Source organism: Solenopsis invicta, chromosome 4, assembly GCF_016802725.1.
Source record: "Solenopsis invicta isolate M01_SB chromosome 4, UNIL_Sinv_3.0, whole genome shotgun sequence".
Taxonomy (NCBI): Eukaryota; Metazoa; Arthropoda; class Insecta; order Hymenoptera; family Formicidae; genus Solenopsis; species Solenopsis invicta.
The window spans coordinates 13237394-13309482 of NC_052667.1; the positions used below are offsets into that span (position 1 = coordinate 13237394).

The 72089-nt window shown below is 48.6% G+C and overlaps 2 protein-coding genes across 2 annotated transcripts; one reads left to right on the top strand and one right to left on the bottom strand.

Annotated features, from left to right (window-relative positions):
• The first annotated feature begins 24775 nt into the window (after positions 1 to 24775).
• Positions 24776 to 29119, top strand: LOC120357592. Its single transcript, XM_039448426.1, has one exon. The coding sequence runs from the start codon at positions 24776 to 24778 to the stop codon at positions 29117 to 29119; it is 4344 nt and encodes a 1447-aa protein (XP_039304360.1).
• A 17327-nt stretch (positions 29120 to 46446) lies between these two features.
• On the bottom strand, positions 46447 to 47268 carry LOC105205511 (transcriptional regulatory protein AlgP-like). Its single transcript, XM_011174882.2, has one exon. It carries the CDS (start codon positions 47266 to 47268, stop codon positions 46447 to 46449), a length of 822 nt encoding a protein of 273 aa, XP_011173184.2.
• Positions 47269 to 72089: the final 24821 nt, after the last annotated feature.

Below are 72089 nucleotides of genomic sequence, written 5' to 3' on the forward strand. Positions count from 1 at the left end.
CAATTGGGAAGTTTTACCCCACCCGCCGTATTCACCAGACATTGCTACTTCTGATTACTACCTGTTTCGATCGATGGCGCATGGCCTGTCTGAGCAACACTTCACATCATATGAAGATACAAAAAATTGGGTCGATTTGTGGATAGTTTCAAAAAATGAAGCATTCTTCCGACGCAGTATCCGTATGCTGCAAGAAAGATGGGAAAAAGTAGTGGCTAGCGATGGACTTCGAATAAAACATTAGGTACCGTTCTTTCACAATAAATGCCCAATTTTTGATAAAAAACGGCGGAAACTTATTTATACTCCTAATACATGTCTTTATATTAACCCGTTGCTGCCAATAACTAATATGTCCTTGAAATAGACCATATAGGATAAATCGTATTTATTTTTAAGAAAAACGGCGAGAATAACTAACCTCGATAAAAGTCTACTGTCGTCTCTAATTACGCTTGATTTTTAAAAGCCTTTGACACCGTAAATCACGAACTACTCCTTGCGAAGTTGCATCAGGCTATCTAATTTTGCTCTCTCCTTCTTTTGCTTCTATTTAATTAATTGTTTTCAACATGTAATAATCTACAATCCGCTACCCACCTTCTCCTCGTTTTGAAAGGTTCCGTCCGGCGTCCCGTAGGGTTCTCGGTCCACTCCTTTTCAGTATTTTTATAGCCAATGCTACACTGCTACTACTCTCGTCTCACGTACTTATATGCTGATGATGTGTTGCTCGTCAACTCATAGCATTGACTTGCTTGGCATACAGTCCCTCCTAAACGCTGATCTCCAGATAATTTCTGACTGGTCGCAAACGGTTTTCACTTAAATTTTTCTAAATTCTTTCTCGTGGTCGTCGGCTTCTCTCAATCTTTATTCCGCACTCCTTCCCTCACCGTCTACTTAAATTCAATTCCCATTACCCCCCTCCCCCCATAAAAATCCTGGGCCTGCACGTGGATCCTCTATGGTCTTTTAAAACCCATGTTAGGATCAAGTGCAGAGCCGCATACTTTGTTTTTGTCTATTATATCCTCTACAAAATATCTTGTCTACTTCGCAAAAACTCCTTGTCTCCCAACTTTTCGTCCTGTTTCTATTCGACTACGTAGATGTTGTGTACATTCCCGCATTAACTAGAAACCTCTTACGCAGAATCCAACTTATACAAAATTCTTGTTTGCGTTTTGTGCACGGCTCCAGGAAATTTGATCATATTACGCCTCTTTTTGTAGCTTCTGGATGGTTAAATACCTACCAGAAATACGTGCTTCACTTGTGCTGCCTCGTCTTCAATGTACTATATAACAACACTCCTCAATATCTTTGTGAGCGGTTACATTTTTGCAGTGAATTTTATTTTGGCTCGTCCACTAGTACAAGATTTCAATCTCTCCTGTCCTACTCTGTTCATAGATTGTCCAGGTTCTAATCTGCGTTTTCATATGCTGCTGTCAAGCATTACAATTCCCTGCCACCACATATATATTCTTCCTCTTCTCTTCAAGCATTTAAAACTGCCGTTTCTAAGCATATTCTACTGCACTATTAGCAAGCTACTACTCCTATTATTAAATATATGACTATCACTATTCTGTATAGCATTATTAATATTTCTGCGCTCTTTAATTTGGGTTTTGTACTTTTACTCTTATACTTAATTTTTATACCGTTATTACTCTATTATTATGCATACCACTATTATTACTTTTTATATCGCTATTATTATTATTTTTGCGTTCTTCGACTTGTGCTTTGTACCAACATTACATTATTTTATACTCTTCGTTATAACGATAATATTATTTTTCGCTTCTAAGCTTATCTTGTGTGCCACTATCATTATTCTGCATGCCACTAATATTGTTTCAGCGGTCTTTGAATTGTGCGTTATACTTTTATTTGCTTGCTTTTTATGTCGTTATTATTTCGCACACGATTACTATTATTATTTTTTTCTTCTTTGTTTTGCGTTTTATACTTTTTATATTACTTTACATTCCTTGAATTGTGTCTTGCACTTGTATAGCACTTTTAGTGTCATTAGTGTCTTGAAGGCTCATATTTTTATACAGTAGTCTTGCTGATACCTCGCCTTTGGATGTGCCTGTAACTCTTTTGTTCAAAATTTGCTATGCCTCTGCTATTGTACTTACTTGCACTTCAATAAAAATAGTAATAATAATAAAATTAATAAACTGCAAGTATGTAGAAAGTGGTGACTTCTTACGAGGGGAGGACCAGGTGAGAGACCCTGGGATTTTGATCCCAATTTTTTTAGTTATTCTGGAGACGAAAAAAAGGTTACGTCTTCTGGCGTTTCATTGAATAGGCCTTAGTTTCGAAATAATAAATTTGTGAAAATTGGCCATACTGCGGCGCGTCATATAAGCCTTCCCGATAACTATTCTCGCAACCAGTGCAGTCGGCTCCGTGCGTTAGGTGCTTGCTTCACAATCGTAAGATCCGGGTTCGCTCCCGGATGTGTGCAATATTCTTTTTTCTTTTTTTTTTTTAATAAGTGTATTTATCTTGATGATATTAATATAGTATGCAAATTTCTAAAATAGAAAATTTAATTTAATATCATTTTCACTGGTTGCGAGAACAGTTATGAGGAAGGCTCATACGTCGCGCCGCGGAATGGCCAATTTTCACAAATTTATTATTTCGAAACTAAGGCCTATTCAATGAAACGCCGGGAGACGTAAACTTTTTTTTTGTCTCCAGAATAACTAAAAAAATTGGGATCAAAATCCCAGGGTCTCTCACCTGGTCCTCCCCTTGTTAGTTTAAAAAATTTTCCTATTGACAGAATCAAACACGCTGGGTATACAGGCCCCTGGTGAAAATTTTTCCGGCAAACTGTTCTGTAATTAATTTTTTATCGTTAGCGTCCATTGTACCGAATAGTGTTTTTGCGATTGTGCCTAGTCCGTCTATTAGTCATCTTTTCTGAATCTTTGGCATTTGGTATAGCAAATTAACTTTGATTATTTATTTGTTTTTTCATAACTCTTTTGTAGCGCTTGGTCAAGACTTTGACACATACCTTCGTGTATAAGTGGAATGGTCTGGCACATGTTTTCTGTTTCTTGTATGTACGTTTTTATTTGTTTTGCTCTTCTTGTTAGCGATGTAACGTTTATCTGGAGTTTCCATGATGATAGCGACGAGTGAAGACTTCCGATTTTTTTGTAGTATACTCTTGGATGATGATTAAAACTTTTGATTTTGTACAGTCCGTTGATTCGCAGATCTTCTGTTCGGCTTAGCGCTATCCCTAACGTTGCTCTGGAGTATAATCACATATGATAATGATGTTAGTGTACGGTAGTGTTTGTCTGCACGTGTGCTCGTCTGTCGAGCAGTTTTAATTTTGGATTCTTATCATCTTTTATTTCGTATGAAATGTCTTGTCAGCATCTTCTTCAAAGTTCTCAGCGACTTGCTGCTGTTTCGTCCTTTAGTTTCGCTCTCGCCGTTGTGCGGTGCTTTTTGGGCAGCAATTCGCATAATAAGCAAAAGATCATGGATTATGGTCCTGTCCGTCCCATTCTGGACTCGTTTCCAGAGATCGAGTCGGGCTTGGTGGCCCCGCAGCCTGCTCCTCGTGAGCTGCATTCGATGCTGCGGCGCCTTATTGACTTTGCTGCTCGTCGCGGAATCTCGTGGTTTCCCGTACGACGTCGCGTCGTGGATGGACTGGGTTTCGACCGGGGACGAGGTCGAGGTCACGGCCGTCTTCCGGATCGCGACGCCGATTTGGCCCCCGGTGTTGGGCCTCATGGTCGTGATGCTTGGCTTGAAACCGTGCGTCGTGACCTCGCCGAGGGTCGTTTTTAGATTATTTTTATTTTTTTCATGATATAGTGTAGTTTTTTAGTTATTAGGACTTTATATTATGTTTCTGTTATTGTGTTAGGATTATTATGTTATTGAATATAGTAATTAGACTTTAATAAGTGACTGTTTAATGTGTCGGCGAACTTTTTACAGTAAGAGGATTTTTACTGTGTGGATCCCTCCTTATTAGTGAGTTTTCCTTTTTTTTCTAGTAATCTATATAGATTTTAAGTCGGTTAGCATGCGTTAGGAGCTTTTTCTGCCCCATTTTTATTGTATAGTTAACATCGGAGTTTTTTTCTAAAATTGTATACGGTCCGGTCCATAACGCGTTGAGTTTTTTCGATCGTCCGCGTCGGAGCATCTCGTCGTATAACAGTACTTTGTCGCCTATTTTAAAATTTATTTTCTTTGTCTTTTTATCCTGATATTCTTTCGCCTTCTGCTTCTCCTTCTTCAAGTTCTTCTTCGCGATCTGGTTTGTCGCACGTATTCCTTTTCTTAATTCTTTGGCGTAATCTTCGTAGGAATACGTGAGTTTTGGAGGGACAGTTAGTGTTGACGGTAAGGTAGCTTGGCGTCCGTAGATTAATTCAAATGGTGTGTACTCTGTCGCTGTATGAGGAGTCGTATTAAATGCAAAAATTCCGTAGGGTATCCACTTGTCCCAGTCCGTCTGGTCTTCATTAATATAGTGACGTAAATATTCTAGGGTTTGGTGAATGCGTTCAACTGCTCCAATGCTCTCTGGGTGATAGGCTGTCGTTTGAATCTTCTCGATTTTTAATAATCGACACACGTTTTTAAATATTTTGTTGACAAAGTTAGTTCCCTGATCTGTTAATATTTTCTCAGGTATTTCATGTTCAAATACTACTTTTAGTATAAATTCTCTTGCGACAGTATTCGCTTCTTGATTCGGCATTGGTATTGCTTTACTAAATTTTGTTAAGCAATCTTGAAACGTTAATAAATATTTATTGTTGTTGTCCGTCACAGTTAGCCGTCCAACTATATTAAGAGCGCATTTTTCAAATGGGATCTCTGGCGTATCTGTAATTATTAGAGGTGCCTTCCTTCTATTTTTTAATTTATTCTTTTGGCATATTTCGCATTTAGAAATATATTTTTTTAACATTTGTGGTTATTTCTGGCCACGTATATCGCATTCGAATTCTCTTCAAAGTGCGATCTATTTCTTGATGCCCTCCTATTGGTGCATCGTAGTACTCGTAAAGGATTTTCTTTCTCTCCTCTTTATTATCAATTTTTATTGGAGCGTTTGTATTCTCTTCTCCTTCTTTTTCTTCTTTTCTCTCTTCGTTTGTGGCGTTGACTGTGGCGATCACATTTTGGCTCATTGCGTCTGCGTTCGCGTTGGCCCTACCTGATTTATGCAGTATGACGTAATCGCATTCTTCTAATTTTAATTTCCATCGGATTAATCGCGATCCAGGATCGTTTACACTAAATAACCATGTTAATGGTTTATGGTCTGTAATTATTTTAAATTTCGTTCCGTAAAGATATGGTCTAAAATGTTTCACGGCTCATACGATTGCTAATAATTCCTTTTCTGTTGTACTGTAATTCTTTTCGGCGCGTGATAATACACGGCTCGCATACGCGATCTTGCCCTATTTTGCCTTGTGATAATACCGCTCCGACGGCATAATCTGATGCGTCTGTCGTTACTATAAATTCCTGCTCGGGATATTTCAAAACGGGCGCGGTAGTTAATTTAATTTTTAATGTATCAAACGCGTTTTGCTGTTCCATTGTCCATGAAAATTTTTCTTCCTTTTTTGTTAATTTCGTTAAAGGTTGTGCAATCTTTGAAAAGTTGTCAATAAATTTGCGATAATATCCGGCTAGACCTATAAATGATTGTACATTTTTTACGCTTTTTGGTAAATTTATTTATTGCGTCTAATTTTGTTGGTTCGGGCAAAATTCCGTTTTCTGTTATAATGTGCCCTAAATAAATTATTTCTTTGCGTAAAAATTCACATTTTTCTGGTTGTAGCTTTAATTTATTTTTTTGTAATCTATCGAATATCTCTTTCAGTTTTTTGTTGTGTTTTTCTAAGCTGGATGCGTAAATTACGATGTTATCCAAATATACTAAGCATTTCAGTTCTTGCATGCTTGCTAATATTATATTCATTAATTGCTGAAATGTTGCTGGCGCATTTTTGAGTCCAAACGGCATACGGTTAAACTCGTAGTGTCCGTAGGGTGTAGAGAATGCAGTTTTATGCTTATCTTTCTCAGTCATTGCTATCTGATGATAACCGGATGCAAGATCCAGGATAGTAACATATTTTACGCTTCTTAATTGATCTAATATATCCGTTATATTCGGTATAGGGAATGAGTCTCCTATTGTTTGGTCGTTTAATTTTCTGAAATCTACAACAATGCGAAGTTTCGATTTACCTAAAGCGTCTGCTTTTTTAGGCACTACTAATAAAGGCGCGTTTCATTGACTGCTACTGGGACGTATAATTTTTTATTTTAACATTTCGTTGATTTGTTTATTTACTTCTTGTTTATGCTTCTCGGGGAGTCGGTACGGGCGTATGTTTATGCTTGCGGTATCAGCTTGCGTCGTTATCTCATGCGTTACTCCGCTCGTGCATGATAGTGGCTCTCCGTCAAGATGAAATACGTTACTGTATCCTTTGCATAGTGAAACTAATGCTTTCTTTTCTTTGCTATTGAGATGAGAAACTCTTAAGAGGTTGCAAATTTTTTCTTGATGACAGATTTTTGTCTCTTCTTCTTTTGTTATCATATTTATAGGCGTTATTAATTCTTCAATTTCAATGTGCGGAACTTTTATTTTTTATTTTGTTTTCAGTTGTATTTAATATGCTCACGGGGCATTTAAATTTGCGGGGCTTTATCAAGCAGCTCCCGATAAAAACACTGGGTGACGGCTCTTCTGTTTGCGTCACACCTATCACGTTTCGCTCGACCGTGACCTGCACAATCGTTTCACTTCTCGGCTTTAAAGTGATTTTTCTATGCGGATGCAACTTAAAGTAATTATTCACGATTTTAATCAGTTTATAGCGGTAATCGCATGTATCTACGTATTTTTGAATAAAATCTGCTCCTAGAATTCCGTCATATTCGAGCGATGAGTCGTCTCGTGTTACATAGAACGAGTGCGTTATTTCACGATCTTTTAATGTAATAGTAGCATAGACTTTTTCTATTGTTTACATGGTGTATTCTGTAATTCCAGTCAATTTTATTTTTTCCTTGTGCAATAGGGCGGTTTTTTTAAAATTCTTTATTTTTATCATCGAGATAGCCGCTCCTGTAAAGTAAATCAACTTTATTTCGCTTTACCTTGCAAATTGGCAATGTAACTAAGTCCAATGCAGTATCAACGAGTTTCTCTTGCTTCATATGAGAAATTTTACATTCTGATATGGGATGTACATACTTGTTGTCATTGCTCTCATCTTTTTCCGATGTATCCTATCGTTTGTACTTTTCTACGGCTGAGTTTTTTTCATAATATTTGCATCGTGCCGCTTGATTGACACTCGCTTCTCTTTGTCTCGCATTCTCTCTACTAGTTCGGCCGTGCAGCGATCAGCATTTATCGCGCACGTGTTTAAACTTTTTGCAGTGTTGGCAGAATTTACTCACAACATTTATTTGAGAGTTTCCTTTCGCTCTCGGCAATACAAACTTACTGCGACAATCTCGTGCCCCATCTTTCCGCATCTTTGGCATTGGGGATTCGAATTTTTTATTTGTTGGGCATCAGCTGCTTTCGACTTATTTTGATAATTATTTTGATAATTTGATAATTTTTTACCTTTTCTTCTGCGCTGACTCCTGCCATCGCTTCTTGCAGAGTATTATATTTTTGTGATCGTACAATTAATTTTATTTCTTCGTTTAAACTGTGTTGGTAATTATGCAAAGCTTGCAATTTTATTATTTTAAAAATAGCTTTTTGATGCTCGGGCTTGTGCGTCCCTTCTTCTAACATAGCTTCGTAAAATTCCATGGCTAAAGTGTCGACTCTTCGGCCAAAATTTTGGGCACTCTCTCCATGTTTTTGTTTCAACGAATTAAATTCAATTTGCAAGTGACTCGTACTTCGTTTATTCAGGTATTCTTTCTCGAGGGCTTCCTTCAGTTGCTTGAAGTCTTGAATATCGCGAGTTTGAAAATGGAGTTTGAAAATGGAGTTTGAAAATGGAGCATCGCTCTTTAAGCTTTGTACATAGTATCGCTTCTAATAATGTATATTCATTGAGGGGATCAATATTTTTCATCGCGTAGCTGCTTGCATTTAGAAACTTTCGGACTCGGTTTCTTGAAGTACCGTCGAATTCCGGTATCATGTCACGCGCTTCTTTTAATTGAAGGTAATTTTATGGTATCTCAAATCGAGTGCGAACATCTTCTTGCGTACGGCCGTACAAAATATCAGCACCGTGATTTATGCGCGCGCGGTTTGTTCCGTCGGGCACACGAATTGCGCCTGGATGCGCTCTAATATGCGATTTTGCCGATTTCGGTAATATGTTAAGTGGGAGTTCTGTTAACGCGGAGGATCCTCCTAATTCTGGTAAAATGTCTCTAAAATTTCCGCGTGTTTGGACTTCCGATGACCCAGGTCGTTCGGTAAACTCTTCATGTTTGTTATTTAGATTTACTTCATTTTGTTGATTTTTCTGTTGCGTTCCATTTTCACCGGTCGCCATTCTGTTGGCTTGTTCCCAATAAATTTCTTCGGAATTGAAAATATCGCTCTCGTAAGATGTTAGCGAAAATTCACGTCTAAGACTCAGCCTACTTGGCGTTTTGCTGACGTATGGTATAATTCGTCTGTTAGTCAGTTGAGCGTCGTTTACGTCTGTCTCTAGTATGCTCGGGTCTAAATCGTCAAATGGAAATTCGCATTTTGTCACTACGTTTACCGGGGAAATGTCTTTACTACGGCTTAACTTGCGTAAGGTTAATATCTACTTGCGCTATTATTTCTACTAACGCGTCGGTCGCGATTCGCACGGGAGTTCGCGGACTTTGATTAAACGCGCTGTTTCACTTAATAACCGCGATCGATTTGGGGAGTGTATATCCGATTGATCGGACATTTGCTTTACAAATTATTACAGAATAGTAATAATTTTCGACTTACAGTATCGCTAAGATTCGTATGTTGCTCTCGCTCGTCTTGCTCGGAGATCCCTTGAAGGCTCGTTTCTGCTGGCGGCAACTGCTGTCGTTGTCGTGCTGTTTCCCTTGTAGGCTCGTAGGCTCGTTGACTCGTCAGCTCGTTGGCTCATCGGCTTGTTGGCTCGTTGGCTGTTACCTTTGATCCCTGCAATTCCTTTGCGTCGGTGACCCCGGGTGTTGATCACTGGATGGGTGACTTCTCTTACGTGTGATTCTTTGCTTGTCAGCACTTGTTGTGTGGTCTGGTTTCAGAGTTTCTTTCTCTCTCAATCGAAAAATTAATACGGAGAATATTCCTCCTGCCCTTTATCGCTGCGCCTCTCTCAATCTTGCGGTATCTTTTGTGACGGTGAAGCTTGGTCTCCGGACTCCACTCAGGGTATGTCGGCAGTAATTAGCTTTGCTTCATCCCATTTCTAACATCAATTTTGTTGTACCATAATTAGGCAGCCTAACTTATAGTTTCAGTATTTCCGATGGTAGGGCATTAGGCCCTCGCAATGATCATATATGGTCATTGCGAGGGCCTAATGCCAACATGCTTGCGTCAATCGTGCGATGTTTACGCTGCTCGAACAATTGACAAATTCCGTAATCTTGCATTTTCGATGCAACGGGCACTCGTGACGTAATTGTTGCTAAGCGGATATGCAAGACAATTAAGGTAGCTAATGAGGCTACAACACTAAAGTCAGAAGTGAACATTCTTTTGAGTAATGACTACCCATTAGATTTTATTTTTAAAACTATAAAAACAAGATTAAAAAGTCTGATCCATAATCGAAATACTCAACAGAATAATTTCACTAATAATTCTGAACAAACAAAAAATTGGTTTATGATCCCCTTTATTGATTCAGTGTCTAACAACAGGGGCATCAAAAATAATACTGACTCTGGATTGGCATTTTATAGTCTCAACAAACTCGGCACTTTTATCAAAGTCCATACAGATCCTCTCCAGGATACCTCCAAAAAGAACCTTGTGTATAAAATATTGTGCAATGACTGCGATGCTTCCTATGTGGGCCAGACAGGGAGACAATTAAATACGAGAATCTTAGAACACCGCCAACATATTCGTAGAAACACGACAACTTATTTTGTTATTATTGACCATAGATTGCATTACGGTCATGATTTTGATTGGGACAATGTTCAAGTTCTTGATGTTGAAAAGAATATTTTCAAACGGTTCACTTCAGAGATGCTATATATTAAATCTCAGAGAGAAAGTCTGAATTTACAAACAGACATGGACTTTCTCGACCACGCCTACTCAGCGATCTTAGACAGGTTGTGATCTTTCTGATACATATCGTTTATTATATCATGCTCATTTGTATTCGTGCGGTTGACGTGGAAACATTGACTATCTCCCCAATAAGCAAACAAACATTTCTGTGATGTTATTACAATGTTATTCAATAATATGTAACGTTTCCAAATATGTTGTATTTAACGTTGTAATCAACATCACTATGAACAAACTTTGACATTGATTTAGAGGTTTCTGTAACGTTGAAGTAACAATTACAATTAACATTTTGCTAACGTTCTTTTAACATTTTGATAATGTTTATTAAATATATAACATTACCCCTAACAGCACACTAATATTATATTAACATCTCAACAATATTTAATTTAAATATCAATATAAATATTTCTCTGAAATGTAAATATTAATCCGCCTAAAAAAGACATTAAAAATGTTAAAAAAGCGTTAAGTATATTTTTTTGCAATATATTATTAAAGTAACAAAATTCTTTGTAAAAATTCGTGAAATCCGCCTAAAATAAACATTAAAAATGTAAAAAAAAACGCCAAATATATTTTTTTAAATAAAAAACTAAATTAAACCAAACCAAAACTGCAATGAATGAAATCAAATATAATACCATCAAAAAGAAGTGAAATCAAAAATATTGAAAGTATATTTATTACCGATGGGTTGGAAATCTTTTGACTACGTTGCGATTGACCACCAGCCACTTACAGTGTTAAACAGTGGAAAAACTCTAGACACCGGTCGCTCTAAATGACTGTGATCAATCGCAACGTAGTCTAACGGGACACTCCCGTACCAATGAGCAGCAAATTATGTGACAGATATAATCAAAGATGGGTAAAATCTCTAGCAGCAGCGCTCTAGACGCGCCCGTTTTTTTTTTTATATAACTAATACCGTTAAAGTTATCTTTTATAACGATTTAGTAATAACGTTTTACAAGTAATAATTTTTCACCGCAGTAATAATAATTATAAAATAACGATAATCTTTACTAAGATTATTAGTGCAGAAAATGTCATATAAAGTTCATTTAAATGCACTAGCAAACTTATTAAATATTTATTCAAATTTAGATTCATTGTAAGCCTAAAATTTATTTAACAAAATCTTTTTGAAATACTATGTTTATACTTGTAATAAAATTTATTTTATAAAAGAAGAAATTTTATAGTAAGCAAATTGTTCACACATTGCTTCTTCATGCTTTATTCAGTAAAATCGATATTATTTAAACTTTGTATTCAATACGAAAATTTGGATTTTGCATAAAGCAATATAATCCACTTAAAAAATAGAAATGTTATGTCAAATAATAACTTCTATTGTTACCATAATAAAGTTAAAGAATGAATATCTTTTCAATTTAGACATAAAACGATGGTCATTTTGTTTTCCTTGTTATTTAAGGAGTAACAATAGTAAAATGAGCTGTGTGTGTGTATGTGTGCGTGTATGTTGACTTACGTCACACGCATGTGCACATACATATATACATATTAATTTAAAATATAACCTACACTTTAATCATTATTTACAAGACTTGTTAAATAATGATTAAATCAATTTTCAGTACTGGCAGTGATTGGAACATAGTTCTAATAATAACATTAATATTTAACAAAATTAATCCAAATTCTGATAAAAATGACGTTATAAAATGCAGTATGCTAAAAAATTATTAGAAAAATTATTAGGTAAATTTAACATAAAGATAAGCTTGTTGAATGTACAGAATAGTTTAGTTTAAATTTTTACAATATTTATCATTACATTTAATATTAATCGTCAAATAATATAATTTAAAAATCTCGTGATTTACTAGAGCATTACAAAAAATAATAAAACAGTACTTGTTAAGTTCTAAATAATTATTATTGTTATAAAAAATTATAACGTTATTACTAAATCGTTATAAAAGATAACTTTAACGGTATTAGTTATATAAAAGAAACGGGCGCGTTAAGTATGCTGCTGCTAGAGATTTTGCCCATCTTTGATTTTATCTGTCACATAATTTGCTACTTATTGGTACGGGAGTGTCCCGTTAGACCAGATTGCGATTGATCACAGTCATTTAGAACGACCGGTGTCTAGAGTTTTTCCACTGTTTAACACTGTAAGTGGCTGGTGGTCAATCGCAACGTGATCAAAAGATTTCCAGCCCATCGGTAATAAATATACTTTCAATATTTTTGATTTCACTTCTTTTTGATGGTATTATATTTGATTTCATTCATTACAGTTTTGGTTTGGTTTAATTTGGTTTTTTATTTAAAAAAATATACTTGGCGCTTTTTTACATTTTTAATGTCTTTTTAAGACGGATTTCACGAATTTTTGCAAAGAATTTTGTTACCTCAATAATATATTACAAAAAAATATACTTAGGGGTTTTTTTACATTTTTAATATTTTTTAAGTGAGTTTTTCTATCTGTATAAATAAAAACTACACGTACGGTACGAAAAAAAAAATAAGAACACTTTTATAATGCCATTTTATCCAAGCTATTGTTTCAGATTACTTAAACTTGATCGGTTTAGTTGTTATTGAAATCTAATAATCTTACATGCTTGGAAGTCTATGCTAAAATTATGTAGTAGAGATACTTCCACTGGTCTATTTTAAGAAATCATAAACTAATTTTAAGAAATCATAAACTAATCACAAAACGGTATGTGATGTTTCATGAATTTTTGGTAAATATTTTGTTACAGTAATAATATATCATAGACATAGTAAGGTTATATAGACACAAAAGAAAATGTATATGTTTTGTAAACAGTTGCAAAAGTAATTATCTGGACGCAAGGAAAAAAAAAGAACAAAAGTGTGCGGTAGAGAGCGAGGGAGAGCAATAGAGAGCGAAGGAGAACAGACGACAAAAAAGAAAGCAAGGGAGAGTGATAAAGAGGAAGGGATGAGGGCGTGGAAGAGTGGAGAGCGATGAAGAACGAGAAAGAGCAAAGAAGAGTAGTAGAGAGCGTAGGAAAGTAATAGAGAGGGAGGGAGAGTGAAGGAGAGCGAGGGTGGGGGAAGAAGAACGGTAAAGAACAAAAGAGAGCAAGGGAGAGCAAAAAAAGCAAGGGCGAACGGTAGAAAGCGATGGAAAGCAGTAGAGAGCGAGAGAGAGAGAGAGAGCGAAGGAAAGCGATAGAAAGCGTAGGAGAGCATAAGAAAGCGATAGAGAGAAAGGGAAAGTGAAGGAGAGCGAGGGAGGGCGAAAAAAAGTGGTAGAAAACGAGAGAGAACAGGGGGAGGAGAAAGAAAGTAAAGGCAAACGGTAAAAAGCGAGGGAGAGCAGTAGAGGGCGAGAAAACGCGGTAGAGAGCGAGAAAGAGCAGTAGAGGCCGAAGAAGAGCAGTAGAGAGCGAGGAAGAGCGGTAAAGAGCGTAAGAAAGCAATAGAGAGGGAGGAAGAGTGAAGGAGAGAGGGGGAGGGCAAAGGAGAGCGGTAGAGAAGAAGAGAGAGCAGGAGAAAGCGAAAGAAAGCAAGGGCGAACGGTAGAAAGCGAGGGAGAGCAGTAGAGGGCGAGAGAGAGCGGAAGAGAATAAGGGAGAGCGGTAGAGAATGAGAGAAAGAATGATAAAAACGAATGAAAGAGAGCGAGAGAGAATAAGAAAAAACGATAGACAACGAGAGAAAGCATGGGAGAGCGAGAGAAAGAGCGTAGAAGAACGGCAGAGAGCAAAAAAGAACGGTACAGATTGAGAGAATGGAAGAGAGAGAGAGGAGAGAGAGAGAGAGAGAGAGAGAGAGTCGAAGAACTAGAGCAAGCAAAGGAGAGAGTGAGAAACAGAGAGAGAGAGACCAAGTTTTTGAAATATTTTTTATATATATTCATATAGCTTTTCAAAATTACCGCCAAAGGGAACAATTCTGAAATTTTGCGAAGAGGAAGACGACGACGACGACGACGTATCTGAATGACATAAATCGGGCTAAAAAATACATGCATAATTCATATCTCAGAATCAAATGCACGTACGAGGATCATTCTTGTGTTATTGTGCTCGGAAAAAAATCGACATTTACCCCGCCCCCACATTCATTTTTTAATAATATTAATTTGTTTAAAAAGGACAACCATTTATTTGTAAAAAACTGAGTTCCTTCCTGTAAATGGTATACGGTAGCGTCTTTTATTTACTTGGTTAAAAAAAATTAAAAAAATATATACTTAACGCGAGGCGCTACCGCGTCTCTTAATATGGTTACACCACATAATTTCAATGCAAAACATTATTTTTGTAGCATTTTTAAAACATTTTTCGCAAAAAAATCTCGGGAATTTCTCTTGAAAATTTCCAAATGGCCACCCATCCAAGTCATGATCGCAGTAAACGTTGCTTGACTTTTGCGACTGTTGCAAACTGGATCCCTCATGATGATTTGTGATTACTTTATACTAATACGTGTGTATAACTATAGATTACGTAAATATATGTAGAAAAGATGAAACATAATGTATTTTATATTATCATACACGTTTACCCGATGATAATAAATAATCGACTGAATTTATTAATAATCTTCTTGCTATCGAACACTGTTGCACAATTTTTCGGCAACTGAAATCTGTTCAAAGAAACATACACTTTACTATCGCACAGCATGCATTTATCCGACGTTATTAAAAGCAATCAACCGTGATGTTATTGATGATTAAACATGGTTATACAATTTCATTGCAAAGCAACGCTTCAAAAACATTTAATGCAATATTATATAAGAACGTTGAAAAAACATTTGGAATAATATTATTAAAATGTTTCTTAAACATTTGGAAATATCATTATTTAGGTAATGTTTTAAAACCATTTTTATAACATTATATAAAAACGTTAAAAAAATATTTGGAACAACATTATTGAAACGTTTTTTAAACATTCGGAATTATCACATTATTAGATAATGTTTTAAAAACATGTACACAATATTATATAAGAACGTGGATAAAAGTCACAAGAAATCAATGTTTTAAAACGTTTATTTAATGTTCTTTATTTATTGGGTCTGTGCTATTCTATTTATTATATTTATTAGTTTTATTATTTCCGTTTTGATGACGTCTTTTTTTTAAATTTGTGTTAATTACGATGTAATGTCAATAAAAATTGGCTTGAATTGACAGTGCTGGTGAGTTGTCTGAATTTTTTATTTTATAACTTCCGAGGATTCGTGTTCATTGTCCACCACAAATTATGGCATGATCGCTCATATGTCTATCTTGGTGGTCAACATTGATGGACCATAATGTGGAAATTCTTGTACACAAAAAAGCGACTACACGGCGTGTCAATTTCTCGTCCTTGAGTCGGAGACAACGTATGCCGGGTTTAAACTGTGTGTTTCTCTTATTCAACGCGACCACCATGTCACACAACGGTCATTTTAATGGAATTTCATTGTTGAAAATGACTTCAAGGGAAGTCGAAACGCGTCCGATATTTGTATTCATATTTATGTACTGACAGTGAAATATATGTACTATTATTATTGACGCACCAACTACCGCGTTTGACTCGCATTTTCTACGTTTCATTCTCTAATTTTAATACTGCCGAGTCTATCTTAAATATTTTGATTTTTTTAGATTTTATACCGTTTTATAAAAAATTATACAAATGTTCCGAAAAATGATACAAAAAATCTGAGAAAAATTTTCACCAGGGGCTTGTACGTGTAACTCGGTCCTATTGTGGCGACTGGTTGGTTCCCCCTCTATCCGCCTAGTGAGTTAGAGTCTAGAGAAGCCAGGCACGTTCGTTGCCTGCTTGCGCCGTCGCTCACTTGTCTGAGTTAGTCGTAGTTACACACACTCTCTCGTCAGCTCTCGTTGAGCCTTCGCATCTTCGCGTTAAGTAGTGTTAATTTGTCATTATGTATTTCGGTTCTCATTAATTTGTGTTGTTGTTTAACAATCAGCGTACTCATTAAGCAAACACCCTAACGAACATTAAAATTATTGTGGCTAGTCCCCACAATTGGTGACCCCGACGTGATGTCGGCGTTCGCGTAGTGCGTGATAGAGAACATTCTCGCGAGGTCCTTTGCGTACCTTCCGCACAGAGGCGGGAGACACGCGACGGCTTTTCGTCTGTTTCAGATGAAATTGCAGCCTGTGCATGATGGTGACAAATAATTAGTGGTCCGGTTAAAACTTTTGTGCCATTTTTCAAGACCACGCGCCGGCCGGCATAATCATTTATGCAGCGGCACGCCATTGGGCGAGGCCATCAGAGACGATTCTCTATTTGACGAGGCCGTTACTGCCATAGTGTTTCTATGGACGTTCCGTGCAACGGATTTTCTTCCCTGGCGAGGTCGTTCCCGACTCATCGACTGGCCTCATTCGGTCCAGCAGCTCATTGTGGCTTTTACTACAGCCCATCGCAGCTCATTGCAGCTGTCGCAGGCGGCGAGATCTTCGAGATCTTCCTTGGCAACAGGCGTCCCGCGCCATTCGGAGAGATCCTAAGAGACGACGCGCCATTGGCTGAGGCCATTCCCGCTACTTCGATGCAGAGGCAGCCCGTCTACCGGGAAATCGTCCCCAGCAAGGTTGTTTCCTGTTCATTGGCAAGCCTCACCCAGTCCAGCGACTCACCGTGGATCTTTGCAGACAGCTAGACTTTCGTACTGTAACGTACTGTTTCATTTATCACATCAGGCGTGCGACAGCGCGTCTCCTGTAGCCGGCATTTCACATCGACCCCCGCGCGAAGTAATCGCATTGCAACGTCACTACATCGTTGCATTCATAGTGCGTGTATTAAATGCAAGACATTGCGTGTGCTTTTTGCGATGCTTCCGGTCATATTGCTTTTGCCGCCCTTCGCTATTCTCATAACGTTCTTGTGATCTCACATTTTTTCGTTTTATGCGCTCGTCACGAACTAACCGCCGTGTGAAAATAGCGTCTAGCAACGTCTCTGTCATTCACGTTTGTATTTAACCAGCGTTTTCAACGCAATTTCGTGCGTGCTTTACGATAATGCTCCCTGACATATCCGATGCTTCCGTGTAATATATCATTGCGCTCATTGTGTTGTGCCATCGTAGTGCTCTTTTGCCAATTCGCGTTTGACGTCACATTCGTTCTCGGCGTCCAAACCGCCATTTTTGTCACCATGTCTGATCTGCCGCGAGTGGAAACATATCGAGTTCCCAAAATTCCGCCATTTTGGAAGAGCGAGCCGGAAGCATGGTTTTTACAAGTCGAAGCATCCTTGCGCGTGGCAGGAATTACTGTAGATCGGACGAAAGCGGATTATTTATTAACCGGTGTCAGCACCGAAGTTGTTGCTGATTTGCTAAAGGCGGAATCGTCGCCCAACAATTTATTTGAGCGCCTCAAAGAGCGTATCCTCGCGGTGTATGCAACGTCGTCCGAATTTCGTTTGCGCAGCCCTCCTTAAAGGCCAAATGTTTGGTGATCAGAAACCGTCACATCTTCTGAATCACATGAAAAATCTTAATAATGTACAGTGCAGTCCAGCGGTTCTCAAATCTTTATTTATTGAACAATTGCCTGATTCTCATAAGGCGATTTTAACCGCGATTAATGAGCCAGACTTGCAAAAGCTTGCGGAAATCGCTGATAGAATTTCAGAAACTAGTAGACCTAGTACGTCAATAGCACCATTGGTCGCTTAATGATAAAACGGAGAACACCACACCTTCATCCGGCGTGGAAAAACAATTAAAGCTGATAACGAAACAGCTCGCGGCCCTTAATAAAGAAGTTTTCAAGTTGCGGCGTAACCGATTTTCGTCTCGAGATCGTTCTCCCGCGCGTGCGTCAGACGCAAAAAAGTCAGGCCTTTGTTTTATTCATAAGAAATACGGTGCGAAAGCGACATCCTGTCGCAAGCCATGTACGTGGCAAGATAAACCGGTAAAGCCGGAAAACTAAAGCCCTCTCCTCGCATGGAGACGGTCGCAGGAGACGGGGCAAACGAAAACCGTCTCAACATTTACGATCGCGTTACAGATCGTCAATTTCTTATTAACACAGGCGCGGAAATATCGCTTCTTCCTGCATCGCTTTCCGATAGAAAAAAACCCGTCGAATCTTAAACTGTTTGCAGCTAATAATTCCTTTATAAACACCTACGGCGAACGTCACCTTACGTTAAATCTTGGTCTTCAACGACCCATCACATGGAATTTTTGCATCGCAGCGGTACCTCATGCGATCATCGGTGTGGATTGTCTTAAACATTACCAACTCTTGGTAAATTTACACAAGCGCCGACTTATTGATACGAGCACTAAGTTCTTTTCTACATGCAAAATATGTTCCGTTCCGGTTACTAGAATCTCTACAGTTAACCGTGACTCTGCTTACGCAAGCATCTTTCTGGAATTTCCAGAAATTACAGGAGTTAGTCAATTAGTTCCTTCCGGAATTCGCGATGTGGAACACCACATTCTGACTACTGCTCCTTCCGTCGCAGAACGTCCTCGACATTTGGCGTCAGATAAACTGTCAGCGGCAAAAGGGGAATTCAAGCGCCTTGTAGAGCTAGGCATTTGTAGGCCTTCCAATAGCTCTCGGGCTTTACCAATTCATTTAGCCCGTAGCGGGGAATGGCGCATTTGTGGCGATTATTGCAGGTTAAATTCTATAACCGTGCCCGATAAATATCCAATCCCTTCCATGATTTCCCCGCAAATCTAGCAGGTAAAACGGTCTTTTCGGTCCTTGACCTTTTTAAAGCATACCACCAAATACCGGTGGCTAAAGAAGACGTGCCTAAGACGGCCGTCATTACCTCATTCGGGTTATTCGAATTTGTCTTCATGACATTTGGCTTGCGTAACGCAGCCCAGTCTTTCCAGCGTTACATTAATCGTGCTCTTAAAGACTTAGATTTCGTTTACGTGTATATCGATGATATTCTTATTGCTTCTTTATCCGAGGAAGAGCATAAGAATCATCTTCGCACGGTGTTTCAAAGGTTAAAAGAATACGGGTTATTTTTAAATCCTTCTAAATGTACACTAGGCGCGCATCAAGTAACTTTCTTAGGATACATGGTTAGCCGCGATGGCATTAAGCCGATACCTGAAAGAGTAGCCGCCATTCAAAACTTACCGAAACCACGTACCGTAGTCGAATTTTAGCTATTTTTAGGTGCGTTAAATTTTTATAGACGTAGCTTACCTCAAGCAGCGCGCGTCCAAGCTCCACTTCACGTTTACCTTAAGGATTTGCGTAAGAATGATAAACGCGAGATAACATGGACTTCTGATGCTGAAAATGTGTTTGTTTCAGCTAAATCACAACTGGCTAACGCAGCTTTCCTAGCGCATCCGTCCGCTAATTCCGAGACTCGATTAGTGACTGATGCCTCAGACTCGCGATGGGGACGGTCCTCGAGCAAAAATATAACAACACGTGGAAACCTTTATCTTTTTTCTCTAAAAAGTTCACTAAGCCTCAGCTTAGTTACAGCGCATATGATCGCGAACTTACTGCGATTTATGAATCGATTAAGTTCTTTCGACACTTCCTTGAAGGTCGAGACTTTAAGATCTTAACAGATCACAAACCTTTAATCTATGCTTTTAAACAACGCTCGGATAAAGCCTTTCCGAGGCAACTACAACAGTTATCGTTCATTGCTCAATTTTCCACTAACATTGATTACCTTCCTGGTCCCGATAACGTGGTAGCAGACGGTCTGTCGCGTATCGAAGCTCTTCGATTACTCACCGAGTTTAAATTAATTGATCTTGCCGCACGGCAAAAGGAGGATGGCGAGCTTAAAAATTTATTAGCCTCTGATACGTCTTCCCTCAAACTAAAAAAATTTATCTGCGGTGATCCTAACACAGAGCTCTACTGCGAACTGTCTGGAGATTCTATTCGTCCGTACATTTCAGAATCTCTTAGAAGACAAGTTTTTGAACTCTTCCACAATATTGCCCATCCGAAAGCTAAGGTCACAGACCGCATTATACGTCAGCGATACATCTGGCATAACCTACATCGTGACGTCACTAAGTGGGCATGAATGCGTAGACTGTCAAAAGTCTAAAATTTTGCGTCATGTCAAACAAATTCCTGTTCCTTTCGTCGCTCCCGACGGACGCTTTGAGCATGTTCATTTAGATATTATTGGTCCTCTATCTCTGGTTAATGGCTATAGATATTGTCTTACCCTTATATATAGATTTTCTCGTTGGCCCGAAGCTATTCCAATTAGCGATATCACGGCCGATACAATTGCTAAAATTTTTTATGATCATTGGATTGTTCGGTTCGGTTCTCCAAAAATTCTAACTACCAACCAAGGAGCTCAATTTGAGTGTCAGCTTTTCACAGCGTTATTATCTTTTATTGGTTGCAAACGCATTCGTATGACCACATACCAACCGCAATCGAATGGTATGATCGAGCGGTGGCGTCGCTCTTTGAAAGCAGCGTTAATGTGTCATAATTCGGAAAATTGGGTTAACACCCTTCCAACCGTTCTTCTTGGTCTGCGAACTCACATTCGATTAGATACTCAGGCTTCTCCAGCCGAATTTTTATACGGCACCACGCTTAGAGTGCCCGGAGAATTTTTCTTCCAGGAAGATTTTACTCCAGATCCTCAGATTTTTATCAATAATTTTAGGGAATATATGCGTCAGGTCAAACCAGTTCCCGTAACTCACCATTATAAAAGATGCTTTTTTTTCTTTAAAGAACTGAGCTTTTGCTCTCACGTTTTTCTCCGCCACGATGTGGTTAAAAAACCTTTGGAACGGCCGTATTCTGGTCCTTTCAAGGTTATCCAACGGAATACCGACAAGGTTTATACGATTGAAATTAATAATCGAGTAAGCGTCTCGGTGGAACGGTTAAAACCCGCACACTTCTTATTAGATAATGTTAGCGAAACTTCTTCCGCAAATTTCCCTGCAACTTCAACTCAATCTAACGATCATTCCCTCACGGTAGAACGTCAACCGAGTTCAATTAAGACTTATCCCGCAGAAAAAACGCGTGCAATTTAATTTAACTAAATAGTTATATAACTCTTTTTATTTTATATCCTTGATATACAGCGTTTCTCCGAAACTTTTTGTACTTAGCCGTTAAGTCTAACATTACCCACATAGCACGTAATATTGCAGTGATATCATAGCAATATCACTTTTACATTGCAATATTACAAATGAAATATTGCAGAAATATCACGAAATATTACTGTGATATCACAGTAATATCAAAATGTCCGCGAAAACGCATCACAGTAATATTACTGTGATATTTCATAGTAATATTACTGTCATATTTCACAATATTTCTGTGATGTTTATGTGATATTTAAATAATATTGCAAAAAATTAAATAAATAAATTATTTCAATTTATTTTATTTTTATTGTTATTCTTAATATTATTTTCATATCGTTACATGTAATATATATTAAACATAAAAAAATAATTATATTTATTAAAACAGAATACAATAATGTAAACGTAATAAATGTTTAATTTACAAAAAAAATCTCTTGTATCCTTTTTCATTTTTGTTAAAAAAGATTCAATTTGAATTATAATTTTAATTTATGTTCAAGATTAAATAACAATACAAAATATTATTTACATGTAAAAATATAAAATTTTATATGGAACAGCGTTCCACACGTACCCCTTAAAAAAAAATTGATAAACTTGTTTCAATAAACTGATTACTGATCAGTAACTGACAAAATATAATCAGTTACTGATCAGTAATCAGTTTATTGAAACAAGTTTATCAACTTTTTTTTCAAGGGACGTTACATTGGAAAAAAATTAGAACAAGTATTCGTTTCCAAATTACAAGCAACAATTTTCTTTAAAATCTCACTGAAGTGTGAGCTAGTGAGTCGTGGTGAGTCGGCCCGGGCGGCCGCAGTGGCGTCTAGATATAATACCTGAGGCTGCACTTGACTCACGAGAAGGTCTCCAGCGGCGCGGCCACCTAGCGGTGGTGCCAGCACTCACTTGTTTGCGTGGAGTCTTATACACACGGCGGGACCGCATAGCGGCTGTGTACGTGCTCGCTTGTTTCGTCGTATGTTGTGAGGGTCGGTCACCGAGCCGCAACATTATATACATACATATAATTAATGAACATTGTAAAATATCTAATTAATGATAGAATATATATAATCATATTTTTTAATAGAGTTGAAAAAAAAGTGAAATCTAAAGAAAAATTTGTTGGAAATTTAATATTTTAATTAACTTGAAAAACCTTTTACTGTGGTGTATAATAGTCTAATCAATATTAATGAACAAACTATTTCACAAAATAATGTACCGAGCAGTAAATATTAAATAACGTAAAAATGTATATTTTTTTAAAAACTTCTTAATATACTTTGAAATATTTATTGTCAAGTGAATAATAAATGTGTATTAACAAAACTTTTTGTAAACATTTTTTGTTTTAATTCCTCATGATAAAAATTTTTAAAAATTAAAATTGTTTGGGAAAAGCGTAATACGCGAACACGAGTCACCCGCTACTGCGAGCGATCGATATCGATCCTTTATCACGCGAGGGCACCACCTTACGACGGTGTCCTGCGCAAGCCCCCTCTGGGCGTCCGGGAGCGCTCGAACGGAAGCAGGCGTTTTGCCTCTCAGATAGATAGAGATTCGCAAGACTCCTAATCGTACGGCCATGACTGCCGGTTAATTAAATCTCCAATCTCATATTAAACTCACACGACCGTGTCTGTCGGTGTACCAAGTACCTCAGAGTACTTCCTTTAAAACTGTGCCTGTAGTGTCTAAGTGGCATTAAAGCAATTTGTGAACTTTAACGGTTTGTGTATTTCATTGCTCCGATTCTCACAGTCCAAAATCCTTCAATCACGCGTCAATTAAGTGCGCACTCTTAACAAAAGAATTGGTCCTTCGAGCCGGATTTGTTGAGAATCGGATAGACTGTGGACCGCAATCCGATCACACTTGTGAATTATCGGCCCGTTTCACTGCGGCATAGAAAAGTTGGTGATCACGTGATCGCCGAGATTCGGCAACATGATCGGCAGCCGTTCCGCTCACGCGTGCTCTGTGCATATGACTCTTGTGCATTGACCTTGATAATTTACGCGTGCTAGAGATGCAGTGTATCATATCCCGTGCGTACAAGTGACAAAGCAGTACACAGGCGTGATCTAATGCTCTGTGAATCACGTGACTCCCTAGAACGGCGCGTGAACCGCGCTGCGTGCTACACACGTGATTAACGATTTCTATCGTCTACGCGTGTAGACAGTGCACCGCACTCAGACTTTGGGTCGGTGCGTTGCACCTGACTTTGTGCATATTGGCGATCAACGCTTTATACAAGCTCGATCAAGCGCTCTGCTTATCACGTGACTTTCAAATATCGGAGCGTGAGCAGTGCCGCGCGTCGGAAAACGCCGCGTGGTGCGTACATGAGCAGCGAGTTCGGCAAGCGTGCTCCAGCGTTTACTCCAGGAGTACCAGGGCCGAGTGGATCGACACGGGTTCCCGTGTCAGACATATTGTCTTGCTCGTATTTGCGCAAGCATTATGGAGCGGCTATTAGCAGAACAAGAAGACGTTCTCTATCAGATTGCGAGGACGGTCGACAACTTCAAGAAGTTGGGGCAAGGCAATTTTACTACATCCGTCACGCGGAACCGGATGTCCATTTTGGAGAAGCAGTGGACTCAGTGCCAAAAGCTACATGCGGACCTCAAGGCGGCAGTCAAGCCAGCGGAGCGAGATGAATGGCCGTATTTCAGTGAGGAGCAATTTCGGAAGGCGACGGAGGACTACTACGAAGCGTCTGACTATCTGAGCAAAGTATTAGAGAGGTTGACGAGACCTACCGCTCATGTAACCGCAAGTAGTACTTTAGATTTAAGCTCGGGTCCGCCAAACTCAATCCCGTTGCCGCGAATAGAACTTCCTAAGTTTTCCGGTCAGTATACGGAGTGGGTCAATTTTCGGGATATTTTTGAGTCGATTGTGATAAAAAATGAAGGCCTCACAAACGTGCAGCGTCTGCATTATTTAAAGTCGAGTCTGACTGGCGAGGCTCGCATTGTTATTAAAAATATTTCCGTTACCGACGCGAATTATGAGTTAGCATGGGGAGCCGTGAAAGAACGGTACGAAAATACCCGCGCGATTGTTTCTTCTTATCTGAATACTATCCTAGAAGCTACTCCGATGAAGGCTGATTCCGTCTCCGAATTGAAACGCGTGCATGATAGTATTAATGATGCGGTCCTTGCGTTACGTAGTCTCGAGAGAAATTGCGTCGATGATTTCGTGGTTGCCATCCTGTCCAGGAAACTTGATGTGAATACCCGCACTGAGTGGGAAATCAGCTTGGGCAATAAATGAGAGCCAGCTTCCTTTAACGAACTGAGCACATTTTTTGTTGGCAGAATGCTGACTCTGAATGCAGCGGGAGATACTCGCAGTTCAAATAATAGTAAAACAAATCGCTCAGCAGCCACCAAGTCGTTGACGGCTGCCATCTCTAATGTTAAATGTTTATACTGTGCGGGCTCGCACCTTTTGTTTCAATGCGCTCAGTTTAAATCCTTATCCACGGAGCAGAGAAAGAATGTTGCGCGGCAGCACCGTTGCTGCTATAATTGTTTGACCAAAGGCCATTATCCGCGCGACTGTAAATCGCGGGGCCGCTGTGCACGTTGCCAACGCAAACATCATACGCTTCTGCATGACGACGATATCAGCGGGGGACAAACGACAATGGGTGCTCCTGCTATAGCGAGCACATCCAGTGTAAATACAGTAAATGACGCCCCCTCTAAATCAAGTCTTTCAGCAAGGGTAACAACTCCTTCACGTTCCCTCCTGGTCAAGGGTACTGTACTACTCGCAACTGCACGAATCTTTGTACGTACTGATGGAGCTCGTTGTATAAACCTTCGAGGCATGATTGATACGGGCGCTGAGGCTACATTTATCACTGAAAGGGCTGTTCAAGTCTTAAAAGCAAAGCGTATTAAAGTATATTACACTGTCACTGGCATGGGTGATCTACAGGCTGGGGTCGTTACTCATGCAGTTAAGCTCCATTTAAGTGAGGGTATACAGTCGAGTACTACAGTTACAGTGATCGCGTTTATCCTCCCTGTACTTACTTCTTATGCTCCAAGAAGTCCTGTTGATTTACTTGCGCATCCTCATTTGCAGAATTTAAAATTTGCGGATTCTGATCCATTCAGTGATGAACCTATCGATTTACTGATAGGACTTGACTATTATAAGGCCGTAACAATGGATGGATCCCGCCGAGGACCGAGCTCTGATCTTATGGCGAAACCTACTATCTTTGGCTGGGTTGTCTTCGGCCCGTGCAACGACACTTCTGAAGGAAATCCTAGGTCGGTGTCCTCGTTACGCTGCTCTAGCTCTCCTGGAACGGATGCACTGATGAGGCAGTTTTGGGAGATAGAGGAAGTCTCGGTTTCTAATCCCCTCACTGAAGAGAAAGTCGAGTGCGAAAGGCACTTCGCATCTACACATTCTCGTTTGTCAAGCGGACGCTATCAGGTTCGCTTACCTTTTCGGACCGATTACTTGAATAAGGTCGGTCGCTCCTTTCACGTCGCTTCTGGTGCCTTTGATAGGTTAGAGCGACGTCTAGCTCGCGATAGTGCATTGTCTGCCAGCTATCGTGGCTTTCTTTCTGAGTATGAGCAAATGGGTCACATGACCCGTGTAAACCCGAACGAGGTCATTAATAATAATTCGTTATATCTGCCTCACCATCCAGTGGTGAAGGCGAGCAGTACTTCCCCTGTACGGGTTGTATTCAACGCCTCGAGTCCCATGGACAACGGGCATTCATTAAATGATCTGTTGCTTACTGAACCTAAGCTGCAGTCAGATCTTTGCTCTATCATTATGCGCTGGCGAACTCATCGCTTCGTTTTCGTCGCTGACGTCGCAAAGATGTTTAGACAAATTATGATTCATCCGTTAGATACTGACTTTCAGAGGATATTGTGGCGTCCTAGTTCAGGCCAGCCGATCCATCATTACCGTTTAATCACCGTCACGTACGGTACCGCCTCGGCGCCTTATTTATCCATGCGCGTCCTGCGACAATTATGCGAGGACGAGGGATCTGCATTCCCGCTGGCTGTGTCTATACTCAATAATTCCATCTATGTAGATGACGTGTTGTTTGGGACAGACAGTGTGTCCGCCATACAATCCACACGTCAGCAGTTGAATGCCTTGTTATTGAAAGGAGGTTTTCACCTTCGTAAATGGACGTCAAACTATGACGAATTGTTGTCGGAGATACTAGTGTCGGATCGACTGGAGGACAATAGTGTCGAATTTGACGAGGACTCCTCCTTCAAGGTTTTAGGAATTTCGTGGAGTCCTATACTTGATCGATTCCATTTCAGGATACAAATTCCGGAGTTTCCGGTGATCTCGAAACGTAGCGTGCTATCCGCCATTTCGCGGTTCTTTGATCCACTGGGTTGGATTGCCTCTGTGGTAATCACCGCTAAAATTTTCATGCAGGAACTATGGCTGCGTAAGGTTGATTGGGATAGCCTGCTCTCGAGTGATCTAGAGGAACGATGGACTGAGTATTCTCACAGTCTGACAGATCTCAAAGAGATTTCGATCCCAAGGTGGACGAATCAAAGCAACTCCGATCTGGGTATCGAGTTGCATGGATTTGCGGATGCTTCAACACGGGCCTATGCGGCCGTTGTATACATTCGCATTATTCACACTCGAAGCAGCTTTGGAGTAACACTCTTAGCCTGTAAATCTAAGGTCGCTCCTATTAAAACAGTTAGCGTTCCCAGGTTAGAGCTGTGTGCAGCTACCTTACTAGCTCGTTTTCTTAAAAATATTGTTAGTACTTTAAGGTTAAGTTCAGTACCAGTATACTGCTGGTCAGATTCCATGATCACACTTGCTTGGATTAAGCAGCACCCCAATACCTGGAAGACTTTCATATCCAATAGGGTATCAGAAATCCAGACAAGCTTGCCGCAAGCTCAGTGGCTATTTGTCGGGTCTAAAGAAAATCCCGCAGACTGTGCGTCGCGCGGCATCAGCGTTCAGGAGTTGAAGTCGCACTCGTTGTGGTGGAGTGGGCCTCAATGGCTGCAGTCACCCTCGACTGTGTGGTCGGAACAGCCCTCCTCCCTTCGATCGGACGGAAACATGGAACGACGTAGCGTTCCAGTTTATTTAGCTCAGCGGGGCGCGGCAAGGTGGGATCTTTCCGAGCAAGTTTCCAGTTGGCCTAAGTTGTTGCGGATCATGGCCTATTGCCTATTGTTCGTTCATAAGGTTCGACAGCGCCTTAGAAGGGCGGATAGTGATCAATTAGGTACGTTATATGTGTTGAGTGACGCTATCAGACAGGCTCGTAGTTTTTGGATTGCGTACGTACAAAAGATTAACTTTTCGAATGAGATCCAGGCAATAAAACGTGGTGAGGGCCCGTCTAAATCTAGTCCCTTGAAAAATCTAAACCCGTTTTTGGACACGAAGGATAACCTTTGTGTCGGGGGACGTCTCTGCCGGGCGTCCCTCTCTTACGATGAGAGACATCCCATCATACTACCGAGGCATCGCATATCGGAGCTGATTGTTGCGCAGGCACACGATCGAACGCTTCAAGGTGGGACACAGTTGACGTTAGGAGTTTTACGCCAACAGTACTGGATTCTAAATGCTAGAAACCTTGTAAAACATCACATTCACAGGTGTGTTGTTTGTGTCCGCCACAGAGCTATTCCGATATTGCAGCAAATGGGTGATCTGCCGGACGTTCGAATAAACCCTTCTCGTCCGTTTCAACATACCGGCGTAGACTATGCCGGTCCTTTTCATGTCCTTCCGATAGTAGGACGTGGCCAGCGGACACACAAGGCTTATGTGGTTGTGTTCGTTTGTTTGGCCACTAGGGCCATACACTTGGAACTGGCCAATGATTATACCAGCGATGGGTTTTTGGCCGCATTTAGAAGATTTACCTCTCGTAGGGGTCTTCCGGTGTCATTATTCAGTGATAATGGGACCAATTTTCAGGGTGCCGAAAAGGAATTGCGCAATGCGTTCAGAGCTCTGTCGCGTGATCCTGATCTCGTCGCGTATTTAGCCTCCGACGGCATCACTTGGAGATTTATACCGCCCTCCGCCCCACATTTTGGAGGAATGTGGGAAGCGGGCGTAAAGTCCGTTAAGCACCATTTACGGCGTGTAATTGGTGCTTACACGCTTTCAAATGAGGAGTTCACTACATTACTAACTCAAGTGGAGTCGTGTCTAAATTCTAGACCTATAGCTCCCTTGTCCGATGATCCCTCCGATCTCTCACCTTTGACTCCTGCCCATTTCTTAATAGGTACCTCGCTGATTGCGACGCCTGAGGAGTCCGTATTGGATTTGAGGGAAACGCGACTCAATCGTTGGCAGCGTGTACAGCGGATGCACGAGCAGTTTTGGCGGATATGGTCGCGAGATTATCTCCACATGTTACAGCAGCGCTATAAGTGGCGTCAGAAATCGACTAGTTTGAAAGTCGATGATCTAGTATTAGTTCAAAACCCGTTGCTACCGCCGACGAAATGGGAGCTTGGGAGAGTAGTAAAAATCTATCCTGACCCTCAAGGTCTCGTTAGGGTAGTGGATGTAAGGACGCTTTCGAATACAAGAAGGCGTGCCGTTAACCGGCTATGCAAGCTTCCTATCGAAATTAATGCGGAGTTGCCGCAGTAGAGCTCCCATGGCGGGCGGCGATAGCATCTCAATTTGTTTATCTCATGCGTTGTAACTAATCTTTATATTCACAGTTCATTGCGTCGTTATTAATTTGTATTATTGTTTAGCTTTATCAACTAATATTACTACACTAAGTTCTATTTAGCGTGATGCTTGGTCTCCCGGGTATATCATCGTTTCGTACTATCAGTACGAGGCGAGCGGCATGTTTGGGAAAAGCGTAATACGCGAACACGAGTCACCCGCTACTGCGAGCGATCGATATCGATCCTTTATCACGCGAGGGCACCACCTTACGACAGTGTCCTGCGCAAGCCCCCTCTGGGCGTCCGGGAGCGCTTGAGCGGAAGCAGGCGTTTTGCCTCTCAGATAGATAGAGATTCGCAAGACTCCTAATCGTACGGCCATGACTGCCGGTTAATTAAATCTCTAATCTCATATTAAACTCACACGACCGTGTCTGTCGGTGTACCAAGTACCTCAGAGTACTTCCTTTAAAACTGTGCCTGTAGTGTCTAAGTGGCATTAAAGCAATTTGTGAACTTTAACGGTTTGTGTATTTCATTGCTCCGATTCTCACAGTCCAAAATCCTTCAATTACGCATCGATTAAGTGCGCACTCCTAACAAAAATCAATTTTGTGCTCCTGTAAAAATTACAAATGACAATAAGATAAATACAAATGTTTTTCTGTAATTTTTTAATAAAATCATTATTGATCGAGTTGTAAAGCAACAATTAAATTGATAGATTACATAGAAGAGCGTACATTATAGTTTATACATATATACAGTTTAAGGAATAAACTAAGTAAATATCTAAACTAATAATAAATTTATAATTAATTTTTTTTCTTAACATTTACTTTTATTCCACGAAAGGGCAAAGACATTATTATTTTATTTGTAAGTTGATTTCTTCTATAGGATACCGAAATTACCAAGAATATTAAGGATACTAAAAATATCGAAATTAATCAAAGAGATAGTGACGTTGCATTAATAAGACATAATAAAAACGTGGTTTGACATTACCTTGTTCTTTGAAATTAAATATTGCAACAATATATTGCAATGATATCATTGGAATATTTTAATGTTATTATCACTGTGTAATATCACAATAATATTTCTGTGACATTTCTGTGATATCAGTGGAATATTTCAATGTCATTATCACTGTGTAATATCACAGTAATATTTCTGTGATATTTCACAGTAATATGTAATATTTCTGTGATATTGCAATGATTTTGTGATATCACAGAAATATTACGTGCTATGTGGGTAGTTTTAACTGTATTAGTTTGTATGCCCTGCGCTACAACTATATTGTAATCCTTTAGTTAGCGTTTAAACTCATACTTTTGTGGCGACGGAAGTGGAGTTTGTTCTGTAATACAAGGGGGACAGTCATAGAGGCAGCACCGTCGACCCTTCTCTTTTCCGCTCTAATCCCCTTGTCATCAAATTAAATAATATGTTTATAAGGTTATAGTCTCCGTTGGACACCGTTGAATTCGTTGTTTATTCCAGTTTATTTTTTCATATTCTTTTGTAACAAAGCAGTTATTGGCGATCTGTTGGACCTGTGACGACTGTAAAATTAGAGCAAAGAATTTGTAGCGACTAATTGAAAGATAATATATATGTATATATACAGGGTAGTCAAAAAGTATCGGACCCTCCCAATATTTCCGTTCCCTTGCATTTTACAAGAAAATGTTTCAGACAAAAGTTGTAGGGTTTAAAAAGATCTATTTACTGATCTTATCAGTTTGACCTTGGATGGCGTCGCCAAGGTCAGATCAAAATTACATTAACTTTTTTAAATGGAACACCTAACTTTTTATTGCATATTCTTGTAGCTTATCTCGAGACCTTTCCAAAACACTACAAGAAAGTTTATTTTCGTTGAGTACTTTCCGAGTTGTGAGGCTTGAAAGCTACAGTGTACTGTAGTGTGGGTCCAGCCAGTTAAGGCAAGAGTGGCCGGACACACGCCACACTTGCCTTAACTGGCCGGACACACGCCACACTTGCCTTAACTGGCCGGACCCACACGCCACTCTTGCCTTAACTGGCTGGACCCGCACTACAGTACACTGTAGCTTTCAAGCCTCACAACTCGGAAAGTACTCAACGAAAATAAACTTTCTTGTAGTGTTTTGGAAAGGTCTCGAGATAAGCTACAAGAATATGCAATAAAAAGTTAGATGTTCCATTTAAAAAAGTTAATGTAATTTCGATCTGACCTTGTTGACGCCATCCAAGGTCAAACTGATAAGATCAGTAAATAGATCTTTTTAAACCCTACAACTTTTGTCTGAAACATTTTCTTGTAAAATGCAAGGGAACGGAAATATTGGGGGGTCCGATACTTTTTGACTACCCTGTATATATTGTGACGTGGCAGGTTTAGCTGCCTCGCCACTCCACCTTCCGCCTAAGCGTCGCGCAAGGAGGCGCGTAAGACCGGGTCGGGCACTCAGCGAGAGAGCGAAATCTCCGGCGGGACTGCGGCGCGTATTTATTTTATTTATTTATTCGCGGCTTATTTCATGTATCCGCGGGCACCTCGACAAACGTCGCCTAAGGACCAGCAGCGGCGAGGAGGATGGGCAGCAGCAGGACAAGGAGAAGGCGATCGTCCAGGGCCGGCGCACGGAAAACCGACGGCGGAGAGAAGGACGAGACTCGACGTGGTGACAGCGATGCGCCACGCAAAAGAGGCTCGCAATTGGCGCAGCCGAGGGACAGGCCAGGGCGGACGAACGGTCAGGAGTAGGGCCGTCGAATGCCGGCTGTCCGCCGAGAATGGTAGCGGCGAAGAATCGTCGCGGGGAAATTCTGTTGCGATCGTCCGCAGGGACGACGAGAACAACGAGGATGTCGGATGCCGACGGGGACCGCACGACACCTGCGGAGACCCGACACTGCGCTGCCGTGACGTCACGGCTAGATAAGGGCGGCCGCTGATAGGCCGCGCCGCTAGGCGCAAGGATATCGCGCACCCTGTAGGAGGGCTAGCGCTCATCGATCGCGCATCGAGCGCGATCCTCTCGGCTTTTGCGTGCGACCCGTCCGACTGCGAGCGTGTGTGGAAGCGAGCGAGCGAGTGCGAGATATCGGTCAGTTATCGGCCTGTCCGCTATCGGAAGGAGTGCCCGGCCTTGGCGAGCGAGTTGAGGACGCCCGAGGACCCGAAGGAGGACCGTGCGGAAGTCGAGGTGACCCTCTAACCTTCGTGTAAAGCCACGAGCTGTCGGTGTCGACCGGCTCGCGTTCTGAGGTGGAGCCATTAGGTTAGTGTGCGAGTGCGTCCGCCGCGTGGCGATTGAACGCACCTTGCTTTTTAGTGTTTGGTCGGCTCTCCACCTCAAGCGCGAGACCTCGTCGAGGCACCCAGCTGTCGGCTGCCGCGTGTACGTTGGCTGTCCCGCCGTAGAAGCTCGCGGACGACCGGCTTCCCGGGAAGCCGCAAAGCCCTCGCGCACGTGCGCGAGTCGTGTTGCGACCGTGATCACACGACCGTCCGCGTTATCGGTGCGTTGTCGTGTCGCGCGTCTTCGCGAGAATTGTGCATTGTGACCGCGACGACGGCATTGCCGTCGCCGGGTATCTTGGATCGCATTGCGTTGGGAGTTGATTACTGTCCGTTAGCGAAAGTTCGGCAAGTGTGTTCTCGCCGCGCTGTTCCGAGCGCGCGTGATTGGCTGTCTCGTTCCGCGCGGGACCAACCGTCGCTGTTCGCGCCGCTAGCGTAAGCATTGTAGTACTTAAGTAAATTTTCGCGTTCCGCTTATTCGTTTTCGTTAACTCTCTTTATCTTTTCCGTTCTTTGCTTGCGTCGGCTGATGATTTCGTTGCGTTTGATTCTACTCTGTCTCCGTCCTATGCTACAATACATGTTATTTCTCTCTGTTATATCGGCCTGATCGTGCTTAATTTCTCGCCTACCCGTCTCCTCCAGTAAGAGAGCCGCTTCGTCCCTGTCTCCGCTACCCCGCCCCTCTACCGGTTAGAGGAGCTAGCTGGCCGCGTGCGAGCGACGATTCCGCTTTCGTGTGATGAGTTATCGCGTGGTACGAATTGGCGTTTAGCGTGGAAATTGAACCCGGCGACGCGACCGGAGTAATCGCGTCTGGCGCCCAATTTCGCGATTTGGTTGGAATCTAGCCGTCGGTATTCTCGTCGCTCTCGCGCGCGCTTCGTGTAGCGTTTCCGCTACCTTGTTTGATCGCGTACTTCGCCGTTGCTCTCCGGCGTCCGAAAAGTGCGTGACAAAATTTGGCGCCCAACGTGGGGCGCGCCAGTACAAATTTCTCGCTACGGTCTTCGGGAGACACGGGCGTAGCAACTAAACATTTTTTTTTCTGCGTGTTATCGGAGGAATTTCGGGCCGGCGAGAGATTCTATGTTGAGTGTGAGTAACTTTTTTTTCGTTTTTCCTGAGTAAGTGTTGTGTGCGTCCTGTCTGAGTTTTTTTTGCTTTTCGGTTCTCGCTGGAATTTTGATAACTTCTTGCAAGCCAATTTCAGCTTTCAATTGTTTGACACCGCTAACCATTGACGAATAATATCAAAATTTCTCGAGACCATATTAACCGTCTTTTGTAATTAATTTTTGTTCGCTTTTGGTATCGTCTTGATTCTTGCGTGTGAATGTTGCTTCTCATGCTGTGAGTTGCGATTTTGAGAATTCGCAATTGACATTAATATTTGCGATTTTGTGACTTGATATCGGCAAGCAAGACCATAAGCGGTCCGTCTTGTTTGGTCGGTGAATATTTGCGAATATTATTTCGCGACGGTGGAATTTGCTGCTCAGTGCCGATTATAGTGCTTGGCGTCGAGGTAAACACGCCGAGGAATTTAGGGGGAGGGCGTGCTATTGAAGTGTCGTGCCGTGTTTGCGCGTTCGAGTGTCGCAAATATTTTGGAATTTTAGAATACGCTTTGAGTGACCGTTTATTTTCGCGTCGGCTTTCGTTATCGTTTTCGTGAGATATCGCCGTACAATTGCGCGCGTGGAAATCAGTCGGTCGTGCGGGGGGGCAACATCGCTTGAAAATGAGTTCGACTAAGTACGACGACGAGTGGATTTTTACCGCCACCCTCGAACAATTAATTGCCGCGCTGGAAGAGCAGGGGCTCTCAACCGAGGGTTTTCAAGCCGCGCTCGCGTTGAGATTATTGCGCCACATGCGGACGACGCGTGTAGGCGAATCGGTCGGTGGCGCGGACGGCGCGCAAGGGTTACCGGATTACGGGCATTTGAATCTCCCCGAGGAGGGGGTACCGCGACCAGACAGTCCCTTCGAGGCCGCGATGAGGCCGCTGGCGAGCGTTCACGCGTCCGGGGGAGGCGGGGGACGTCGACCACCGGGATCGAGCGACGCGGCCGCCGCTTACAACATCATGCGGCGTTGGAATCTAAAGTTTTCCGGCGCGCGAGGGGAAGACGCGGAAACTTTTTTGTTACGAATTGAGGAGGGTCGCGAGTTGATACCGGTCGAGGATACCGACATCTTGCGATGCCTACCGTTCTTTCTATCGGGTGTCGCGCTTCACTGGTTCCGTGCTAAGCGCACGAAGTTAACGACGTGGGTTACGTTCAAGGCGGCGTGGCGTGCGCGATTCGGGGATCCCGACTTCCAGTTCGCCTTGCGGGATGAAATTATGCGGCGTACCCAGGGCGAGCGCGAGACGGTCGTGGACTATTTAACGTGTCTAAATGCGCTTTTCGACCGTCTCTCACCCCCGTGGGGTGAGGAAGAGAAAATCGGTTACGCACACCGCCACATGTTGCCGCGCTTGCAGACCATGGTGCCGCGCGATTCGGTCACCGATTTGGATTCCCTCGAGTTATTGGCGGCGCGAGCGGAAAGTTGTTGTCGGGCAGCCTTAAGTTATCGAGCACCTCCGCCGCCGGAGCGATCATTATTCCCCGATCTAGCCTATCGTCCTTCAAAGGAGGGGGGACGCGGCGGAAAATTGAATGACACTCTCGCGGCATTAGAGATATCGGGTTTAGGTGAGAATGAGGGAGCGCCGCGCGCGGGGAGGGGGAAAAAGGCGAAGGCTCGCAGCGACGCTGCGACAACCGCGCCGTCGACCACCGCCGTGGCGGGTCCTTCGACCGCCACCCCGTCTACAAGTGTGCACCGTAGCAATCCCGGCAAATGCTGGAATTGCGATCAGACGGGCCACTTTGCGCGTGACTGTAAATCCGCTCCGCGCACTCATTGCTATCGGTGCGGCAAGGCGGGGGTGACGTTGCGTACGTGCCCAGATTGTGCGGGAAACGCCTAAGGGGGTCGGGGAAGGGGGAAAACACGACTCCTACCAAGGCATTCCCCGATGATGTAGTAATGCCGGTGCGCGCCGATTTTGTTTGTAATTCGTTTGGGGCGAGAGAATCGTGCCTCTCTTTCATTCGCGTCAGGATATCGGGTAATGAGATTCGCGCTCTATTGGATTCCGGGTCGAGTCGTACGTTTTTAGGTCCGGCCGCTATTGAATTAGTGCAATCTTTGGGATATTGGTTTCGTCGGGCTAGGGACCGCCGCGTGACGACTGCGACCAGTCAGACGACGCGGGTGAGGGGGGAGGTAGAAGTGCCCCTGGAGATTGAGAATCGCACGCGTACCTTGAGCGTGTACGCGTTGCAGACGTTAGCGTTACCGTGTATATTGGGTATGGACTTTTTGACAGCTTTCGGTATTATGGTTAATTTTGCGGGAAGTACCTGGGGATTCGCGGATGATATCACGCGACAATATCCCCTGGAAATTGAAACCACGAGTTCGCTCTCGGCCGCGCTCGCGCGCGGGGACTCTGTGCCGGAACGGGGGACGAAAGGGGGCTCCACCGATCGAGAGGGGGACTCGCGAGATTCGGCGCCTGAAGAAGCGACCGATATCGTGGGACACTCTTCAAGCGAGGGGGAGGCGCCAACCGTCCGCGCCGAGACAGCGCAGCCAGGCGGCTTGAAGGAGCTATCGGCCGAGGAGAGCGCGCGGTTATCGGAATTTTTGGCGTCGGAGATACCGGGGGTGCCCGCGAAACTCGGAGCGACGTCGCTGACGGAACACCGTATAGATGTCGGCGGGCACGCGCCCATTAAACAGCGTTATTATCCCGTGTCGCCTAGGGTACAAGAAGCGATCTATGCGGAGGTCGATTCGATGCTTGAGTCCGGTATTATCGAGCCCTCGAATAGCGCATGGTCGACGCCCATCGTCATGATTAAGAAACCGAACAACACGTACCGCTTTTGTTTGGATTTTCGCCGGTTAAACGAGGTATCGAAGAAAGACGCGTACCCCTTACCATATATGAACGCGATTTTGGATAAACTTCGACCGGCCGGTTACATTTCGACCATCGACCTTAGCCAAGCTTACTTACAGATTCCGTTAGAGAAAGATAGTAAAGAGTACACCGCGTTTACGGTACCGGGTAAGGGACTTTTTCAATTTACGCGGATGCCGTATGGCCTAACGGGAGCGCCCGCAACGTTTCAGAGGCTTTTAGATCGTTTAATAGGTTCGGAGATGGAACCGCACGCCTTTGCGTATCTCGACGATATCGTTGTCGTGACGCGGACTTTTGAAGAACATCTTACGTGGTTGGGCAAAGTATTTGCGCGTATTAGAGACGCGGGGCTCACGATTAACCCGGAGAAAAGTAAATTCTGTCGATCTCAAGTGAAGTACCTAGGCTTTCTCGTGCAAAGCGAAGGGTTAACGGTCGATCCAGATAAGACCGCCGCTATCGTTCAGTATCCTCCGCCGCGAAACGTTAAACAATTGCGTTGTTTCATCGGAATGGCGTCCTGGTATAGGCGATTTATACCGCAATGCGCGACGCGGATGGAACCGCTTACGAGTCTTTTGAAGAAGAATCGCTCTTGGGTGTGGGGGGAGACTCAAAAGCAAGCTTTTGAGTCAATTAAATTCTGTTTGACCACCCCACCTACGCTATCGTGTCCGGATTTCGATTTACCATTTTTGCTGCAAACAGATGCAAGTTCAGTAGGATTAGGCGCGGTATTGGCGCAGAAAAACGGGGACGCGGAACATGTAATTGCCTACGCAAGCCGCGCGTTATCGGACGCGGAAAGAAAATATTCCACCACGGAATTGGAATGTCTGGCTATCGTGTGGGCTGTCAAAAAGTTCCGTCCCTACTTAGAAGGATATCGGTTTACGATTATAACAGATCATAGTAGCCTTCGGTGGTTACACAATTTAAAAAACCCGACTGGTCGTCTAGCGCGGTGGGCACTCGAGCTCCTCGAGTATGATTACGTGATCGAACATAGAAAGGGTGCGATGCACCATGTACCGGACGCGCTGTCACGACTTTACGAGGATGAGGACACCGACTTTTGCGCCGCTATCGTGACGAATGACGCGTGGTATAACTCGAGGGTCGAGGAAATAGCGCGCCACCCGCGACGTTACCCGGAATGGCGAATACTTAACGGCGAAATGTACTTTAGAAAATCGCGCTTGTCGGAGGTCGTGGAAGATCGAGATAGATGGAAACGCGTGTTGCCTCGGGAATCGCGCCGCGCCGTCATTCGGGAAAATCACGATCCACCGCATGCCGGTCACTTGGGGGTAGAAAAAACGTACCAGCGTATCGCGACACGGTACCATTGGCCGCGCATGCTAAGGGATATCGCAAATTACGTTAAACATTGCGGCGTATGTCAGAGGGTCAAGGTTGAACAAGACGTACCGGCCGGATTGATGGGGCAGCGCGTGATAGAGTCGCCGTGGACGGTGGTTGCCGCGGACATTATGGGACCGTTGCCGACGAGTAAGTCCGGTCACGCATACTTACTCGTAATGCAGGATTTATTTACGAAGTGGATAGAGTGCTGCCCACTTCGTAAGGCTACCGGTCGACGGATTAGAGAGGCGATCGAGGAGATGGTGATATTTCGTTGGGGCGCGCCGCGCGTATTGCTAACTGACAACGGGACAGAGTTCATAAATCGGGATTTGCGCGCAATGTCGGAACAGTATGGGATCTACCATACGACGGTGCCGCCTTATCACCCGCAGGCGAACCCAGTCGAACGGGTGAACCGCATTTTGAAAACCATGATCACCGCCTTTGTAGAGCGAGATCACCGCGAGTGGGACGTGCACATTAATGAGTTTCGATTCGCGTACAATTCCGCGCACCATACGTCTTTACAAGCTACCCCCGCCTTCCTTAATTACGGTCGAGAACCGCTACCGGTCGGCTTGCATCGCGAACAGGACGACGTCGGTGTCGAGATAGAGGAAGCGAACCCCGTCGAGTGGCGCGAACATATGGGGAAGATGGGCGCGTTACGGGAGTGGGTCGCGGAAAACTTGGAAGCCGCGCAAGAGCGGCAATCTAAGTATTATAATCGGCACAGGCGCGAAGTCACATTTAATGTAGGCGAACAGGTACTCAAGAGGTACCACGTGTTATCGGCCGGCGCACAACACTTCTCAGCGAAGCTGGCCAAGAAGTTCCATGGCCCGTTCATTGTTCGAAGAATCCTCTCACCAGTGGTCTACGAGTTGGCTGATCTAACGGGTGGGATAGTTGGCAAGGTCCACGTGAAGGACCTCAAGCAATACCATGAGCCTTTGGATGCCTAGGAGGATGGACGCGCAGGCGGACGCGGACTTTGAGTGGCGGTGGGCCCAGCTATTCGACTGGATCTCCCGCCATTACCCAGGATTCTGGGAGGACCTCGCCCGTTACGTGGACGAGCGGAGACGACGCCCGACGCCGCGAGGAGTGGTGGTGCGGCAATTGCTGCCGCCTCGGGATGTCGGCGTGCAGGTAGAGCCCGAGGGCTGGGACGTCGGGTTGCAGACGGACCCCGAGCCTAGGCCGGGGCGCCGCAACGTCTGCCTCCAGGTGCGACCACCGCAGAGAGATGCGAGCACTAGCACGGATCCCTCTCGGCGCAGCGTGGGATGCCAGGTGCAGCTGTGCGAGTGTGGGGGGCTGAGGCCGACTTGGGCGGAGGTTGGCCGTGGCCGGTCGCCCCCGCTGGTACCGAGAGACGCACACTCCCCAGAGGACCGGGCCCAATCGACGGGGCGAGGTCGGTCGACCCAGCAGCGTTTGCCGAGTCCAGAGCGAGAACGCTGTTGGAACTGCGGCTCGCTCGAGCACTTCGCGTGGCGCTGTCCTCGCCCCCGCGTCGTCTACTGCTACCGGTGCGGACGACGCGGGACGCCGGTAAACCGCTGCCCGGACTGCAGGGAGGGCTGGCTGCGCCAGGGACCTTGGCAGCCGGACCGAGGCCACGACGGAGAGGAGGCACCCCGCTACCGAGGGGGCGCACCGGGCGAGGTTCGCAAGAGCGCCCATTGAGCGGTGGAACAGCGGGGAAGACGCTCATTCTCGATTTTTTTTTGTTATTGTTCCCCTTTTTGCTGTATATCCTTGTTCTTTTTGTGTGTCCGCCCCATGTCCCCTTTCTCGTGTAAGGTTGGCTATCGTTCTGGGGTTAATTTGTTTTCTTTTTTTTGGCGTGACACCTGCCGGGGATATCGTCTGTTTTTTTTTCGGGTTATCGGACTTCGGTCACCCCGGTCTCCCCGGAAAGAAAATTAAAGAGCTTTGCTTTGTGAGTCTTACTGTCTTTGGTTTTGGTACTGAGCCTGCTCCGTCCCCGTTCCCCATATCCCATCCGGTCGCCGACGCGAAAGCGCACGCTAGACTTAGGAGCGCGTTGGAGCCGATCGTCCGGGACCGGAAGCGGCGGGACCGCGAGACGAAAGAGCAAATAGCCAGGGGATGGCCATGTCTCCCTGGCCGCGTCCTAACAGTTACGATTTTTTGTTGTTGTTTGGTATGGTCATCTGGACCGTTTTGGTTGGTTAACAATTTTCTTTTCTTTGCGAATCGGTAAGATTTTTTTTTGGTGTTGTGCCGTCTGTTTTTTTTTGGTGATATCGCGGCCGACATGCTGGAGATTTCGGTCGCTCTGAGGCGCCTTCCTCGGTAGCTCGTGGCTGCAGAGGGGCATCTGGACCGGCACGGTCCCGCTTGGCATGGGGGGGTTGTGACGTGGCAGTTTTAGCTGCCTCGCCACTCCACCTTCCGCCTAAGCATCGCGCAAGGAGGCGCGTAAGACCGGGTCGGGCACTCAGCGAGAGAGCGAAATCTCCGGCGGGACTGCGGCGCGTATTTATTTTATTTATTTATTCGCGGCTTATTTCATGTATCCGCGGGCACCTCGACAAACGTCGCCTAAGGACCAGCAGCGGCGAGGAGGATGGGCAGCAGCAGGACAAGGAGAAGGCGATCGTCCAGGGCCGGCGCACGGAAAACCGACGGCGGAGAGAAGGACGAGACTCGACGTGGTGACAGCGATGCGCCACGCAAAAGAGGCTCGCAATTGGCGCAGCCGAGGGACAGGCCAGGGCGGACGAACGGTCAGGAGTAGGGCCGTCGAATGCCGGCTGTCCGCTGAGAATGGTAGCGGCGAAGAATCGTCGCGGGGAAATTCTGTTGCGATCGTCCGCAGGGACGACGAGAACAACGAGGATGTCGGATGCCGACGGGGACCGCACGACACCTGCGGAGACCCGACACTGCGCTGCCGTGACGTCACGGCTAGATAAGGGCGGCCGCTGATAGGCCGCGCCGCTAGGCGCAAGGATATCGCGCACCCTGTAGGAGGGGTAGCGCTCATCGATCGCGCATCGAGCGCGATCCTCTCGGCTTTTGCGTGCGACCCGTCCGACTGCGAGCGTGTGTGGAAGCGAGCGAGCGAGTGCGAGATATCGGTCAGCTATCGGCCTGTCCGCTATCGGAAGGAGTGCCCGGCCTTGGCGAGCGAGTTGAGGACGCCCGAGGACCCGAAGGAGGACCGTGCGGAAGTCGAGGTGACCCTCTAACCTTCGTGTAAAGCCACGAGCTGTCGGTGTCGACCGGCTTGCGTTCTGAGGTGGAGCCATTAGGTTAGTGTGCGAGTGCGTCCGCCGCGTGGCGATTGAACGCACCTTGCTTTTTAGTGTTTGGTCGGCTCTCCACCTCAAGCGCGAGACCTCGTCGAGGCACCCAGCTGTCGGCTGCCGCGTGTACGTTGGCTGTCCCGCCGTAGAAGCTCGCGGACGACCGGCTTCCCGGGAAGCCGCAAAGCCCTCGCGCACGTGCGCGAGTCGTGTTGCGACCGTGATCCCACGACCGTCCGCGTTATCGGTACGTTGTCGTGTCGCGCGTCTTCGCGAGAATTGTGCATTGTGACCGCGACGACGGCATTGCCGTCACCGGGTATCTTGGATCGCATTGCGTTGGGAGTTGATTACTGTCCGTTAGCGAAAGTTCGGCAAGTGTGTTCTCGCCGCGCTGTTCCGAGCGCGCGTGATTGGCTGTCTCGTTCCGCGCGGGACCAACCGTCGCTGTTCGCGCCGCTAGCGTAAGCATTGTAGTACTTAAGTAAATTTTCGCGTTCCGCTTATTCGTTTTCGTTAACTCTCTTTATCTTTTCCGTTCTTTGCTTGCGTCGGCTGATGATTTCGTTGCGTTTGATTCTACTCTGTCTCCGTCCTATGCTACAATACATGTTATTTCTCTCTGTTATATCGGCCTGATCGTGCTTAATTTCTCGCCTACCCGTCTCCTCCAGTAAGAGAGCCGCTTCGTCCCTGTCTCCGCTACCCCGCCCCTCTACCGGTTAGAGGAGCTAGCTGGCCGCGTGCGAGCGACGATTCCGCTTTCGTGTGATGAGTTATCGCGTGGTACGAATTGGCGTTTAGCGTGGAAATTGAACCCGGCGACGCGACCGGAGTAATCGCGTCTGGCGCCCAATTTCGCGATTTGGTTGGAATCTAGCCGTCGGTATTCTCGTCGCTCTCGCGCGCGCTTCGTGTAGCGTTTCCGCTACCTTGTTTGATCGCGTACTTCGCCGTTGCTCTCCGGCGTCCGAAAAGTGCGTGACAATATATATATATATATATATATATATATATATATATATATATATATAGTGACGTGGCAGTTTTATCTGCCTCGCTACTTTGTCCTCTGCCTAAGCATAGCGTAAAGAAGCGCGTATGACCGGGTCGGGCACTCAGCAAGAGAGCGAAATCTTCGGCGGGACTGCGTAGCGTATTATTTTCATTTACTTATTCGCGGCTTATTTCATGTAACCGCGGGCACGTCGACGAATGTCGCCTAAGGACCAGCAGCGGCGAGGGAGATGAACAGCGGCATGAAAAGGAGAAGGCGATCGTCCAGAGCCGGCGCACGGGAAGCCGCCGACGGAGAGGAGGACGAGACAAGACGTGGCGACAGATAAGCGACACGCAAAAGAGGCTCGCAATTGGCACAGCTGATGGACAGGCTGGGGCGGACAAACAGCCAGGACGAGGGCCGACGAATGCCGGCTGTCCATCGAGGAGGGTAGCGGCGAAGAATCGTCGCAGGAAAATTCTGCTGCTGTCGTCCGGGGACGACGAGAGCGACAAAGATGTCGAATGCCGACGGGGACCGCATGACACCTGCGGAGACCCGACACTGTGCTGCCGTGACGTCACGGCTAGATAAGGGCGGCCGCTGATAGGCCGCGCCGCTAGGCGCAAGGATATTGCGCACCCTAGTGGAGAGGTAGTGCCTATCGATCGTGCATCGAGCGCGATTCTCTAGGCTTTTGCGTGCGACCCGGCGTTCAGTGTGCATGGTGCGGTAGAGGAAGCGAGCGAGGGATATCGGCCTGGCTATCGGAATCCCTGATATCGTCGAGAGTGCCGGGTCCTGGCGAGCGTGTCTAGCGGAGAATCCTAGAGGGCCCGAGGGACCAGAAGGAGGACCAGAGTCGTCGTCGAGGTGACCGTCTGACAATTGTGTAAAGCCACGAGCTGTCGGTGTCGAGCGGATCGCGTTCTGAGGTGGAGCCATTAAGTTAGTGTGTGAGTGCGTCCGCCGCGTGGCGATTGAACGCACCTTGTTTCTTGGTGTTTGGCTGGCTCTCCATCTCAAGTACGAGACCTCGTCGAGGCACCCAGCTGTTGGCTGCCGCGTGTGTTTGAGCCGTCCCGCCGTAGAAGCTCGCGAACGACCGGGAAGCCGCAAAGCCCTCGCGCACGTGCGCGAGTCGTGTTACGGCCGTGATCGCACGACCGCCCGAGTTATCAGTGCGTTGTTGTCTCGTGCGTGTAGGACTAATTTTGTAGTGTGGTTCCGGCGACTGCGTTGTCGCCGGCGCGACTCTATTTACTGTACGTACGTTGTCTCGGAATTACTCGGTTTGTCTTAGCGAAGGCTCGGCTATCGCGTTCTCGCCGCGCCGTTCAGAACGCGCGTGATTGGCTGTCGTGTTCCGCGCGGGACCAGGCGTCGTAATCAGCGCGTATGACGTACCGGTTGTATGAGTTGAGATAATTCCTGCGTCCTGATAATTCTTTTTGGTCAACCTTTTATCTCTTTCATTTTTCCGCTTTGCGTTGGCTTACAATTTTTCCTTATTTTGCTGTATGCTGTCTCTATATTATGCACTACGATACATGTGATTTCTACCTGTTATATCGGCCTGATTTTACTTAATTTCTCGCCTACCCGTCTCCTCCCGTAAGAGAGCCGCTTCGTCCCTGTCTCCGCTACTCCGTCCCTCTACCGGTTAGAGGAGCTAGCTGGCCGTGTGTGAGCGACGATTTCACGCTTTGGAATGACGAGCTATCGCGTGGTGTAAATCCGCGTTTGGTGTTGGAGAGTGTACCCGGCGACGCGACCGGTATAATCGCGTCTGGCGCCCAATTTCGTGATTTGGTGTGTGCATTTTGTGTCTATCGGTTTGTCGCTCCTGCGCGTGTTTCGCGCGTAATTCTTTTGTTTGATCGCGTATTTCGCCACTGCTCTCCGGCGTCAGAAAAATACGTGACAAAATTTGGCGCCCAACGTGGGGCGCGTTAGTAAGAATTTCTTTTCTACGGTCTTCACGAGACACGGGCGTAGCAATTGAGAATTTTTTTTTGCGTGGATTAGCTGCGGAGACACGGGCCGGCGAGGAATTCTATGTTGAGTGTGAGTAAGTTTTTTTTGTTTTTCCTGAGCAAGTGTTGTGTGCGTCCTGTATGAGTTTTGTACTTTCCTGTTCTCGCTAGAATTTTCCGCTTTCAATTATTTAACACTAACCTTTGACAAATAACATCGAAGAGACCATATTAACCATTTTTTAATGCTAATATTATTATGCGGTTGGTACCGTCTTCATTTTCGCGTGTGAACATTATATTCCCGCGTGTGATTAACAGTTGTATGAACTTGCTATTACATTCATTATTTATGATTCTGTGACTTGGTATCGGCAGACAGTGCCGCGAATATTTCGTCGTGTTTAATCTTCGAATAGTTGTGAATATAATTTCGTGGCAGTGGAATTTGCTGCTCAGTGCCAATTATAGTGCTTGTCGTAGAAGTAAACACGTCGAGGAATTTAGGGGGAGGACGTGGGACGTCGAGGTGTCGTGCCGTGTTTACGCGTTCGGATATCGCGAATATTTTGAATCTTAGAATACGCTTTGAGTGACCGTTTATTTTCGCTTAGGCTATCGTTATCGTTTTCGTGAGATATCGCCGTGCAATTGCGCGCGTAGAAATCGGTCGGTCGCGCGGGGGGATAACATCGCTTAAAAATGAGTTCGACTAACAAGGAAACACAGGGAAGTGTCCGCCTCAGATTAAAACGAGTTTTTAATATTTTGTAGTACAGATAAAAATAAGGGACACGTATTTTTTTATACGTGCCCATACGCACTTTAAGGGGGTGAAACACCCCTTTGAAGAAAATCGGTTTTTTTCTTTCGAAGCGTGTAATGCTGGTGGTTTTCGTGCGGTTGCGGTAGGTGTCAGGATACCGTTGCGTATAAGCTCGCCGGATTGGTCGGGTTCGGTATAATAATCGCACTCGGTATTTGGCTGACAAAAATACTAAATCTTTATTTGGACGTGATATGTACAAGTAGCCTCATAGCTTATTGCGTCTAACGCCTCGTGACAAGTGGACCCGGCCTAAGCGGGGACGCGATTGGCTCGCGGTGGTCGCGACGACCACTCGCCGCTGAGCGATCGGAATTGCGAGCGTTGGTAAAGGTAAGCGCACGGTGACGCGTGGAATAACGAGAACGCTAGGCGAGAGCCGAGATTGAATTTCAAGACAAGAATTATAATAACCGCGAGAACACGGATGAAACGGTAAAGTGACAAAGAAAATAATTCTAACTTACAAAGAAACATAATAAGAACTGGATTACTAGAATCGTGATAATACTGACGGAATCGTAAAACTACAGTGATCTTACTTACTAATCGCGTGGGTTTAAACGGACACGGTGTCCGGGGTTATCGGGGAGCCGCGGAACGCGGGATCGGAGCGACGGCGGCGATTCCGCGCCTCGCCCGAGCCGCCTCGTGCAAAATGAGGCGAAGGTCTCGTCAGGGCGCTGATGCCCTGACGAGGCTTTAGGTTACAAGAGAATCTTCCGTGAGGGAGAGGACGGATGTGATTGGCCAGGGATACCCAGCCTGAGGACTCGACGAGGATGCTCGTCGTGGACGGTGATTCGCCGAGGATACTCGGCTACGGAGCAGAGCGAGGATGCTCGCCGTGATTGGCTGCAGAGCGGTATTCGGTATGGCCGGATTAGCCGAGGATCCTCAGCTAGCCGGAACGACGAGGATTCTTGTCGAGGGGAGTCTGGAGGAGGCGAATATTCTCGTCCTCTTGGGAGTCGGAGTGTGGTCGAGGATTCTCGACCTGTCGGATTCGGCGGACCGGGAAGATCTCACTCGGCGTTCCCACTGCCGGCTTATATATCCGAACGCACGGTTGGGCGGACCAATTCGCGCGCTCGGTCTGCTGGTCCGGAGCGGGAACGTTGCCGAACGCCATGAGCGGCGCGCGTGCTGCCGCGTGATCGTCACGACAGGTTAGCCTGGTGCGCGCACGTGGCGTTCTGCCGGTGTATTGCTCGGGTGGACGAAGCGGAGTGGCAGTGTGCGCGAGGTGGAGGGGCGTTTTGTTACATCACCCCCCCCCTTTGTGAGTGGCGAACTTTGACCGGGAATTCCCGCACGTAGTGGCACTGGCCATCCCGACCAAAACGGAGCGTGAAGCGGCGGTTGGCGAGACGGACCTTATACACCCTAGATATTGTGGCCGCGTAATACGGTACATACACTGTTAAGTCGTCCGTCACGCGCACGGGTATAGGCGGTCGGTCAGGGTGGCTGCCGGTTCTGTGGGTTGGCTGTACTGGTGTCGTCGTCTCCTCGTCGTTGCTCGGTGCGGTTGCGGTGGTCGCGGCTCCCGGTGTCACGTTGTTGGGGAGGGGTGGGGGCGCCGGCGGGGAACTCGGTGATCGCCTCCTGGCGGTGCGTTGGCGGCGTTACTGCATGGTGCTCTTTGCTTCCGTGCCCTAGTACTGGTTGGTAGTGCGGGATCGGCGACCTTCCGCGGCGCGTTGGTGATGGCGTGGACCCGTGGGTCGGCCGTCGTCGGTCGCGCTGGGTGCCCTGGCCCGGCCGCGGGCAGCGGTAGAGGTTCGCAGGACGCGGTGGCTGGCGCCTTGCTCGCGGGCTCCTCCTCTAAGTCAGACAATGGGTCACCGAAGAGGGCGACCAAAGTCTCCTTTCGTCTCTCTGCCGGTGCGATTCGTCGTCGTCTGGATGGCGCGGGTTGCCGTGGGTTGCCTCGCCGCTGATTGCTGTTGCTCGGCAGGGATGGCTCGGCCATGAGTGCAGCCCATTTTCTCGCATTGGCTGCGGAAGATCGCTGGATCCGCACGCCAATGACCGGTGGTGGTCTCTTCTGGGCCGGCCGGGAAGTAAGACGCTTCGCCGGTTTTGCTCCCTGTATCAGTCCTAGGGGCGGCGCACGGATGGCCAGGACCGGCTTGGCGCGGGACGGTTTAGATGGCGCAGGTGAGTCGGTCGCGACGCTGGGCGAGCCGATGGTCGTGGGCTGGTCTGCTGCCGTGGCGATGTTCTGGTCGGAGCTTGGTTTGCTCTGCCGCTGAGGTGGCGACAGGAACAGCCCTGGTGCGCTCGGCGTCGTCTCCATCATCCTCTTCCAGAGACCGTCGAACTCGGCGTCGTTGCTTGGTACGTCTAGTAGTGCGTCCAGAATTGCTTCCATAGTGGATTCGGTCTTTCTGCAGGTTCCTGGTTGCGGTGGCCCCCTTTATATATCGTTCTGGATTAGGGGAGGTAGCTCTTTCCCTTCAGGCAGTCACGCCGTCCGGGCGTGATCGGCACGAGCCCCGTTGCTGGCCGGGTCGTCGTACGTTCCTGCATTATCATCGTCGGCGTCGTCTGCTCCGGATTCGTCGGTCCCGCCATCGTCCATCATGGCGTCTACCTCGGTGTCGTCTGCGGTCGCGTCGTCTGCTTCCGCGTCGGCTGCTTCTTCGTTGGCCGCTTCCCCAAGGTCCGTCTCTGCGTGGTCTGCTCCTCGGGTCTGTTCGTGCCGGGAACCAGGCTTAAGGTCCTGCACATGCACGTGTCGGTGCCACTTGCCACGTTTATCCCGTAGATCGACGATGACTGGAGAATGAATTTTTCGGACCTCCAGCGGTCTGACGTATTTGGGCGCCAACTTTGAATTGAAGGCTTTGCCCTTGTTCGAGAGGGGATGGTCTTTTTTCCAGACTATGTCCCCTACGGCGGGTTTCCATGCCCGTCTCCTTAAATTATAATATCGTTCCTGGCGGTTGAAGGCCCTGGCGAGGTTCGTTCGGACCACCTCGTATGCCTCCTGGAGTCGTCGCTGGTTGGCGGCTGGAGCGGTTGTCGGCGCGTGTCTCGTGTCTGGGTCCCGTGGCGTCTCGAGTTCCCGTCCGTAGTTTAGGTAAGCGGGCGTGTAGCCGGTGGCATCGTGGACGGCGGTATTATACGCAAATTGCAGTGCCGGAATGTGCTGATCCCAGCGGCGATGATCCCGGCCGACGAATTATGCGATCATTGTTTTGACCGTCTTGTTGGTCCTCTCGACGGGGTTGCAGTGAGGAGCATGTACTGGAGCCGTCCGGTGGCGGATGCCCAGGTCGCGTAGCCGTTTGCGCACGTGCCCCGCCACGAATTGTGTTCCGTTGTCGGAGATCAGGGTCTCGGGGCAACCGTGACGGTAGACGACGCGGTCCGTAATGTTTTGGGCGATGGCGGTAGCGGTTGCTCGTCGCAGCGGCACCAACTCCACTCACTTGGTGAAGCGGTCTTGCAAGACCAGCAGCCAAGCGGCTCCGTTGGTGGACCGCGGGAGAGGTCCTACTAGATCGGTGGTGACCTGTTCCCAAGGCGCTTTCACGTGGGTTGCGTGCATCAGTCCGGCCGGTCGGACCTGGGCACTCTTGTGCGCCTGGCAATTGGCGCACGCCCGTACGTGACGCGCGATATCGGAGAACATCCCCGGCCAGTAGTAATATTGCGCGGCTCGGGCAATGGTTTTGGCGATGCCGAGGTGACCGGCGGCAGGGTTGTTGTGTACCCATGCCAGCACGGCCCCTCTTTCGTCGCGGGTGGGTGCCGATAGCGCACATCCCGATAGCCCACCAACCAATCATATTGACTTATCTAACCCAACCTACGGAAAATCTCTAGGCATGTGCCATTGTGAGTGGTTTGTGTGCTATCGGGATGTGCGCTATCGGGACCCACCCTTTCGTCGCGAGGCACGCATCGCTTCCATTGTGTCTCTGCGGGTTCGTCCTTAAAGTTGGTCGAGTGGAGTATACGGCGGTATAATCGACCGTGTCGGATTTCGTAGTCCGCAAAATCCCCCGGTCGCTCCCGTACGCGGATGAGCTGGCGGCGGTACGGGCACGCGGGGTGTGCTTGGTTACTGCACACGGTCGGTAACCTGGAGAGCGCGTCGGCGACCCGGTTTAGTTTTCCCGCGCGGTACCGGACGTCGAATGTGTACTGTTGGAGTTCGAGTGCCCATCGGCCGAGTCAGCCGGTGGGGGAATCCAGGCGACGCAGCCACTGGAGGGCCTAGTGGTCGGTGACGACCGTAAATTCGTATCCCTCCAGGTAACCGCGCATATGCCGGATGCCCCACACCACGGTCAGGCACTCGAGCTCGGTGGCACTGTAGTTCTTCTCCGCGCCGTTGAGCGACCGGCTGGCGTACGCGATGACGCGCTCCCCCTCGTCAAAATGCTGCGAGAGGACGGCGCCAAGACCGTACGCGCTGGCGTCCGTCTGGAGGACGAACCGGCGCGAGAAATCTGGACACGCGAGGGTGGGTGCGGAGGTCAGTGCGCGCTTGAGCTCGCGAAAAGCGGCCTCCTCGTCGGGTCCCCACGTCCATCGGGCGTTCTTTCGCGTGAGGCGGGTGAGTGGCGCGGCGGTCTCGGAAAAACTAGGCGTGAAGCGGCGATACCATGACGCGAGTCCCATGAATTGTCGGACTTGTCGTACGTTTGTCGGGGTTGGCCACTGTGCGACGGCGCGAACCTTGTCGGGGTCGGTGCGGATTCCCTGGCCATCCACGATGTGGCCCAGGTATTTGAGTTCGTTGAGGCAGAACTGGCATTTCTCCGGATTCAACCAGAGCTTGGCTTGGCGTAGTCGCCGAAAGACTTCCTGCAGGTGCTGCAGATGGTCGGAGAATGTTGCGCTGGTTACGATGATGTCGTCCAAATAGACGAACACGTGTGGTTCTAATTCTGGGCCTAGTATTCGGTCGAGTAGACGTTGGAACATTGCTGGAGCCGAATGCAGTCCGAAAGGCATGACGGTGAACTGCATTAGGCCCCGGCCCGAAACGGTGAATGCGGTAATTGGCCGGCTATCGGGCGTGAGCGGAATCTGCCAATACCCTTGCTGCAGGTCGAGCGTAGTGAGGTACCGGTCGCAGCTTGTCCAGTGTGGCGGGGATTTGCGGTAGCGGGTATGCATCCCGCTCGGTGACTTCGTTTACCTTCCGGAAGTCAATACAAAAACGGTGTTTTCCGTCCTTCTTTCGCACTATGACCACCGGGGAGCTCCACGCGCTGGTCGATGGCTCGATGATACCGACTTCTTCCATCTTGTGGACCTCTTCATCGATGATGCTTTGCATCGCCGGGTTGCGTGGTCGGTACCGTTGTTTGATTGGTACATCCGTTTTCAGCCGGATCTAGTGGCTGGCCTGGTCGGTCGGTCCTCGCACCTCCTCGAACTTCGCCAACTCCGTGGCCAGGAAGGCTTGGAGCTCTAACTCCTCTTGTGCGGTTCGCTTTACCATGCCCGGGGTCACTGAGTACGTCGTGGGTGGCGTTTTTCGGAATTGGGGAGGTGGCGGGGGTATGGTGATCTGTAGTCGGGCCCATAGGTCGGTACCTATGAGCATCGGGCTGTCTAAGGACGGAAGGATCTGGAAAGTGTGTTCGAGCTGACGGCCGGCGATTCGGAGGCGGAGTTTGACGCGGCCGGGCGTGGTAGCAGTGGTGCCGTCGGCCAGGTGGATCGCCTCTTCCTGTTCCTGAGGCCATATTCGCATTTCCCTGGCGTACGCGGCCACCTGCCGGTTGATGATAGACACTTCGGCCCCGGTGTCCAGTAAAGCGGAGATCCGGTGTCGTCCTAGGCGGACCGGTACATGAGGTCGTGGTGTGTATTTTATGTGGACTCGGGCCGAGGAGCGGTTGCGTCCCCGGCCGGTGCGGCGTTTCCCGCCCGAGGGGGACAGTCCTTCGTGAGGACGCCGTCCTTCCCGCACTGCGAGCAAAATTTGCGTCTTCTGCATTTGAATCGGCTGTGTCCGCGCTGCTTACAGCGCCAGCAGGCGGTTGCGCGGTCGTAGGGCGAGACGTTGGCGGATGTAGCGGTGTTGACTTTTTTCCTTTCGGCACGAACCTCACTCTCCCGAGCCCTGGAGATATCTTCGAATTCGGCAGCCTGGTCGGCCAGGTCGGCAAGGTCCGTAGCGTCGCTCATGCGTACGTATAGTTTGTATTCCGCCCGCAGGTTCTCGTATAGGCGGTCCACCTTTTCCGCCTGGGTAAAACCCCCGGCGTGCCGCATCATAGTAAGGGCGGTCGCGTATTTGGCGTATGCTTCGCTGGGCTGTTGTCGGCGCTCTTGTATTTCGCGCATTAGTTTGGCTTGGTATCGCCGCGGCAGATAGCGCCGTCGCAGGGCGCTGGTAAAGTCGGCCCACGTTTCCCAGGCCTCTCGCTCATTTCGATACCACGCCAGAGCATCCCCCTTCAATAATTCTGGCAGTCCGGCCTTCATCTGGTTGTCGGTGTACTGATATTCTTCTTGTAATTCCATTACGCGCTCCAAGAACGACAGAGGATCGCGACCGCCGAAGTGGCAACCCCATTTGCGTATCTGGTTCATGATCTTACTATGTGAGTGAGACTCGTTTTCGGTGACTGGTGGGGACGGGCTTGCGATTTCCGGCGCGGGCGCATCAGCAGACTGGTTCGGATTGGTCATTGCAAGGAAGTGACGGGTTACGCGGTATCGTAACTCGTCAAGTGTACCGGTCGTCTCTATCTGATAAGTTTGAGCTAATAACTCGAGCTGGTCTCGCGGTAGCTGCTCGGTCCACTCCGCGAGAGGCATTTATTTCCGGGTGCGATTATCGGTTTTAAAACGGTCCTTGTTCGGGCGCCATGTAACGCTGGTGATTTGCGGTTGCGGTAGGTGTCAGGATACGATTGCGGATAAGCTCGCCGGATTGGTCGGGTTCGGTATAATAATCGCACTCGGTATTTGGCTGACAAAAATACTAAATCTTTATTTGGACGTGATATGTACAAGTAGCCTCATAGCTTATTGCGTCTAACGCCTCGTGACAAGTGGACCCGGCCTAAGCGGGGACGCGATTGGCTCGCGGTGGTCGCGACGACCACTCGCCGCTTAGCGGTCGGAATTGCGAGCGTTGGTAACGGTAAGCGCACGGTGACGCGTGGAATAAGGAGAACGCTAGGCGAGAGCCGAGATTGAATTTCAAGACAAGAATTATAATAACCGCGAGAACACGGATGAAACGGTAAAGTGACAAAGAAAATAATTCTAACTTACAAAAGAAACATAATAAGAACTGGATTACTAGAATCGTAATAATACTGACGGAATCGTAAAACTACAGTGAACTTACTTACTAATTGCGTGGGTTTAAACGGACACGGTGTCCGGGGTGATCGGGAAGCCGCGGAATGCGGGATCGGAGCGACGGCGGCGATTCCGCGCCTCGCCCGAGTCGCCTCGTGCAAAATGAGGCGAAGGTCTCGTCAGGGCGCGGGTGCCCTGACGAAGCTTTAGGTTACAAGAGAATCTTCCCTGAGGGAGAGGACGGATGTGATTGGCCAGGGATACCCAGCCTGAGGACTCGACGAGGATGCTCGTCGTGGACGGTGATTCGCCAAGGATACTCGGCTACGGAGCACGGCGAGGATGCTCGCAGTGATTGGCTGCAGAGCGGTATTCGGTATGGCCGGATTAGCCGAGGATCCTCAGCTAGCCGGAACGACGAGGATTCTCGTCGAGGGGAGTCTGGAGGAGGCGAGTATTCTCGTCCTCTTGGGAGTCGGAGTGTGGTCGAGGATTCTCGACCTGTCGGATTCGGCGGACCGGGAAGATCTCACTCGGCGTTCCCACTGCCGGCTTATATATCCAAACGCACGGTTGGGTGGACCAATCCGCGCGCTCGGTCTGCTGGTCCGGAGCGGGAAAGTTGCCGAACGCCACGGGCGGATTGCGTGCTGCCGCGTGATCGTCACGACAGGTTAGCCTGGTGCGCGCACGTGGTGTTCTGCCGGTGTATTGCTCGGGTAGACGGAGCGGAGTGGCAGTGCGCGCGAGGTGGAGGGGCGTTTTGTTACAAGCGTATGCCGTCGAAACTATAAGAGATAGAAAAAAATGTTTTAAATGGAAGTTGAATGGCTCAAAGAGTAATTTATAACAGAGGAAAAAAAAATTTTTTTTTAAATTCTTTTTAATACTTTCCCCCACCATTTACCTATTTTTTTTAAATGTTTATTTTTTTTATAAACAAAATAAAGCTTATTTTATTACGAATTCAACGGTATATGATAAAGTTACGATACAACATTCCCATTTTCCAAAAATAATTAAAAACCTCTCTATACGCACAGTACGCGCACCCGTCCGCACTCTGCGCTACTCCCTCCAATTTCGACGTGCCTTTAATATGTTGTACAGATTAAAATAAGGGACACGTATTTTTTACACGTGTCCTAAAACACTTTTAAGGGTGAAACACCCCTTTGAAGAAAATCAGGTTTTTTCTTTCGAAGCGTGTATCGTCGAAACTATAAGAGATAAAGAAAAATGTTCTCAATGAAAGTTGAATGCATGTTTTTTTCGCATAAGATGGCAAAAATATTTCGAGGACAGTCTGTGTCTAACATGAAAACGCAGACATTGAGAAAAACATTTATTACAAAATAAAACGACACTACACTAAAGAATAACAACAATTACGGTGTTGTAAGACATTAATTTCTTGTTTAGAAGATAATATGTAATTAATATAAGTTAAACATTTATTTACTGGTCTACATGATTCAACTAGAATATTTTTTCTCTTCAACATTTTATAAATAAGGAGACTTGGATTACAAAAAATTATTACTCACACATTCCATACCTTCACTATCTAATGCCAGCTCATCAACTAATAACAAGAGAACTAACATAAAACTAATTAAAAAATTAGTTAGAAATTTCATCTATTATACTGCATTTATACAATTCAATTAATATGTTTATTAAATTCGATTAGTGTAGAAATATGCATAACCACGCTACTGGCGCGTGCACTTTGGGTCATTTCCTTACATATGTAACTCTTGAATCTATACATGTCGATACTGCCGAGACGTAAACATTTTATTTCAAGATAGGAAATTTTGTTCTCTTGTTGAACATTTAGTTCTCTTGTTGTTAGTTGATGAGCTGGCGTTAGATAGTGAAGATATGGAATGTGTGAGTAATAATTTTTTGTAATCCAAGTCTCCTTATTTATAAAATGTTGAAGAGAACAAATATTCTAGTTGAATCATGTAGACCAGTAAATAAATGTTTAACTTATATTAATTACATATTATCTTCTAAACAAGAAATTAATGTCTTACAACACCGTAATTGTTGTTATTAGTGTAGTGTCGTTTTATTTTGTAATAAATGTTTTTCTCAATGTCTGCGTTTTCATGTTAGACACAGACTGTCCTCGAAATGTTTTTGTCATCTTATGCGAAAAAAACATGCGTTCAACTTTTATTGAGAACATTTTTCTTTATCTCTTATAGTTTCGACGATACACGCTTCGAAAGAAAAAACCCAATTATCTTCAAAGGGGTGTTTCACCCTTAAAAGTGTATTAGGACACGTGTAAAAAATACGTGTCTCTTATTTTAATCTGTACAACATATTAAAGGCACGTTGAAATCGAAGGGAGTCACTTCCGTAGTGCACGAATGCGCGGACGAGTGCGCGTACCGTGCGTATAGAAAGGTTTTCAATTATTTTTGGAAAATGGGAATGTTGTATCGTAACTTTATCATATACCGTTGAATTCGTAATAAAATAAGCTTTATTTTGCTTTAAAAAAAATAAAAATTAAAAAAAAAATAGGTAAGTGGTGGGGGAAAGTATTAAAAAGAATTAAAAAAGAAAATTTTTTTTCCGCTGTTATAAATTACTCTTCGAGCCATTTAACTTTTATTTAAAACATTTTTTTCTATCTCTTATAGTTTCGACGGCATATGCTTCGAAAGAATAAAACCGATTTTCTTCAAAGGGGTGTTTCACCCCCTTAAAGTGCGTATGGGCACGTATAAAAAAATACGTGTCCCTTATTTTTATTTGTACTACAACATATTAAAAACTCGTTTTAATCTGAGGCGGACACTTCCCTGTGTTTCCTTGTAAGTACGACGACGAGTGGATTTTTACCGCCACCCTCAGTTACAATTAATTGCCGCGCTTGAGGAGCAGGGGCTCTCAATCGAGGGTTCTCAACCCGCCCTCGCGTTGAGATTATTGCGCCACATGCGGACGACGCGCGTAAGCGAATCGTTCGTTGGCGCGGACGTCGCACAAGGGTTACTGGACATCGGACATCTAAATCTCCCCGAGGAGGAGGTACCGCGACCGGACAGTCCCTTCGAGGCTGCGATGAGGCCGCTGGCGAGCGTGCACGCGTCCGGGGGTGGCAGGGGACGTCGACCACCGGGATCGAATGACGCGGCCGCCGCTTACAACATCATGCGGCGTTGGAATTTAAAGTTTTTCGGCGCGCGGGGGGAGGACGCGGAAACTTCTTTATTACGAATTGAGGAGGGCTGCGAGTTGATACTGGTCGACGATGCCGACATATTGCAATGCCTACTGTTCTTTCGAGTGTCGCACTTCATTGATTCCGTGCTAAGCGCGCGAAATTAACGACGTGGGTTATGTTCAAGGCGGCATGTCGTGCGCGATTCAGGGATCCCGACTTCCCGCCCTTGCGGGATGAAATAATGCGACGCACCCAGGGTGAGCGCGAAACGGTTGTGGATTATTTAACGTGTCTGAATGCGCTTTTTGGCCGTCTCTCACTCCCGTGGAGTGAGGAAGAGAAGATTGGTTACGCACACCGCCACATGTTGCCGCGCTTGCAGACCACGGTGCCGCGCGATTCGGTCGATTTAGAGTTACTCGAATTATTGGCGGCGCGCGCGGAAAGTTGTTGTCGGGCAGCCTTAAGTTATCGGGCACCTCCACCGGAACGATCGCTATTCCCCGATCTAGCTTATCGTTCTTCAAAGGAGGGACGCGGAGGAAAATTGAATGATACTCTCGCGGCATTAGAAATCTCGGGTTTAGATGAGAGTGAGAGAGCGCCGCGTGCGGGGAGGGGGAAGAAAGCAAGGGCTCGCAGTGACTCTGCGACAGCCGCGTCCGCGTCGATCACCGCCGTGGCAGGTACTCCGACCGCCACCCCGTCTACAAGTGTGCCCCGTAGCAATCCCGGCAAATGCTGGAATTGCGATCAGACTGGCGCGTGACTGCAAATCCGCTCCGCGCACGCACTGCTATCGGTGCGGCAAGGCGGGAGTGACGTTGCGTACGTGCCCCGATTGTGCGGGAAACGCCTAAGGGAGTCGGAGAAGAGGGAAAACACGACTCCTGCCAATGCATCCGCGATAATGTAGTGATACCGGTGCGCGCAGATTTTGTTTATAATTCGTTGAGGGCGAGAGAATCGTGCTTCTCCTTCGTTCGCGTCAAGGGTAATGAGGTTCGCGCTTTGTTAGATTCCGGGTCGAGTCGTACGTTTTTAGGTTTGGCCGCTATTGAATTAGTGCAATCGTTGGGATATCGGTTTCGTCGGGCTAGGGACCGCCGCGTGACAACTGTGACCAGTCAGACGACACGGGTGAGGGGGGAGGTCGAGGTGCCTCTCGAAATTGAAAACCGCACGCGTACTTTGAGCACGTATGCGTTGCGAACGTTAGCGTTACCGTGTATACTAGGAATGAACTTTTTGACAGCTTTTGGTATTATGGTTAATTTTGCGGGAAGCACATGAGGATTCGCGGATAATACCACGCGACAATATCCCCTGGAAATCGAGACCACGAGCTCGCTGTCGGCAGCGCTCGCGCGAGGGGATACTGGGCCCGAGCAGGGTACGGGGGAAAATCTCACCGAGCGACAGGGAAGCTTGCGAGATTCGACGCCCAAAGAAGCGACCGATATCGTAAGGTACCCACCAAGAGAAGGGGGGACGTCTACTGCTTGCAAACGCGCAAAGCTACAGGGCGGTTTGAAAGAACTATCGGCCGAGGAGAGCGCGCGGTTATCGGAATTTTTAGCGTCGGAGATATCGGACGTTCCCGCGAAACTCGGAGCGACATCGCTGACGGAACACCGTATAGATGTCGGCGGGCACGCGCCCATTAAACAGCGTTATTACCCCATGTCGCCAAGGGTACAGGAAGCGATCTAGCCGAGGTCGATTCGATGCTTGAGTCCGGTATTATCGAACCCTCGAGTAGCGCGTGGTCGACGCCCATCGTAATGATCAAAAAACCAAACAACACGTATCGCTTTTGTTTAGACTTTTGCCGGTTGAACGAGGTATCAAAGAAAAATGCGTACCCCCTGCCATATATGAACGCGATTTTGGATAAATTTCGGCCGGCCGGTTACATTTCGACCATCGACCTTAGCCAGGCTTATTTACAGATTCCGTTAGAGAAAAATAGTAAAGAGTACACCGCGTTTACGGTACCGGGAAAAGGACTCTTTCAATTTACGCGAATGCCATATGGCCTAACGGGAGCGCCCGCAACGTTTCAGAGGCTTTTAGATCGTTTGATAGGTCCGGAGATGGAACCGCATGCTTTTGCCTTCTCGACGATATCGTTGTTGTGACACGGACTTTTGAGGAACATCTTACGTGGTTAGACAAAATATTTGCGCGTATTAGAGAAGCAGGGCTCACGATTAACCCGGAGAAAAGTAAATTCTGCCGCTCCCAAGTGAAGTATCTCGGTTTTCTCGTGCAAAGCGAAGGGTTAACGGTGGATCCAGAGAAAACCGCCACTATCGTTCAGTATCCTCCGCCGCGAAACGTTAAACAATTGCGCCGTTTCATAGGAATGGCGTCCTGCTATAGACGATTTATACCGCAATGCGCGACGCGGATGGAACCGCTTACGAGTCTTTTAAAGAAGAATCGCTCTTGGGTGTGGGGGGAGACTCAAAAGCAAGCTTTTGAGTCAATTAAATTTTGTTTGATCACTCCACCCACGCTATTGTGTCCGGACTTCGACCTACCATTTTTGCTGCAAACCGATGCAAGTTCTGTGGAGTTAGGCGCGGTGTTAGCGCAGAAAAACGAGGACGCGGAACATGTAATTGCCTACGCAAGCCGCGCGTTGTCGGAAGCGGAAAGAAAATATTCCACCACGGAGTTGGAATGTCTGGTTATCGTGTGGGCTGTCAAAAAGTTTCGTCTCTCTTTAGAAGGATATCAGTTTATAATTATAACGGACCATAGTAGTTTCCGGTGGCTACACAATTTAAAAAACCCGACTGGTCGTCTGACGCGGTGGGCACTCGAAATCCTTGAATATGATTACGTGATAGAGCATAGAAAGGGTGCGATGCACCACGTGCCGGATGCACTTTTGAGACTTCACGAAGGTGAAGAAACGGACTTTTGCGCTGCGGTCGTGGCGGATGACGCGTGGTACAACTCGAAGGTTGAGGAAATAGCACGCCACCCGCGACGTTACCCAGAATGGCGAATGTTCAACGGCGAGATGTATTTTAGAAAGGACCTGCGCGTACGCTCCCGGGTCGGCACAAGTTATCGTTACGGCCGCCGTGGTCGGGCTGTGGCTCCGATGCGGGGGGTGTTATCCACCGCCGTGGTCTTCTTCTTCTTTTTTTTTCTTCCTCTTCTTCTGCGTGGTACCCTGCCCTGCGACATCATTGGCAGGGAGAGCACCCAGTTCGCGGAGGACGGCCGGGAGGACCCTGATTAGGGCCTCGCGAAGGCCGTCCTCCGTTATTACCTTCTTCTTTTTCCTTCCTTCCTCCCCTCTCTCTCTTCGTGTGAGTATCGCTTTGACGTGCCTTTTCTGCTCTATCGCTTTCGAAGCTTTGCTGCCGCTTTTTGCCCTCCGGGGCTGCTTGTTGCAGGTCTCTCCTGTCAAGAGCTTTTTTTGCTTGGCGCCTGCCTCCTGGGTGAGAATACCTGCGCCGTTTCCGCTCTCCTTTCACGGCTTTTAATCTATTGGTACGTCATAACCTCACTTTCACCGGTGGTCGCGCGCGCCGTCATCCAGACGAGTCTGTTCGTGCATGCTGATTTGCGGACCGCTCTCGCCTGCGCGCGCCGAGCTTGAGTACGTTCGTAAGTCGCCAGCCAATCGGCTTCTCTCACTGGACAATCAGCCTCTCTTTCCAGCCAATCAGCTTATCCTTCGTCGCCATGATGCTTGCGTGTACGGTTTGTAAGCGCTATATTTCCATCACTGATGCCTTGTGCTGCGACCGCAATCCCAAGCACATCTATCATGAGGTATGTGCGTCAAGCCTGCTGGATCGTGCGTCGCGGTCCGATTCCCTGGTGCTTCCATGTCCTGCTTGCCGTGATTTGGGTCTCGTTGGGGGCCTGTCTGATTCCCGTGGCCCGATGCCTGCGAATGGCGGAGCCACGTCAACTGCTCTTCCTCCCTCGGATCTCAGGGATCTTATCGCCACTGTACTGGCCAAGGTGGAGGGCATTGAGCGCAGTCTGCAGGATCTTTCGGCCATGAGGGATCAGCTGCGAGAGCTTCCCGCCATGAGGACGCAGCTGGCTTCCCTCGAGAGAGGCGTCCAACAGTCTCTCGGTACCATCTTATCCAAAACTGAGGAGTTGGCGGCATCTGTGTGCCGGGTCGATGCGAGGCAGGCTGCTCTAGATGCCCGTGTTTGCGCCCTGGAGGCGCGACCTCCCGGCGGCCCGGGCATGACATCTGGCGACTTCGAGGAGCGTCTGGAGGCGCTCGAGCGCGCCAAACTAAACAATGAGCTTATCTTGTTTGGCGTTAAAGAGCTCCCCTCCGAAGACTCTCGCGCCGTCGCGATTGGCGTGGCTTCCGCACTCGGGATAGAGGCCTCTCCCGATGTGATTTCTGCCACTCGTATTCCATCCAAGGGGAACCGACCGCGACCGATCATCGTCAGGCTCTCCTCCAGTGAGGCGCGTAACCGATGGATATACGGAAAGAGAGCCAAGGGCATCCTCGAGGGTGCCGAGGTGTCGGCTGAGCTCTCCGGTTCCCGAGTTGACGTCAACGAGAGACTGACATCGTCAGCGAGGACTATCTTTGGCGAGGCTAGGCGTGCGGTGCGCGGCGGTAGGCTGCACCGCGGCTGGGGCCGCAACGGCCTTGTATTCATCCGGCGACACTCGGACACATCACCCATCAGAGTTCGCCATCTTGGACACCTCGACAGCCTCACAGCCGGCCCTCCGCCCCCCGCTGCCGCCGGGGACGCCGGAGGTTCGGCGACTTCTTCTGCCGCCTCCACTTCGGCGACCTCGTCCTCGGCGCCTCGCCTTCCGCGGGCGCCGGCTGTCGAGCCTCGTGTGCCCTCGGCGGCGTCCGGTGGCGCGCCTGGGGCCGGCTGTGCGGCTGTCGTCCCGCCCTCGTCCGCGCGTAGGACCTGACGGACCTCGGTTGCCAACTCTGCTGCTACTGGATTCCTCCGTCTCTGCCATGTCAACTGCCAATCCCTCCTCCCCCATTTCATCGAGTTTCGCGACTATTTTTCTCGCAATCGCTTCGACATCATCGCTATGTCCGAGACGTGGCTTAAGTCCCCTGCTACTGACGATCTGGCTCGCCTCCCTGGTTACTCGCTCTTGCGGGTTGACCGTGTGGGTCGGGGAGGAGGGGGGATTGGTGTCTACGTGTGCGACGGGCTGTCCGCGAACGTGCTTGCCACCTCGCCCGCGCGCTACTGCGGCCAGCCCGAGTACATGATCGTGCGTATCTTTGCAGCTGGTCAGAGGCCGTTCCTTTTGGCTGTCGTCTATCGGCCACCCAAGCTGGGTTATCTGGTCACTTTTCAGCAGGAGTTCGAGGGACTTCTCCCCTCCTTCCCAGCGGCGGTCGTAATAGGCGACTTCAACATTGACTTAAACCGCCAGTCTCATGACGCCGCCTCCCTACGCGACTTCTGTCAGAGCAATCGTCTGCACATTATTCCGTTCTCCGACACCCACCATACTGCTACATCTCACTCCCGCATAGACCACTGCCTAGTCAGCAATCAGTCCTTCGCGTTGTCTCACCATCAATACGCCCTTCCCTTCCTGTCTTGCCACGACCTCATCGAGGTAACCCTCAACTGCAACTTTAACAGACTTCCGCCTCGCGTCATCTCTGCTCGCAATCTCTCCGGTATCAACCTTGAGACGCTCTCTCACTGTCTGGTCTCCCTTGACTGGGATTCTTTTCACCAGTCCACTGCATTGGACGACAAGGTTGATGCCTTCACTGCCCTTCTTCAGACCGCTCTCGACGCCGTTGCTCCACTCCGCACCTTTCGCGCTAGGAGGCCTCCAGCTCCTTGGATTGACAGGAACATTCGCTTACTCATGAACGAAAGAGACTCGGCCAGGAGAGCTCTTCGTCGGTGTCCCACTCTTGCTAGGTTGGCCACCTTCCGATCCCTGCGTAACAGGGTGAATATCCTTCTGGACACTGCCAGAAGCGGCTATCTCGGTTGGCGCTTGGATTCTGCAGCATCGCCCGCTCGGCTGTGGTCTGAGTTACGATCACTGGGTCTTGCCAAATCTCGCTCCTCCTCCTCGACACTTGACCTCTCTCTTGACCAACTCAACTCCTTTTTCTGCTCCGCTCACCTCTCTCCTCTCTCCCCTCATCCTCTTACCTCCTTCCCTCTGTCGATCCCTCTCTCTCCTCTCAGCTCTTCCCTATCTTCATCTATCTCCTTATTCGATCCCTCTTTATTTTACTTTCTACATATCACGCCCATTGTCCTCCATAGGGCGCTCATCAGATGCTCCTCTAATGTTGCAGGTCCTGACAGCTTGAGTCGCCGCTTCATTCTTGATTGTCTCCCCTTCATCTTCCATATTATCCTCAATCTCCTGAACTTATCATTGAACTCCTCCACTTTTCCTTCTTCTTGGAAGCGCTCCCACATTATCCCTCTTCCCAAGGTCAAAACTCCCTCCTCTCCTTCCGACTTCCGTCCTATTTCTCTCCTTTGTTTTCTCTCCAAGATCCTCGAGCGCATCGTTTTCGATCAGCTTTCTTTCCATCTTTCCTCTCTCCATCTCCTCGATCCTCTCCAATCCGGCTTCCGCTGCGGTTACAGCACTCCGACTGCGCTCGTCAAGCTGGCGAATGACGTTAGGCGGGCCGTCGATCAGAGAAAGGTCACCCTCCTCATCCTATTCGACTTCTCGAAGGCCTTCGACTATGTCAGTCACGAGCTGCTTCTGCGTAAGCTTCCGCACTTCCACATCTCTCGCCCCGTCCTTCGCTGGTTCGAGTCTTACCTCTCTGGCAGGTCCCAGCGTGTCCGCGGTCACGACGGCTTCTCTTCTTGGAGTCCTATCCAAGCAGGCGTTCCTCAGGGCACCGTTATCGGCCCCCTGCTTTTTGCTCTATTTATTAATGACCTGAGGACAGTGATTCGCCACAGTCGACATCTACTCTACGCGAACGATCTGCAGATCTACCTGGACTTCTCTCCTGCCGATCTCGAATACGCGCTTGGGAGGATCAGAGAGGACATCTCCGCGATAGAGCAATGGGCTCGCAACAACCGACTTACCCTGAACGCCATGAAAACTAAGGCCATCCTCCTAGGTAGTGCTCGTTATGTCAATAATATTCTTGCAAACAACAACATCGTTTTGGAAATTAACGGCACTCCTATCGAGGTCACCGATCGGGTGGTCAATCTTGGCTTGATCTTCACCAGCACTCTTAGCTGGAACGAGCAGGTCAGGTCTGTGTCCCAGCGCATGAATGGCGTACTCTGGCGCCTCAAGTATTACCGGCACTGCCTCTCACGTCCCCTGCGCGTTTGCCTCGTGTCCTCTCTGATTTTCCCTATCTTCGACTATTGCTCTGCCGTCTTAACAGACCTCACTGGGTCGCATCGCCTTCAGCTCAGGCGTCTGATGAACACTTGCGTACGCTTCATTTGCGACCTCCGCTGGGATAATCACGTCTCACATTTTTATTCCCAGCTTGGCTGGCTGCGGGCGGATGACAGGCGACTTTACCTCTTCGGCTGCTTCATCTTCGCCATCCTCCGTACCGGCATCCCTCCCTACTTAGCTTCCTTGCTCTTGCCCTGTCCAAGACCCAGAGCTGCCTCCAGAGCTTCCCCACTGGACCTTGCGATCCCCTCCTGCCGCACCTCTACATTCCAGCGTTCCTTTGCTTTTACCGCTCCCTCTTTCTGGAACTCTCTCCCTATTGCTGTTCGCAGCGCTGAGTCTACTCGCTCTTTCAGACGTGGCCTCTTCAATTTTTTGCAGCAGTGTGATGCATCTCAGTCCCAGCCTCCGCTTTAATTCTCATGCTACTCTACCTTATTTTATTCTCTCTTGTTCTACGCATATTCCCTAATTATTACTTTTATTATTTTTGTCTTTTCTTCTTTTGCGGCAATATACATATTTATTTTCTTTCACTTATTGTTTTTTCTTTGCTATTCAATCTTTGTATATTTATGTATTTTGTTTCTGAGCACTTCTTAGTCTTTATTTCTATTTTTGTTATTGCAATACTTTATCTGTATTCTATGCATCGTTATTCTACTTTAGTTGTTTTATTATTATTTTTTATTTTTTATGTTTATAATTTAGTCTTAAGTCGACACTTTTCTTCTTTTTCTGTTTTTGCTATGTATCTGCCTGTCCTTAGAGGGCTTGCCCTAGGACAGTAATAAACGCCTATTCATTCATTCATTCATCCATCCGTCCCGCCCCCGTCACAGGGCGTGAGGGAGGGGGGAGGTGTGGAAAGGAGGAGGGAAGGGCGGGGCCAACCCGTCCGCCGCGTTTGATAGGGGGTTCAGCTGTTTGCGAACCCCCCTGAGCGGCGGACGGTAATATGGGTCCTTCAGCTTTTTCACGCTGACAATCACCGGTTTTCGGGTAATTGCAGCGTCGCTAGTCGCTCCGACGGGGGGTCTCTCCGTCCTCGCGTCCGGAACTGTCGGACGCGGCGGGTCGGGGATCTCCCCCGTCAGAGCGTCCACCACCTCTGTGTCGAGGTCCAGGTCTGTCTGGACCTCGACATCGGTGTTCCTGTCCCTTAATGTGGAGGAGTTTTTCTCCTCGAGCAGCGCGACCCTGACCCGTAGCTGCCCCAGCTCGGCCTCCAATTTGTGTTTTTCGGAGGCCCACCTGGCCCTAGCCTTGTCCAGGGTCGCGCTGTCTTCCCTACGCTGACGCTCCTCTCCTCCCTCCTCCTGCCTGGCCAAAATTGTGGCCAGGCCGGCGGTCAGCTCGGTGTATGCCAGCCAGAGGTCTTTGCGGATCGGTCCCTGTATATTAGTGGACCTCTCCACAGACTTGGCCAGCATACCCAGCCCCTGTGTCATGACGCCACTACTGCAGTCGGCTGCCGTTCTAGCTCCTCGGCGCGCTCGAGGGCTTCATTGTTCGCCCTCGTGGCGCGCTCCGAGGTGGGCTTAATCTCGGGATCCAATATGGCCCTATGGTCCCGCTTGATCTTTCTCGCTCTTTCCGCCTCAGCTTTTTGGGCCAGGGCCTCCGCTGTAAATTTCCCCTCGTGAGAGGGGTCTTTAGCGGGTCTCCCGCGCCCCTTTTTAGGGGGATACTCTTCCGAGTCGGAGGAGGACAGAATTGTGTTCTTTGCCGTCCTCCGCCTCGACCTTTTCCTGGTATGTTCCCAGGGCCCGGCTCCCTCGGCCTCGACGTCCATGAATACGTCATCGTCCGAGGGCAGCGGGGTCACGGAACTGGCCGACAGTGAGGCTTCACCCCTCCTCACTCCGGATGGTCCCGGCTCAGTCCCTGGCCCGGTATTTACCGGGTCGGCACTGCAGCTATCGGGCTTTCTGCCCTTGCTGCAGGCCGGGCCCGGTTTAGTGCCGTGGTGGCCATCTCTCGCTCCTTTTTCATAAGGGGCGGGAACTCCCGTGTGTTGTACGGGGGGGGGGGTGCCTGCGTTTTGTTGGTGTACACAGCATCCTGTGCATCGGTTGGGCTGAATAATTCCAGCCCTCCGGCACCGGTGCTGGGTCCACGTTTATACTTAGAAGGGTCTCTCCCTTCGGCGAGTGAGACGTCACCCTTAAGATCTGGAAGGGATGAAGAAGTTTTCATCCCTCCCAGGCCACCCCGCGAGCGGACGCTCGCCTCCACGTCACCCCTGGAAAGGATGACTATCGGCACTTTATGTTGTGATGATGAGTTCATTATTAAAGAAGATCCCACTCCCCGTGGCGGCTGCACCGACCGGCGTATCTCCCACTCCGCCCCAATACGCGTATTGAGGAGGAGTGCCCCGGGTACTCCCGGGGGGTCGGCTTATGGCGCGGGCACCGGGAATGTAACATCCGGTGCGCTGGCCTCCAGCCCCTTACACACCCATACGGAGGAGCCATCAAGGGCTCGCCCCGCATGGGCTTTCAGGGGTCCCCCGCCTCCGACAGCGGGGGCACCGTCACGGGTGGCGCCACCCGGGGGGCCCCACGGACGGATCGGGTAACGGAAGCGACGCCCTTCCGCACCCTAACCGCCGTGGCGACCAGCACGTCCACCCAGGGGGAGTGACAACAGGGACTGACCGATGTCGAGGGACTGACCGATGTCAAGGTCCAGACAGACCTGGACCTCGACGACACGGTACTGGGCGCCCTGACCGGAGGAACCCGCCCACAGGGACCGCCGGAAGACATGGACAGGGTGGAGCCCCCCGTTGAGGAGCCCCCTGCCCACGCAGAGACCACCCGGCACAGAAAGTTGCCGGTAGTGGTTTCCACGGAAATACTTAAGGAACAATACTTCCGTCCGCCGCTAAAGGGGGTTCGTAAGCAGATGAACCCCCTGTCAAACGCGGCGGACGTGAGAGTGGCCCCCGCCCTTCACTCCTCATTCCCTCCCCTCCCTCCCTCCTCAAGACCGTTGGAGAGGGCGGGACGGATGGGGGGTGAAGAGAAGAGAAGGAAGAAACCGATCACGGAGGACGGCCTTCGGGAGGTCCTGAACAGAGTCCTCCCGGTCGTCCTCAGGGAGATGGGACTTCTCCCGATCAAGAGGGCCGTGGAGAGGCCCAAGACGGCCCAGTCTGGGGGCAAGAATATGCCCCGACATTCTCAGTCGTTCTCCAAGGCCTGTCGTCGTGGGGGGAGACCTCAATGCCCACGCTGTGGCTTGGGGCTCCCCCCGCACAGACGTGAGGGGCCGCCTCGCTCTAGAGTTTGCGGCGGGGCTCGGCCTGGTCCTTTTGAACCGGGGCCGGGTCAGCACCTACGTGGGGGCCGGGGGAGAGTCCATTGTCGACGTGACATGGGCCTCCCCCGGGGCCCTAAACAGGGTCCAGAGATGGACAGTGGAGACCGGCTCCCTCGGAGAGACGTCTGATCATAGGCTTATCTCCATGGAGCTGGTCTCCCCCCCCCCCACGGAGGTGCGTGAGCACCTGGATGGATGAAATCGATGGGTCTTGAGGAAACTTTTTTTTTTTTTTTTTGTTAACGGAGAGGAAATGCATTATCGCATATCCCAGGCCCCGGGGGAGGCCTAGTGGTTATGTGGGACTCTTCCCCGCCGACGACGTGTCGGCGGGGACATACCCACTAAAACCTCTCCGGGTGTCCTGCCCTGGTCCGTGACTGGGGGGCTAAGGGAAAGCGTGCAGCATGCTTCCGGAGCCTCCCGGACCCAGTCGGCCTAGGCCGATTCGACACGCCGGGTGTACCCTAACGTGGGCACACCCGGCAGGGCTTGTGGGCCTGATCTGCCCTAGGTCGGGGGAGGGGGACACCAGCCCCCCCGCCTCTTCCCCTGATGGTTTGGGGGTTAAGCCCGGGGTATCCGGCCCCCGCCGCAGCCCCGGGCCTCTTCGCGCCGCGCTGACGGCGGCGCGGTCCTCCTAACTACCCTGGGGGCGGAGAAAGAGAAACTTCCCTCTCCCCTCCCGGCGAGGCAGAGGGGGGTACGTCTGCGCGTTACATCGCAGAGTCGTCCCCCCCGGACCGTCAGGTCGGGTCTGCCTCGCCGGGTTCACCGTTATAGCGAAGGGCCCCCCATCCTCCCGCGACTGCGCGTCCCGAAGGCGGGGCCGGCAGCCACTGGGGAGGAGGGTCGCCCCTCTCTGTGTTAGCGCCGTCGCTCTCCTCCTCCTCCCTAATTGCGTGAAGGGAGGGGGCGACGGCAGCTGATCGCCCGCACCCCCGCCGCCTTTTGGCTGACGGGCCACTGCGGCCTGAGGGGCGCGGGGCGGGTCTTCTTCTTCTTCGGGGCGGCCGGGGGGGGGGAGCCAAGGGGGGTCATGGCCCCCGTCCCCGCTACCCCTGTCTCCGTTGTTTTCACCGGGGGGCATGCGTCCCCCCGGCCTCCTCTCCCTGATGGTTTCGGCCTCCTCCTTCTGCCGCATTACTTGCTCGCAGAAGGAGGAGACCGCCACCCAAGCGCTCTCCCTGCGGACCATCTGGGGTCTTGAGGAAACTCGACCCCGAAGCCCTCGAGGTCAGTCTCCTTGCCTCCACTTGGCAGGAGGGAGGGGCTGACCTCGGAGCCGAGGAGAAGGCGGAGCGCATCTGTGAAGCTATGTCGCGCGCATGCGACGCCTCCATGCCCCGCAGCAGACCGATGGCGCGCCGTGCCGCCTATTGGTGGTCCGCGGAGCTTGTCCAACTGAGGCGAGCTACCGTGGCCGCCAGGCGGACACACACACGCGCTAAGCGGCGGGGCATGGAGGAAGAGCTGACAAACGCAGAGGCGGTCCTCAGGGAAGCCAGGAAGGCCCTGAGGACCGCCATCGCGCGGGCGAAGGCTGCGGCCTGGGAGGAACTCCTCTCCGAGCTGGATCGCGACCCATGGGGGAGACCTTACAATATTGTGAGGAAAAGGCTCCGTCCGTGGGCGCCTCCAATCTCGGAGACGCTGGACCCCCAGTTCCTCGGAACGGTGGTGAACACCCTATTCCCCACCAGGGGGAAGGACATACCGAAGAAGACCGGCCCTCCCCCGGGATGGACCGAGGAACTGGAGGTGTCCAGACACGAGATGGTCGCGGCCTTCGCTCGTATAAATGGCAGAAAGGCGAAGGCGCCCGGGCCGGACGGAATACACGCCAAGGTCTGGGCCCGGGCGTCTTCGATAATAGGGGAGGCACTTCGTGTCACGTACACGAAGTGCCTCCGTGAAGGAACATTCTCCAGGAGGTGGAAGAGGGCCCGGCTTGTCTTCCTCAAAAAGGAGGGCAAGCCAGCGGAGAGTCCCTCCGCATACAGGCCCCTTTGTATGCTGGATGATGCGGGTAAGATTTTCGAGCGAATCATCGCCAACCGCATCATCCGGCATATGTCCCGGTATGGTCTCGAATTGTCCCCCGGACAATATGGATTCCGAGAGGCGAGATCGACCGTCGATGCTATACGACAGGTCCGATCCCTCTCGGAGTCCATCACGGGGGACGGGAAGGTGGCGTTGGCGGTATTCTTGGATATTGCCAACGCCTTCAATAGTATACCGTGGGGCGAGGTAGTGGCGGCGCTTAGCGAACACTTTCGCCTGCCGCCCTACCTCGTCGCCATCGTTCGGGACTACTTCCGGGACAGGGTGCTGGAGTTCCGGGATAAAACCGGACTCCAGCAGCGGAGGGACATGTCGTGCGGCGTTCCGCAGGGGTCCGTGCTAAGCCCCCTGCTATGGAACGCATACGACAAAGTGCTCCGTGTGGCCCTCCCCCCTGGCTGCCACGTCGTTGGTTACGCGGACGACACGTTCGTGGTAGCCCTGGGAGCCTCCTGGGTGATGGCAATTGCCATGGGCAATTGGGCAGTCAACTGCGTCGTCGGCTCCATCAAAAGCCTAGGCTTGAGGGTGGCCCCGGAGAAGACGGAAGCCATTTTTTTCCATAATGGCTCTTCCCGGGTACCGCCCCGGGCCTTCGTCCGGGTGGACAACACCCGGGCCCGAGTGGGGGCAACCCTCAAATACCTGGGGTTGCAACTGGACGGTCGCTGGGCCTTTGTCGAGCACTTCGACGAATTGGCCCAGCGATTGGGCAAAATGACGGGTGCCCTTCTGGGGTTGATGCCCAACCTCCGAGGCCCGGGAGTAGGTGCGAGGCGCGCATACGCCTAGGCGGCCATGGCCGGGGCCCTGTACGGGGCCCCGGTCTGGTTTCGCGAAGCGTTGGCCAGCCGCCGCATAAGGGATGTGCTGCACGCCGTGCAGCGGCGGCTGGCGCGGAGAATCGTACGCGCCTATCGCACCGCCCCTAGCGCGGCGACCTTAGTACTGGCGGGACTCCCCCGCGGAATTCACGGCCGACGCCCTGGCATGGTCATATGCCAGGGCGAAGGCCGTCCGCCTGCAGGGGGAGTGGTTACCCCCAGGGTCGCCGCGCTACTGCGAGAAAGGGCTCGCCGGCGGGCCATGAGGTCTTGGCGGGAGAGTCTCGCCAATGACCCGCCGGCGGCGGGATCTCGGATCTTGGAGGCCGTCCTACCCCACTTGGACGAATGGGTGGGCCGCCCCTGGGGCGGCTTGTCTACCGGACGACACAGGTACTCACCGGGCATGGCTGCTTCGGTGAGTACCTGTGCAGGATAAGGAAGGAGCCGACGCCGCAGTGCCACCACTGCGAGGCCGACAGGGACTCAGTGGCCCGTCAGCCAAAAGGAAGCGGGGGTGCGGGCGATCAGCTGCCGTCGCCCCCTCCCTTCCCACAATTAGGGAGGAGGAGGAGAGCGACGGCGCAAACACTGTGAGGGGGCGACCTTCCTCCCCTGCGGCTGCCGGCCCCGCTTTTGGGACGCGCAGCCGGGCGCGGAGGGGGCCCGTCGATACAATTGAGAACCCGGCGAGGCAGACCCGACCTGACGGTCCGGGGGGACGACTCTGCGATGTAACGCGGAGCCCTACCCCCCTCTGCCTCGCCGGGGAAGGGGGCGAGGGAAGTTTCTCCCTCCCTCCCCCCAGTGCAGTTAGGTGGACCACGCCGCCGCCAGCGCGGCGCCGAAGAGGCCCGGGGCTACGGCGGGGGCCGGATACCCCGGGCTTTACCCCCAAACGATCAGGGGAAGAGGCGGGGGGGGCTGGTGTCCCCCTCCCCCGACCTAGGGCAGATCAGGCCCAGCCCTGCCGGGTGCGCCCACGTTAGGGTGCACCCGGCGTGACGAATCGGCCTATGGCCGACTGGGTCCGGGGAGCTCCGGAAGTATGCTGCACGCGTTCCCGGAGCCCCCCAGTCATGGACCAGGGCAGGACACCCGGAGAGGTTTTAGTGGGTATGTCCCCGCCGACACGTCGTCGGCGGGGAAGAGCCCCACATAACCACCAGGCCTCCCCCGGGGCCTGGGGTACGCGGTAACGCATTTCCTCTCCGTAAATAAAACAAAAAAAAAGGGGGGGGGTGACAACTCCCCTGGGGGGACAAGGCTCCGGCCCATCACCCGCTTCGGAAGGGACGCCGTCGCGGAATACCGGGCCAGCCAACACAGCCCTAGGCCCCGCCTCGGAATACTTCCGAGCGGCCCTGGGGCCAGTCCAGCCCGTAACCTCGGGGAGGGTTTCCCACAAGGAACGCGCTGGACTGTCCTCCATCGCTCCGACCCTGCCCCGGAATATTTCCGGGCGGCCCGGAGACGGCCCAGCCCGTTGGGTCCGGTAAACCGGGGTTCCAGCGGCCTGTCTCGTCCGATTAGGGGCGGCGAGGAGCTCCGTTCCGGGACGAGTCCCTTCCCGGAAGCTCCTCGCCGTTGTCCGCACACGCCCTTGGCCCTGCCTTGGAAAAGTCCGAGCGGCCCAAGGGCCGCCCCGACCCGATTCATCTGGGAGAGTTTCCCATGATTCACGCGCCGGGACACCCCCGCCGCTCCGACCTTGCCCTGGAATACGTCCAGGCGGCCCGGAGACGGCCCAGCCCGGCGGGTTCGGTAACACCGAGGTCCCGCCGGCCCGTCCTACCCTTGAGGAGCCAGCTCTCCCCGTGCCAGGACGCGAGCCGTGTAAACGACACCGTCCCCAGACACAGGGATCACCAGCCCCTCCTTCTCTAGTGCCCGCCGCGCTAAGACGCTTTGGGCACTGCAACTGCCTTCTGGAGGAAGACAGGTGCCTTCCCGGTGACCTCTTAGACCCTCCATCTCTCCTCGCCCGAAGGCGACTCGAGGAAGAGGGCAGCCCCCTCACCACGTCAAGGTGGGTCACCATCGAGGGGGACGGCAAACTATACCTTTAAATAAGATTTATTGAAGTTGATATTAAAAGTTGAATGGATAATTACACTTGAATATAAAATTTGTCTCAAACAAATAATACGTTTTTAATACTAATTCTAATTAATCTAATTAACGAAAAATCATTGTATAAAAGCAAGTTATTTTATGTACCCTGATAGCCATGCATATTTTGCAAAATCAGGCAACTTAATGCTGAGCATGAATTTTCGACTAGTTGCTGTGTATTTGCTGAAAATGTAATGCATAGTCCTACATATTCAACAACATGAGAGCAGATTTGCGACATTTTATGTCAGCAGATTCAAAGCAAACGGAGAGCAATTGTTGCTTACTCTGTTGCCAACAAAATGACTTCTATTCGTGGAAAACATTTTGCTTTATCAATCATTTTCAACAACATAAGAGCAACGTGACGATTATATAAAAAAGATAATGATGCTGTGCTTTTGTCGTGTATTTATTAAAAACATTAAATATATTAATTATTGTCTTGTAGCCAAATAAAATATCGAAAATGATTTGTGTGTTTGCGCGAGCGTGTGTAATGTAATAAATAAACAGGAGTGGATTAATTATTATTTGGTTATTAGATTGGATTGAAATGGATTTAACAAGTGAGTGCTGGCGTCACCGCTAGGCGGCCACGCCGCGGGAGATTTTCTCGTGAGTCGAGTGCGGCCACAGGCGTTATATCTAGGTGCCACCGCGGTGGACACCCCAGTTTATATTTCCGTAAGCTCTTAGGACTTGCTTGTTGTAAGCTCGAGACGAATACTCGCTTTTATTCTTTTCAAACGTGATGTGTGTGTGGAACCTTGGTCCACATAAAATTTTATATTTTTATATGTAAATAACAATTTGTATTGTTATTTAATCTTGTACATAAATTAAATGTTTAATTTAAATTTAATTCTTTTTAACGAAAAGGATACAAGAAATACTTTTTTTGTAAACTAAACATTTATTACGTTTACATTAATGTATTCTGTTTTAATAAATCTATCTGGATTCCGATCTTAT

What these genes read in the sequence shown, in the direction of transcription:
- LOC120357592 (XM_039448426.1), top strand. Translation starts at nt 24,776, where the DNA reads ATGCTGACTCTGAATGCAGCGGGAGATACTCGCAGTTCAAATAATAGT.
- LOC105205511 (XM_011174882.2), bottom strand. Translation starts at nt 47,268, where the DNA reads ATGGAAGCAATTCTGGACGCACTACTAGACGTACCAAGCAACGACGCC.